The sequence below is a fragment of the Panthera pardus genome, unplaced genomic scaffold, assembly GCF_024362965.1.
Source record: "Panthera pardus isolate Hobbes unplaced genomic scaffold, ASM2436296v1 HiC_scaffold_13, whole genome shotgun sequence".
Taxonomy (NCBI): Eukaryota; Metazoa; Chordata; class Mammalia; order Carnivora; family Felidae; genus Panthera; species Panthera pardus.
In genome coordinates this window covers 144,471,282-144,543,370 of record NW_026526688.1, presented here as the reverse complement: position 1 = coordinate 144,543,370, position 72,089 = coordinate 144,471,282, and the positions used below count along the sequence as shown (strand labels likewise).

At 40.9% G+C, this 72,089-nt stretch overlaps 1 pseudogene; it reads right to left on the bottom strand.

Moving 5' to 3' along the window:
- Window positions 1-30,211: 30,211 nt before the first annotated feature.
- Window positions 30,212-71,183, bottom strand: LOC109274992 (NADH dehydrogenase [ubiquinone] flavoprotein 2, mitochondrial-like; annotated as a pseudogene).
- Window positions 71,184-72,089: the final 906 nt, after the last annotated feature.

Below are 72,089 nucleotides of genomic sequence, written 5' to 3'. Positions count from 1 at the left end.
GGGGGGGTTGTTTGTTTTGTTTTGCTTTGTTTTGTTTTGGTTGCCTTTAGTGTTTGAATTTCTAAGGTTTTACTTAAGAACACTGAATCTACTTGAGGTCAACAAGAATTTTGTAGCCCTCTCTTTCATAATTAAATCTTGAATCCATTTCTTTAATGCTGTGTGAGAAATCCAACTATATTTCTCTCCATATAGGTAGCCACTTTGTCTTGATTTGTGTTACCATCCCTGATACGTAATATATATCCACATAAAGGTGGCTCTCTTTCTGGACACTATTCCTGCATTGTTATCACACTAGTTACAAAACACAGCTAATCCGTGCTCTTTATTTTTTCTTAGTTATTTGTGAACCGTATTCATCCATAAGAATTTTAGAATGACTCAAGTTTCCTTAAAATAGATCATACTAGTATTATGATTGGGATTATATTGAATTTATAGATTAATTTGGGGCAAATTTATATATTTATAATATAGATTCACTAATCCATGAACATAGTCTTTCTCTACCTTTTATATCCTAAGTTTTCTAAAGATGCTTTAAAATAGTTATGTTATAAGGGAAGGGAAGCAAAAATAATCTAAAAACAGGGAGGGGACAAAACATAAGAGACTCTTAAATATGGAGAACCAACAGAGGGTTACTGCAGGGGGTGTGGGAGGGGCGATGGGCTAAATGGGTAAGGGGCATTAGGGAATCTACTCCTGAAATCATTGTTGCACTATATGTTAACTAACTGGGATGTAAATTAAAAAATAAATTAAATTAAAAAAATAAAAATCAATAAAAAATAAAATAGTTGTGTTAAATTATTATAGTACCTACTGTTATACTACAGAGAAATATACAAATGTAAATAAAATGTTTTATTTAAAAGATATAAACATAAGTTGGTCCTATAAATTATAAATGGGATTGTGCCTGTTTGTGACCATAGAGGTGGTAAAAAGAAAACAAAGCAAAACAAAACAATGTAGACTAGAAAATTATGAAGTCAAGCAGACCAAGTGTTGGATTCCAGACTCTTAACTTACTGTCTGTAAGAATTCAAGCAAATTACTTAATTTCCTGTGCCTCGATTCTTAATCTCCCAAATAGAAACAATACCCACGCATAAATGAGATAATATGAAAAGTGTCTGGTACATGGTGGGTATTCGAAAAATGTCAACTTCTCTTTTTTTGTTTTGACCTAGGAATCAGTCCCACAAAAACACTAACTCTGATTCTCCAGCATCTTTGATAAAGCTAGATGCATCTTTAACACCACCCCTACTGCCCCCTTAGTTTTCTCTCACTTCCCGGGTGAGAAAGTAAATTCATTTTGGTCTTAGAAGAGGCCACAGATTCATTTCTCTTTTCCCATATCTTCCTATGTCATTCAAATATTAAATCCTCAAGCCCTGAGTACAGTTGACCATGATCTTCAGCAGGCATGTGTCCCTAATATACAAATACACAGTTGTCCTTTTACTCTACCCCTGAAATGAATCTCTGTGTGCTATGTTCTATTTTTTTAAAGTTTATTTATTTATTTTAAGGGGGCTAGAGACAGAGAGGAAGGGAGAGAGAGATTCCCAAGCAGGCTCCTGCTGTCAGTGCAGAGCCCAATGCAGGGCTGGATCCCACAAACTGTGAGATCATGACCCGATCTGAAACCAAGAATCAGACACTTAACTGATTGAGCCTCCCAGACACGCCTGTGTGTGCTGTGTTCTTAATCATACATGCATTTACATTCAGTATTTCATGTATATTTAAGTAAGTTTCCAGCTACTCTTTACCACATTGTCCTATTTAATTCTTGAATGTATTTTTCAAGTTGTAATTCTATATTCATCTTAGTTTAAGCAGTTATTGTCTTTCTTCCCCACTAGACCATAAGCTCATGAAAATAGGGCCTCCAATTGCTTCATTCATCATCGTATGCCCAGGTGCCTATCTTGGCCAGACTGTAGATTCAATAAATATGTGTTGAATGAATGAATGAGGTTTCTGATTAATTGATTATCTGGGTCTGAGGACTAATTTACTGTCAACCAGATGAAGAATTTTCTTCATCTGCAAACTTGACAAATTGACTCATGTTGCCTCTGCCTATCTGCATAAATCAGATTTTCAAGGTAGAGATTTTAAATGATGAAATTGCACAAGGAACACTAAATACCTTTGCTTCAACCGAAATTAATTCTTCTTCCATACCATTTTTCACGTGACGCCTAACCATAAAGCATAATTCTATACACAGAGTAGGTATTCAATAACTCTTCTTCGATAAATCAATTGAATTATCAAAATTTAGACACGGTAGTCAAGATTACTATGAGGAATCGTAGAGCATAAAGAGAAAAAAACTTTTGAACTTTTGGAAATGAAGAGGATACTACAGAAACTTATAATTCTGGGAAATGTCGATCAAAGGGAGCTCATGGGTCATATTATGCCTTGTGAGACATTAATACAAACACTGTAAAATTCCCACCACATTTTCATAACACACACACACACACACATGCACTCAGGCTCGAAAGTTCCTCCACTCCTCCACTAAAGTTCACCTGGTTGTGGCACATGGATACCAGAGAACCAGATTTTTAGAAATCTTAATTGGGACAACTTATATTTGAAAGCCTGCGAGTGCCAGGTTACAGGGGCCTTATGAGTGCAACTGCAGTGTTCCCCTGGGAATCTCTAAATTCCCACACCCTCTGAGTTATGGAGGTCACCATGGTGACATCTGTGTGCATCACTGTTTCAATGTAGATGGGCCACAGCTGCTAAGCCCTACTGGGGATCCATCACGCCCTGTCTGGCTGCATATTAAGTCACAGTCTTATTCCACAATTTCTGAGAATCTCTGAACCCTTGAGCTCATCCCAGGAGAAATAATTAAAGTCACACTGACTTGAGTAGCATATGGGATAGCGTATGTCATTAACGATGTTATGGTTCCAGGGTGACAGTCATTTCAGAAGGCAACTGACTACACCTGAGAGGTGTGGCCTCTGTGAGTGGCCCAGAGGAAAATGCAGTGAGCACTAATGTCCAAGACTGAGTTATCTCAGCCAAGGAGGCTGGGCAAAGAGCCACGGTGCCAAAGTATTAGCCATACATTTTGTTAGGGGTGATAGGCCTTTTCTGATTGCTATGACTTAAAGTAAGAAGTGTGGGCTATTCCTAGGCAAATGCCGCTAAGGTTGCCTAGTTCTGAAAATATCTAAACCCAACTGGGAAAACGTACACTATAAAGATATCCAAGTAGAGAAAAAGAGCCCTATGTGCTTTTCACAGGCTGCCAGTTCTAATCGACCAAATGATCTGCCATCACTAAAGACACATATTGGGTAAGTTTTCGTTTCTAAGGCATGATCTTCTAAGTACCAAATTTAGTATACCCAAAGGCTTACCTGTTAAAATACTTGGGTATTGAAAAACCAGCCACCCCTTCCGGTACATATGTTCAGGTTGTGCACTGCACAAGTATGCCACATCTAAGGAGATACTATCCACATCATGCACACCAACTAATATATGGAAGCATATGGACCAGTGTAGAGATTCAACTAATAAGCCAAGTCCTGTATCATCAGGCAAGACTGCGCTCTACATTAACCCACACTGGCACGGACAGTCACACACATACTTGGAAGAGAAAGGGAAGGCTTGCTTAGGAACCCATGTGACTCTGACAGCAGGTCAGTGAGCCTGGAGTTAAAGACAGAACAGGTGTGGGGGGTGTTCAGGATCTTGGAGAAACACGGAACAACAGCAAGAACTTGTACCAGCAGAGTCATGAAGGCAAACTGAGGCGGGTAAAGATCAAGAAAGTGAACACGAAAGGGTGATCTGCTGAGCGATATGAAGGTTCAGTTACTTGCCCAGGGAGTGACTGGCAGAGCCAGGGTTAGAACCCGGGTCCACGCTACACTGCCACAACACTGCTGCTTATGGCCGCTCACTCAGCAAGTTCTCCTGCTGATGTGACCCCTCGCTTGCTCATCTCTCATCTGGACAGTCCGTCCCCACTCCTCATCTTGCCCTGCTGAAATCCACTCCCCAGGACCTGGACAGACTAGAGCTATCTTCCTAAAATCTGACCATGTCATTCTTCTTCTGAAAACCCTTCCAGGGCTCTCCACTCACTCCAGCAATGGCATGGCTGGCTCCCCTTGATTTGACTCCGACAGCCTCTGGAGCCTCATCTCATGTCCCCACCCCACCCCGCCCCCAACACACACACTAGGCAAGACACCAATATTGAACACGTATGCTTCCCAGACTTCGTTCACACTGCTCCCTCTGCCAGGAATCCTCTGTACCCCAACCGGCCACAGCAACCGCCTTCAGAACTCAGCACAGGCTCTATCTCCCATCACCAGGATACCCTCTCTGACCTCCTAGCTTCGGGAGGCCCTGCTCTGAGTCCTCATGGTACCTTGCACCTCTCACCACACTGACATTGCCTGGAACCCTCCTCACCTTTGGGGGGCCTTTCTCCCTCACTAGAATTGAGCTTAGGGCAGGGAACATGCCTGACTCATTTTTGTCCCTCCAACATCCATACAGGAACGCTGGCTGCTCAAGAAATGTTAGTTAAACCCTAAATTACATCCGTATAAATTCTTTGGGTGGCCCGTCGGGGTTTCAGCAAAGTTTCTTCCAGATACTAATCCTTTACACTTCCGGCTGGGGGTGTACCTCTGGCTGCAGCTTTTGGGAAAAGGGGGAAAGGGCTGTGGGAGTAGCAGGTGGACATTTAGTTAATTTCCAGTTTTCACTCCAGCCCTCTCATATGCTGATGTCCCTGGCCTCTCAATTTTTCTAAAGAGTAAACCCATACTTTCCTTTAAGGGTAAAAGAAAGGAGAGCAGGGATCCATCTACTCCATGTAGAGGTTTTCTTTCTTTGTTTCTTTTTTTTTTCTTTTCTTTTTTTTTAACACATTCCAAATTTATTTATTTATTTATTTATTTATTTATTTATTTATTTATTCTATAGCAGGATACCTATAGTCATGTTATTTATCCTCCAATTTTTTTTTAAATTTATTGTCAAATTGGTTTCCATACAACACCCAGTGCTCATCCCAAAAGGTGCCCTCCTCAATACCCATTCCCCACCCTCCCCTCCCTCCCACCCCCCATCAACCCTCAGTTTGTTCTCAGTTTTTAAGAGTCTCTTATGCTTTGGCTCTCTCCCACTCTAACCTCTTTTTTCACGTAGAGGTTTTCAATCGATGCCCTCTCTTTGCAACCTTCTGCCTGCCACAGTCTTCTGAGGTAACTAGTTCCTCCCATTTGTGAGCCCCACTGGGGTTCTCTGGAGTGAACAGGTTTCCTGGTCCTCAGCCTCCTCAGCAAGATGCTAAGTTGCAAGATCTGATATATTTTTACTTTTTTAAAAAATTTATTTCCCACCCTTCCACCAAATGGAACCATCCAACCAAAAGTTGGATGAAAGAAGAAATACTGTTTCGTTCGCTACAAAGAAGAATGCCTGGACGTACTGCTCTATCTTCTTATAGATAGATGATAGAGATAGATGATAGATAGATAGATAGATAGATAAAAGATATAGATATTGTGACTGCTAACATAGTCTCTCTCTCTCTCTCTCTCTCTCTCTCTCTCTCTGTCTCTCACTCTCATTCTCTCTCACTCTCTCCTTATGAGTATATTATTGTTATACTTCTATGCTGTCATTTTAGCGCTATTTCAGGAGAGATCCAAGATAAATGCATGTCTTCAATCCTCTGAATTTAATGAGAAGTCTACTCTTTTTTTCTTTATTGTTTATATTCTCTTGCAGCCTATTTCCCCCCAGAATCCAATGTGACCTTGTTGATGCTTAAGTCAGATCATAGTCTTCCTGAGCTCAGATCCCTCCAATGGCTTCCCAATTGGCTCTGAGTAAAATCAAAAATCCTTAAACTGTTTGCACAGTCCTGTAGTCTGGCTCCCTCCTCCCTCCCCACTACCTCTAAATTTATTCTCATCTCTACTTTTGCACCGACCAACTCTGCTCCAACCACCTCACCTCCTTGCTCCTCCCAGAATGCACAGAGCACATTCACACCACGGGGCTTTTGTTCTTTCTGTTCCCCCTACCTGCAATACCTTCCAGCCCTTAAAGCATTTCATAAAACATCTCCCTTTCAATGGATCCTGCACTGACCACTCTATTTAAAACAGCAGCTTCCACCAGCTCCCATCTCTTCCTCCAACACCTACTTCATTATTCTCCATATTATGTATGATATTCTACGTACTCAATTTTTATTTGTTTTCCGCTTTTGTTCAAAAGATGCCAATGAAGATGGACTTTATTTTGTTTATTGATAAGAACAGTGCCCGGCACATAGTAAGTGCATAATAAATACATGTTGCATGGATAAATGAATTTACGAATGAGTGAACAACCTTACTCGCGCTGATGATCCAGGGTGAGCATAAGGCCATGAGTTTTTATTGGAGACAACCTTACTCTCTGACCAAGGTCTATTGGCAGATGGAGACCCCAATGAAAGGTAAGGAGAACACACCAGGAAGAAGAGGTGAGTTCATGCTGATGATCCAGGGTAAGCATAAGGCCATGAGTCTTTATAGGAGAGGCTGATTCCAGCACAAAACATGATTGGGTCTGGAAATCTCTACACATCAGGTATCTAGCCATCTTGGCATGGTACTATAACATGAGGAACACTGGCCAAATATGTAAGCGTGCGGAGAGCTCTGAAAACCAAGCATAGGCAGAACCACAGGCTGAACATACACCTGGGTCAACAAGAGTTCGGCCACAGAATGGATGTCTGCACATGGGACCATTCAGGGCCAGTGTTCAAGCATGTAGGCACCATGGGGTTAGCACCGAAACTTGGGTGCTTATGGACCGACAAGGCTTGGCAGTTTTCTCCTTCTGCCTGGCCTGTGAAAACTGGACTGACCTTTAAGCCAGATAAGAATAGTGGTAACAGAAAACAGGGCCATGGGGATGGGGGGTAGGGGGGTCAAAGGATCAAAAGGGACCTTCCTGATAATGGGATGCTACAGTGATTAACTGGGAAATTAAGAGAGACTTGACCCATTAGTTCCGTGAGGCTGGTAAAACAGAGCACCTGGCTAAAGTAATAAGTATTTAATGGACTAGTGATGAGTATCACCTACCTTTTAGAGTTACTCTGATAACCTGCTAGAAAGTACCTGGCACACAAAAGTGCTCGAAAAATGGTACTGGTACTATTATTAGACAAATAAGAAAGCACCTCACAAACATTAGTTCTATTTCAATGTCCATACTGCTAAAAATTAGGTCAGTATCATTTTCTCAGTTACTCCTCATTGGCAAATTAGAAAGTTGGACCTCTTCCATCCAGGCACTGCAGCTGCGTCACCGGCATTATTATATAGGGGGAAGGTTGCGTCAGCTTCAAGGAAATTAGTGTTCGTCACTTAATTGCTTTGCCTTACAAAATAATACAGGCTTTTATTCCAGTGACTTTTTAACTACGTTGCTCCCATATTGAATGCAATTCCCTCCTGTGTAAAAAGGAAGTCATACCTACCGCACAAGCATTTTATGAGGATCACATGAACTCATGTTTGTCACCAGCCTATAAATGGAAGGCCTTCTTGTTGCCGTCCCTGCCATCATTCCCTTCAGAGAACACACTCTATGCTTTGAGCACCCTGTGGAAGGCGCACGAAGCAATGTGCTTGGAAGCCGCTGAGGGCTAGATGAAGCCAGACGTCTAGGCTCCCCTTCTGACTCCTTGGGCCTCTGCCATGTGCAAAATGGGAACGGTGGATGGGAATGTTCCATTTCTACGGTTCTGGAAGGATTTAATAAGAAAGACACCGTGTGGTGGCATAAGACCATTTTTGCTTACTTTATTTTACTGATTCTAGGGACAAATTCAAATTCCCAGGAGGCACTACTAACTCTGAACTGATCGTTCAACACAGAAGATCCTACTGACAACGTCACCACCAGCCGTATCACCTGTAATACACCGCCAGTGTATTACCCGGATGTGCGTTAACAAAAATTTCTTAGGTACACAATTCCTTCAGGGGGATAGATATTAAAGCCAGCACGAAGAATTCGGAAACCAAATAATCATGGTCCCTCTGAGGTGAGAATTGTATGATAGATTTGCATGTTTTTTGTTCGTCTGTCTGTTTGCTTTTTTTTTTTTTTTAAGAATTCCAGAGGGTAAAAAATAATGATAATAATAACTGAAGAATGTTATGTTCTTGCCTTCAAGGTAGAATTGCCAGATTTGACAAATAAAGATACAGGACACATGGTTAAGTTTAAATTTCAGATAAACAACAAATAATTTTTAAAGCTTTTTTGAAGAGTTGATCACTGATATGTTTTATTTTTATTATTTTTTTTTAACGTTTTATTTATTTTTGAGACAGAGAGATACAGAGCATGAACAGGGGAGGGTCAGCGAGAGGGAGACACAGAATCTGCAACAGGCTCCAGGCTCTGAGTTGTCAGCACAGAGCCCAACGTGGGGCTCGAACTCACGGACCGCGAGATCATGACCGGAGCCAAAGTCGGCCGCTCAACCGACTGAGCCACCCAGGTGCCCCACTCATATCTGTTTTAATCCAAAGCAAATAATTCTCTCCAGTTGCTTTGGGGGAAGAAAAGTGACATATTTTAAGGCAGCAGCGTACCTACATTCTCTACATAGTTTTTCCCCCCCTTAATGTAGTCTGCAACTAGAAGGAACTGAATGTTTTAAAATATAGGAGTCATATAATCAGAACTTTCCCCCATGATGAGAGTTCTAGCACATAATATATACCACAGATAGAGATAAGCCAAATCAGTTAAGATCTTGCTGTTCAAGGCAGGAGAGAAGTCTGAAATTCAGAGACAGAAATACAAATAGAAAAGAAAGGAACAGAGTGCGAAGGATGTTGGGCCAGTGAGTCTACACGTCTAAGCATTCACTAAATAAGGAGGAAAAGAGAAAATTAAATGTCAAATGTAATTCTAGAGTTCTAAGTCTAGAAGAATAGAAGTCTCACTTGAGGCAAATGAGGAAATCAGAAGAAAAGGCTGATTTTGAGGGCAAATATTGTAAAACATATCTAAGACTTACAGAATTATATCAGCCGCAGCAACTTCTTACTTGACATGTTTCCAGAAGTAAGGGAAACAATAGCAAAAATGAACCATTGGGACCTCATCAAGATAAAAAGCTTCTGTACAGTGAAGGAAACAATCAGCAAAACTAAAAGGCAACCGCCGAAATGGGAGAAGATATTTGCAAACGACATATCAGATAAAGGGTTAGTATTCAAAATCTATAAAGAAGTTATCAAACTCAACACCCAAAAAAAACAAATAATCCAGTGAAGAAATGGGAAAAGACATGAACAGACAGACACTTCTCCAAAGACATCCAGATGGCCAACCGACACATGAAAAAATGCTCAACATCATTCATCCCCCGGGGAAATAGAAATCAAAACCACAATGAGATACCACCTGACACCTGTCAGAATGGCTAACATTAACAACTCAGGCAACAACAGATGTTGGCGAGGATGAGGAGAGAGAGGATCTCTTTTGCATTATTGGTGGGAATGCAAGCTGGTGCAGCCACTCTGGAAAACAGTATGGAGGTTCCTCAAAAAGTTAAAAATGGATCTACCCTATGACCCAGGAATTGCACTACTCGGTATTCATATAAAGGATACAAAAATGTTGATTCAAAGGGGCACCTGCACCCCAATGTTTATAGCAGCACGATCAACAATAGCCAAAGTATGGAAAGAGCCCAAATGTCCATCAACTGATGAATGGATAAAGAAGATGTGGCACATATACACAATGGAATACTGGGTGGTTAAAATGAAAGAAATCTTGGGGCGCCTTGGGTGGCTCAGTCGGTTAAGCATCCGACTTCGGCTCAGGTCATGATCTTGCAGTCCATGAGTTCAAGCCCCGCATCAGGCTCTGTGCTGACAGCTCAGAGCCTGGAGCCTGTTTCAAATTCTGTGTCTCCCTCTATCTCTGACCCTCCCCCATTCATGCTGTCTGTCCCTGTCTCAAATAAATAAACGTTAAAAAAAATTTTTTTTAATATAAATAAATAAATAAATAAATAAAATGAAAGAAATCTTGCCATTTGCATCAACATGGATGGAACTAGAGTGTATTATGCTAAGCAAAATAAGTCCGTCAGAGAAAGACAAATATCATATGATTTCACTCATATGTGGAATTTAAGAAACACAACAGATGAACATAGGGGAAAGGAAGCAAAAACAAGATAAAAACAGAGAGGGAGACAAACTAGAAGAGACTCTAAAATACAGAGAACAAATGGAGGGTTGTTGGAGGGGTTTTGGGTGAGGTGTTGGGTTAAATGGGTGATGGGCTTTAAGGAGGGCACTTGTTGGCATGGGCACTGGGTGTTATATGTAAGTGATGAATCACTGGGTTCTATTCCTGAAATCATGACTACACTGTATGCTAACTAACTTGGATTTAAATTAAAAAAAATAAATTAAGCAAAAAATTTCTTAATGAAAAAAAAGCCTTACAGAATTATAAATTTTCTATTAATTAGGCATCTAAGCCTTCATGGAAATTTAAATATATTAAAGTAAACTTCCAATAAAAGCAGAAAACAAGCATGCATACTCCTGCACACACATACACACACACACACAGCTTTAAATAAAGAAAAAATGATATCACCTTCCTGGCATGATAAGTTCTGATTGTAATTTTGCTTATTCAATTAATCTTCCTTCTAATAAAAGAAAAGCAATCATTATTATTGTTTAATTTCCTTAACCTAACCAATATTTATTAGACACTATTGCACACACTGGTGATACAGATACAGAGACAGACGAGGCCTCTGCCCTCAGGGAGAATGGCAGGAACACCAAAGATAAGAGTAGATGCATAAATATAATATATCATTTCAGGAGGAGGTGAGTGCTAAGAAGAAAACTAAAGCAAGATGAGTATCAGAGAATGACTGGGTTTCTGGGACTCTGTCTCAGGGGAGGTCAAGGAAGGTCTCTCCGATGAGGTAATATTTGAACAAAGACCAAAATGAAGAAATGAAATATGGTCAAAAAGCAGCCCAGACAGAAGTAGTAGCAGCAGCAAAGTCCCTGAGGCCAACAGCCAGAGAGTATTACTAGTTACGATTGTTCTTCCTTCCCCACCCTTGCTGTGGCTCCACTCTGTGCAGTTGACTCCCCTTAAACTGTAGGCTTGGGTGTGCATTTTGCTTTTGGCCCAATGGTCTGGGAATGGATGTAATAAAATCACACCTGTCCAGAAGTTTTGCACATTCCTGTATGAGTTTGGCTTGGTCTTTAGTGTTCCTGCCATCTGTCATCAGAAAGTGGCAGCGCTGGGGACTGCGGCTCTCGGAATGGGAGACTCACGCGGAGCTCACCACGACCTGATCCGAAGCCTGAAACAGGGCTGTCCAACTAACCCCCAAGGCCGTGAACAAGAAGAAGGTTTCAATTTTAAGCCACTAAGATTTGGGGAGGTGGAGATTTCCAAAGCGTTATTGCAGCAGAAAGGTGACTGACATAACAGAACGAAGCCTGAATATTCGTGGAATAAGAAAGGGTTGAAACAGAGCAGACTACACAGCAGGAAGAATACTTAAGCAACAGGTCAGAGAGAAATTACATTTAACCCTGTGGAGAGTCCAAGTTTGAAATGTCTTCTAAGTGGGATAGGGAGTTTAAAAGATCCTGCTGGGTGTTGTGTAAAGAATAGAATTAAAGGAGACATGGGTGGGGAGGGCTACCATTAAGAGATGTTTCCAGTGCTCTAGGCAAGGTGATCGGACCACAAGGTGGCAGTGGGGAGGGGAAATGGGACTCCAGCTGACATATTTGGCGGTTGAACTGGCAGGACTCGCTGGTATCTTGGAGGTGGGAACACAGGCCAAGAGATCCAGAGGGTGATTCCCTCGAGTTTGAGCCCCAGAATAACTAAATAACTCCCCAGAATATTCCCAACACTACTACTTGCTTTATGGGAGACAAAAGAAACATAACACATGGTTCTCACATATTGAAACCTTACAAAATAACACATGGATTTTATTTATTTACTTACTTACTTACTTTCTTACTTACTTTCTTATTTTATTGTTTATTTATTTTTGAGAGAGACAGAGCACAAGCAGGGGTGGGACAGAGAGAGAGAGGGAGAGACACAGAATCCGAAGCGGGCTCCAGGCTCCGAGCCGTCAGCACAGAGCCCAACGTGGGGCTCAAACCCACGAAATATGAGATCATGACCTGAGCCAAAGTCGGATGCTTAACCAACTGAGCCACTCAGGTGCCCCAATAACACAAGGATTTTAAATGGAAATCGTCTTTGCTTTAAAACAAAAGAAAATTGAAATCTTACAATAAATGTTGAGGATCTCCAGGAACACGCTGTGTAAGAAATAGCACCAGTCATATCTACAGTACATTTGCAAATTTGTACCTATATTCACACAGACACATGATTTTAACCTTGATTTATAGCCACCTTAAGGAGTAGAGACACTCTGAGTCCTGTGTGAGTTGCTGGTGACTTTCTACTTTGAATTAGGATGTTCAGGATCTAGAAGGAAATGACAAGTGGAAAGACTTTACACAGAATTTGCTGGTGTATTCACATGAGCAAGAAGTTAAGCGTGGCCTTAAGGTTTTAAATAAGCCTGGCAGGGAGACAATGCACTCTAAGGTAAAGAGAGAATGAGGCCAGCTTGGGGAGGGAGGTAATGTTGGCTTTCAGAAGTGTCATGTTCAAGGTGACAGCAGAGTGTTCTGTGGAAATGAGCAGCGGTGCCTGGAGAGAAAGGACTAGAATAATAATAGTAATCACCGACTAACAGTTTTTGAGCGCTTAGCTTGGAGTTTGGCGCTATCTAAGCACTTTACACGTATTATCTTATTTGACCCACATAAAACCCCTAAAAACCAGGCCCCACTTGAGAGATCTGGCTGGGAGAGCCACACAGCTTCTCAAGTGGCAGCCAGTCTGATTCCAGAGAAAATCCTGTGCTATAGAGGCCAGAGGGAGGGGCGGGTGTAGAGAGCTTTATGAATTGAATACATTCTTGGCCCCTCCTGCAGTCACACTTAGACTGGTTTTCATGAACTCTGCTACAGGATATCTGCTTCTGGTTTGTCTTTCCTCTCTACCTCAGCTTTTAGACTCCCAGAGAAGTCTCATATTTGTATGTCTCTCCCTTGATGCTTAGCACAGTGATGGACATATTCATTCATTCATTCATTCACTCATGCAACACGTTTTTGTTGGACATCCGTGATGCATCGGTCACTGTGCTAGGACAGGGGGCAGATCCAGAGGACAACGCGGGCTCTCCATCCTTCAAGAGACACAATCTAGTGGAAAGGAGGGAGGTGTGAGCTTGTCATTACACAGCAGTGTGACGGCTGCTGTAATACAGATGATGCCGTGACCCTCGTTATGTAACAAGAAAACCAAGAGGTGCTTTTGTTCTCTCTGACCAGATATGAGAAGACTGCATTGATTTCTAAGGACGGTCAACATAAAATGACTACCAACTGGGCGGCTTAGAGCAACGGAAATGTATTCCCTCACAGTTCAGGAGGCCTGAAGCCTGAAATCAGGGTGTCAGCAGAGCCTCCAAAGGCTGTAATAGCAGAACCTTCCTTGCTCCTTCCTGTTTCTGGTGGCTTCTGGAGTCCGTTGGCTTGTGGCAGCCTCCCTCCAATCTCTGCCTGCGCCTTCACAAGGTCTCCTTCTCCCCTACACCTCTCTGTCCTTTAAGAAGAGGTCATCTTATAAGGACATCACTCATTGGATTTAGGGCCCACCCTAAATTCCAGATAATTTCTTCTCAAGATCGTTAAGTAATCACATCAGCAAAGACCCTATTTCCAAATAAGGTCGCGTTCTGAGGTTCTAAGGTTCACATTCTGAGAAAAATGAAGGGCCTTCTCCGTCAAGAACAACTCTGGCTGCAAGTCACAGACCCATGGTGAGCTGACCTGGATGAAAGGGGGAAATTGGGACTCACGTAAGTGGAAAGGACAGTAGTATGAAGCAGGGGCCCAATACTGCCAGCTTGCCCCCCCTACTGTGCTGCTCATGCACCCTGATTTTTCCCTGTGTCTACTTCATCCTCTATACCTGTAGGGTGGCCTCACCCCCAGGCTGGAGACAGGGCCACTGACAGCCCCACACTCTTGTCTTCACGTTGATCAGAATAGAAAGTGGCGTGTTGCCCATTCGAGCCCAGATCCCGAGGCAGAATGGACTGTGTTGGCTTTTTCCAAAAACAAAAAGGGGGCTGTGCTGCATAAATCATGAAGAAAGAAAAAAATATGTTCTCCTTCAATGGCCAAAAAAGAAAAAGGCTGAGACCATGGCCAATCTAAAGAGTCAAACAGAGAGCATATGACTTAGAATTGTTGAGAACTACATATAAAAATGATTGCTATTCTTCTGATAAAATAACAACGTAATGCTTTTTTTAAAGCACTAATTTAAAAAAAGCCAAGACAATAATTAATGGAACACACTAGAGAATAGAAGATAGTCGTCCACCCTAAGGAGTGGGCTGGAGTGGAACCTCTCTTTGGACCTAATGGTCATCACACAGATTTCTATTTTAATTTCTTATGTAGGGTGTGAATAATGCAGGAGTCAGGAAAATTTACTGGACTAGATACTAATATTTTAGGCCTTGCAACCAAGAGGAAAAATTGAGGATATGATGTAAGTATTTAACCATGTAAAATATGATCATTCAAAATCATAAAAACAAAAACAAAAACAAAATCGTTCTTGGCTCTCAGTTCATACAAAAACAGGTGGCAATCTAAATTGGTCCTTCAGGCCACAGCTTGCCAACCCCTGGTACGGGCCTCCAGGTTGCAAACCCTCAGAGTCTACCATTTAAATTTAAATGTTTTTTTAACGTTTATTTATTTTTGAGAAATGGAGAGAGACTGCGTGAGCAGGGGAGGGGCAGAGAGAGAGGGAGACACAGAACCTGAAGCAGGTTCCAGGCTCTGAGTTGCAGCACAGAGCCCGATGCGGGGCTCAAACTCAGGAACCGCGAGATCGTGACCTGAGCCGAAGTTGGACGGCTTAACCAACTAAGCCACCCAGGCTCCCCTACCATTTAAATTTAATCTTGGCTTTCTTTGAACTCATAACTGAATAGCTTTAGAAATGGATAGGGTGCTAGCAGTTGTCTAACTGACTTTTCCACGTCGCCGTAAGGAAACGGTCCGAGGCTCTGAAGCAACTTGCTCATGCCTTCAGTCCTAGTCTGCAGCAGAGCTCAAACAAGACCTTGGTTCTAACTCCTGATCCTGGACCTTTCCCTCTATATTGAGGTGCCTCTTACAGATTATTCTTCTCAAATCACCAACACCAAACCACTCAAGTTTATATACACCGGCATCCCTGCCGATCATACAGTTGGATCATATAGTTGCTGATCATATAGTTGGTCCCAATTTCAAAACTGATGGGGATGAGTTAGCAAACTGGGGCATAGAAATGTAACAGCTGTGGGGTGCCTGGATGGCTCAGTTGATGACGCATCTGACTTCAGCTCAAGTAATGAGCTCACCGTTGGTGAGTTTGAGCCCCACGTCGGACTCTGTGCTGGTAGCTCAGAGCCTGGAGCTTGCTTCAGATTCTGTGTCTCCTTCTCTCTCTGCCCCTCCCCACTCGTTCTCTCTCTCTTTCTCTCTCTCTCTCTCTGAAAGAAAAAAAGAAAAAAGAAAGAAGGAAGGAAGGAAGGAAGGTAGATAGATAAACAGCTATGGGGAGGGTGTTGTCCCACTTGAGAACTACACTTTGTCGAATCTCCAAAGCATCAAACTCTACAGCCCGGGCAGGCCACCAACCTCCCCACACCTCCATAAATGGCAACAGCAATACCATGAACAGGGACAATAATTGACGTGTTTGAACATTTACCCTGAACCACGCACTTTTGTTAGCTTTTCTAAGCATTCATTCATTGTTTTAAGATTCCAAAAAAGGAGGTAAAATCTTTGTAGATTTTCTTTTCTTGCACACCATCAGAAGACATACACAGCTTGGCTGTATTAATAACGCGCATTACATAACCCAATGCATTTGTCATTATTGAGGCTGGTTTTTATAGCTTATGATTTATGGCTCTGACATGCCACTATGAATTAAAGCAGGGTGGGTGTCCCACATAGCTCACAGGAATGACGTTCTACCCATGAAACACACATTCTCGAAGGTGGAAAGCAGCCAGCATGCCGTGTAAAACCTTATGTATGATAACTTCTTGTGTTCCTTGGCACGCGCCGCACTTATTTCACAACACAGACACCTCCCCCACCCTCTCCAGTGGATAATTCACTCTCATCTGTTGTGAATTTTCACAGCATTTCATCAAGATCCCGCACCTGGGACCCGAGATGCTTGCGGTGAGACCACCCTGGGAGCAGAGAGCATTGCTAGTCGAATTCTGAAAAGTCTGTTTACTGCCAGAAAGCCGACGAATGAAAAAAGTTAAACAACGAATATAGCCAAGGCCAGTTTAAGGTATAACGAAAGTATCCTAATGACAGTACAATAGACACACAAAGTCCTAACGTTGAAGGCTTAAGTCGTTCTCTGGCTTTACCCTTCCGTTTAATCCAAACTGCTTTCTATTCTCCTTACGTCCTTTGTGTTTTCCAGTCTTTGTCCTTTTACCCGAGCTAGCCTTGGTGTCTCGAACGGGATCCCTTTCCCTGTTTTGATATCTCACTCCGTGGCCCTCAAATTTTTTCTAGACAGATACAATGCTCCTTGTGGATGATGACGGCTCAGGTTAGCAGTATAAAGTGGTGGAGGGATATCTCCAAAGATCTGTATGACATTTGGAAAGTCCTTCTGATGAAGGGAAGAGGTGTGCAAGCTTCCAGCTGAGAATTTTTAGTCTATCGTTGATATTCCACTCTGGCCACACACCACAATAACCTGGAAAGTTTACCGAAAAATCCGATGCCCAGGCCCAACCCCAGGTCAACTGAATCAGAATTTCTGGAAGTGGTACCAGGGCCACTGCTGGGTTTTAAAAGCTGCACAGGTAAGCCTATGGGTTCTGAAAACCCCTGCCTGAATTCCAAATTTTACCCTGTCTCCCAAGATCTCTGCTTTCTTAAATCCCCAGGTGGAACATCAATAAATACTTCTCTACAACATCTTCTCGGAAACCCTGGGGTCAGACGTATTTCAGATTTCTGAATATTTTTGAAGACTCAATGTCTGTGTGTGTGTGGGAACTAAAATATGTAACACCTCCAGAAAAGTCCAGGGTAGCACCCCATCATCAACTACATTACCATTCTATAGTGAGACAAACAAATATCCATACAAAGTGGGATAAATAGCCTATAAATAGTCTTATCTGAGTTGAGATCAGCCTCTATTCTCAAATGAGTTAAGCAGTATTTTTCCATTTTCAATGCAAACTGGTGCAGCCGCTCTGGAAAACAGGATGGAGGTTCCTCAAAAAATAAAACATAGAACTACCTTATAACCCAGCAATTGCACTACTAGGTATTTATCGAAAGGATACAAAAATGCTGATTCGAAGGGGCACATGCACCCCAGTGTTTATAGAAGCACTATCAACAATAGCCAAAGTATGGAAAGAGCCCAAATGTCCATTGACTGATGAAGGAATAAAGATGTGGTATACACACACACACACACACACACACATACATATATACATATACATATATATATACACATGTATATTTATACAATGGAATACTATTCAGTGATCAAAAAGAATGACATCTTGCCATTTGCAACAATGTGGATGGAACTAGAGTGTATTATGCTAAGCGATATAAGTCAGTCAGAGAAAGAAATATCATGTGACTTCACTCATATGTGGAATTTAAGATACAAAACAGATGAACATATGGGAAGGGAAGCAAAAATAATAAAAAACAGGGAGGGAGACAAACCATAAGAGACTCTTAAATACAGGAAACAAACTGAGGGTTGCTGGAGGAGAGGTGGGTGGGGGGATGGGCTAAATGGGTGATGGGCATTAAGGAGGACACTTTTTGGGATGAGCACTGGGTGTTATATGTAAGTGATGAATCACTGGGTTCTACTCCTGAAATCAATACTACACAGTATGTTAACTAACTTGAATTTAATAAATAAATTTTTAAAGAAAGAAATATTTTTCCATTTTCAGAGCTTTGAGATTATGGAATCATGGGTAATAGACTATAGACCTGGGTTAATCAAGTAGCTCCCTTCCTGTAAGTACATACATTAATCACAAAGATGAACAAGAACTTGGATCCCTCCCTTGACAGCTTACAATCTATTGGGGAAAATAAGGAAAAAGGTATGTAAACAGCCAATTATAGTCAGGTCCACTTTTCCCAGATCATGCTTATTACAGTGGTTCTCAATCCTGCCTGCACATAAAAGTCACCCAGGAACTTGTAAAAATATTGTCACAGCCACCCTCCAAAAATAATTAAATCAAAATTTACATATACATATTTTTGCATAAAAATACATATTTTATGCATTTACATATTTTTGGCATAAATAGTAAGTTTAAAAATAATCACGAAGAAGAAAATACAGTTAGAAGAAAGCTAGCAGACTGATATTCTATTACCGAATGTAAGTAAAAGTGCTTTCAAAACTTGTGCTCTTTGTGGTTTCAATAATTGAGAAAAAACCCAGGATGCAGGAGGAGGCTATGGAGGTATATAAAGCAGTGGTGAGACATACTCCAAAAGGAGAAATTTGGTTTGCTAATACATATATATACGGACAAAGAGAGAAGCGAAAAGATTTTTTAATGTGTTTTTTTTTTTTTTATTTTGAGGTGGGGGAGGGGGAGAAAGAGGGAGAGAGAGAGAATCCCAAAATTCCAAGAAGGCTCCATGCTGTCAGCAAAGAGCCCAGTGCGGGGCTCGAACTCATGAACCGTGAAATCATGACCCGAGACGAAATCGAGAGTTGGACACTTAACTGACTGAGTCACCCAGAGGCCCCACGAGACAAAAAGACTTGATATGCTCTTCCTTCAACCAATGCCTCTTGGTTGGGTTGGGGAAGAGGAATGGCAGCTGGAGAGCTAGAAAGAAGCTTCCCGGCTCATTCTCTCTCAGCCCCCTTCTCCAGCCTCCATCTCAACACCAGTTGAAGACTTCTCCAAATCTGTTCTACTGTGGCAATTTGTTATATACTATCTTGTGACATCTCATCAGTTTTCTGGGCTGTAATTTAAGTCTTTTGTTATGAATTCAGTTTTTCCATATGTATACCTATCCTCATAAACTAGAAAAGAGAGATGATTCTTTGTCTTCTGTCTTCCCACAATGCTACTATGCCTTACATAATTTTGGTTTTCAATAATGCAATTTTATTTTGCCCCTAAACCATGGACCTCCCCTGAGACTGACAAAATTGGAAACAATATAAATCAAAGAAAGAGAGAAACATAAGAGTGACAGCTTTTTCCTGGTCTAAAATTAGGAATGTTCACCCTGGACCTAAAAAAAGTGGACTGGGAAATGCAAAACTCAAAGGTGAAAAGGAGTACTATAAATCACCAAGCGAAAAAGCAACCTGACAGACACATGAGAGTTCTGAATGCTCCTTGCGAATCCAGACGACCTATGGGTTTTCGGTGGTTACAAAAGTAACTAAATAAACAATGGAAGAGAAATTTTAACTAAGTTATGAACAGAAAACCTTAATTAGACTAACCGCCAACAAAAAGAGAAACCTCACCGTCAGCGACACATCACCGTCAGCTCAGCAAACAAAACTGAGAAATTATAAGCAGAGCTCTGTATCAATGAAGTGACACGTGAAGAGAGACTGTATAAGCAATCTGGGCCCCCATTGTTTTCCTAAATTATATGGAAGCTCCTGCCACGGTGAGAAACATGTGATGTTTAGTTATGTGCACAGGAAAAAAAAATCTAGATCATGGCGCATTAGTAACAGTGGGTTATCTCTGGAGAAAGGCCGATGGTCAAGGAGAACTGGCTCAGTTAGGGTTCAATCAGGGTAGCAGACTACTAGCAAAAAATATATTCTCCATATATAATTAGATAAAATATGTTCTCCAAATATATGTAAATTATACACACACACACACACACACACACACACACACACAGATTTGTTATGAGCATTTAACCTGGCAGTTGGAAAGGAAGACGGATGTAAGGTGGGGAAGAGCAAGAACAAGGTGGAATCCACAAGCATGGCCTGGACTTACTGAAATCCTTTGGCGTCTGACCTTTGTGCAAAGGTGTCCAACAGAAACCAGAGCCCTTTGCTACAAGTTTAAACACATACTCTAGCCCAGGAGTCTGAGAAGCCATCTGAGCATGTCGGGGGCAGTGGGACAGTCCAGGTCCACGTGCTGCCCCCGCCAAGGATGTGAGCCCTCAGATCGGCATCACCACCGTGAGCTACAAGATGGCTGCTGCTTTCTCGTGTCTTCCACACCCACACAAGAATCTGTCTGTGGCCTCTAAACAGACACATAAAGGAAAGCAAATTCTGGGAAATGTATTACAAAGCCCCCAAAAGGACTTTAACTTACATGGTTTAAGAGGTTTCTTTGGATAAAGGTATTTTATTAAAAATAATTTTTTAAATCTTTAAAGAAACCAATTCAAAACCATTAAGCTGTAGCACATGGGCAAGAAGTCAATAATTTATTTTTAAGGCTGTCATGACACTGGTAACATTCAAGCCAGTGATTTAGATAAATAATCAAAAAACATGGGACGCCTGGGTGGTTCAGTCAGTTAAGCACCTGACTTCCACTCAGGTCATGATTTCAAGGTTTGTGAGTTGGAGCCCCGCATCGGGCTCTGTGCCCACAACTCAGAGCCTGGAGCCTGCTTCGCTTTCTGTGTCTCCCTCTCTCTCTGCCCCTCCCCTGCTCATGCTCTGTCTCTCTCTCTCTCTCAAAAATAAATAAACATTTAAAAAATTAGATAAATAATCAAAAAACAGAAAAAAACATGCAAGCTGGATATTTGAAAATATCCAGAAGATCAAGTAAATTTCTTCAACCAGGGATTTCTATAATGGCACACCTTTCATAATTTCCTATTTTCTGACATACACAAAGGTAAAGTTCTGTGCATCTTCCACAGAGGCAAAAGTTCTCAAGTTTAGTGTCTGACATAACATCTCTTTTCCCTTAATTCACCACAAAGACTTTTGCGTCTAGCAAACTGTTCATCACATTTGCATATGATTTCTTTCCAACTAATTCGGTCCTTTTAAGTCATGAACTTCCAAAAATAAAAAGATACGAAAAATAGCACTCATCAAAGGGAAGAGACCACATGCCTCCACTAGCCATTTTTTTTCTAATACAAATCATCCTTTTTCTGGAACGTGAAATAAAATGTTGGCACTTCTGAAAGGCCTCCATAAGTGTGACTTTGATAATATGGTGTTGTTATTTTTATGTAGCCCAAATGAATATGAAGGCTGCATCAAGGGCAGGGGGTGGGGGGGTGCTGTAGGAATACAGGTCTAATGATGAGAGGCTGTCGTATCCTTAGCAATCAGAAGTATCTGGCTTATGGAGCCTTCCCCTTGCAACAGACACCAGTGTGCTAGGTAGTTTACACATATCCTTGAACTTCACTTACACAGCAAACCAAGGAGGTGAGTATTATCTCTGGTTTTGTTAATAGGGAGAAGGGTTGAGGAACTTGTCCAAAACATGATCCCAAAACACACGTGTGCTACTGTAGTATCCTACCTTCTTCCAGCTCTGTTCATGGCCACAGCCCAGGACCTTCCTTGTTTTAGCGACAGCAGCCCATATTTATGGAGAACTACATGTAATAGATGTGGGTCGAAATGATTTATGGCTTTAGAATCACTTAATCCTCATAGATGTCCCACAAGATAAAGACTATTATTATCAGCATTATATACAAAAGGAAAGTAAGCATCAATGAGGTTCCTTTAGTGGGAAAAAGAGAAAGAATTTGAACCCTACAGTGAGAAGAGGAGAAAGAATTTCAATCCTGGGGTTGGTTCCAATTCCGTCACTGCCATCTTCTATATCCTTATTTCAAGTTAAAATATAAAACTCCAAGACTGTGCACTTACCCAGCTAGCTTCAAGCTACTTTATTTCCAACTTCGCTTTCATTGCAATGAATTGCCTCACACTTTTTGGCTTTCTCCAGTGTGGGGGGGTCTCACCTTTGACCTTATTTAACTTGTTTGCACTTGTTTCATTCATCACACACTCTAAGAATTTTCACTGACAGCCAGCTCCCCCAGCTGTAAAGACACGCTTGACGACCTTGTCCAATATATTCCACTTTAGCACCCGGTGACCCCAAGCCTGGATGTGCCCCTTACTACTTCACAAGGGAGATAAGGACATAGGCCAGACCGGACTTCTCTCTGTAACACTCCCACAGGTGTCCACATGTGTCCACTTAGCATCCTAGGCCCCCACTGGGAAATTCAGCAAGGCCTTGTTGCCCCCTCCCCACCCCCCCCCCACCCCCATGTCGGTGCCTGCTAGTTAATTTCCTTTCATTTTCAATCCAAACAGACTCACCCTGGTTTGCTGAGTCATGCTTCCTGATAGAAAAAAGCTAGCAAAAATGCTAATGTGTGCTGCTGAATTACTGGACGTTATGAGGCTAAAGCAAAGTTTCCTACAAAACACTTTGAAACTGTTACTGTACTGACAAAACACCAAAAGGAGCTTGTGAGATGGAATGCACACTAAGATTAAAAGGGTGGCAAAAAGACATTCTTTATTTGAAACCTTAAGAAATGAGTGAAAATTCATTCATGTGCATTTCTGTATACTTCATAATGGAACAAAAAAAGCAATTAAATATATCCAATTATTTACCTTGTATTTATATTAAACTTAAATTAATTATTTAACCTATTAAATGTGCTAAATATGTTAAATAATACTGATTCTCTTACTAAAAAAAGATAATATATGTCAATTTTTCAAGTTAAAATACTAATTTTATAGTTTTGCTATTTTTTAATACAAACAGTATTTTATGGCAGTTACATATTATTTAATATTAGAAGTGCTATTGAGCATGTATCAGACCTAGCCATAACTCTACTTTGTTTTCATTATAACGTCCTATGGAAATCAAAATAAGGCAGAAAAGATAGGAACATAAAACTGAAGTTTCCCAGTGGTCAGGTAGTCTTGCATCTGGCCATTGAAAAAGTCTTTATTTCATCTTGTAAAGCACATTTCTCATTTTTTTTCAGAAAGCAGAGGTGTATATACAAAGGAATATTACTCCGCCATAGAAAAGAATGAAATCTTGCCATTTGCAATGACACGGATGGAGCTAGAGAGGATTATGCTAAATGAAATAAGCCACACAGAGAAAGACAAATACCATATGATTTCACGCATGTGTGGAATCCCCGAAACAAAGAAAAAAGGAGACAAAGGAAAAAACAGAGTTTGTTAAATACAGAGAACAAACTGGTGGTTGCCAGAGGGGAAGTGTGTGGGAGTATGGGAGAAATAGGTGAAGGAGATTAAGAAACTTCCAGTTATAAGGGCGCCTGGGTGGCTTGGTCGGTTAAGCATCCGACTTCGGCTCAGGTCATGACCTCGCGGTCTGTGAGTTCGAGCCCCACGTCGGGCTCTGTGCTGACAGCTCAGAGCCTGGAGCCTGTTTCAGATTCTGTGTCTCCCTCTCTCTGACCCTCCCCCGTTCATGCTCTGTCTCTCTCTGTCTCAAAAATAAATAAACGTTAAAAAAAAAAAAAAAGAAACTTCCAGTTATAAAATAAATAAGTTGTGGGGATGAAAAGCACAGCACAAAGAATACAGTCAATAATATTGTAATTAGGTAGGTGACAGATGGTGACTACACTTATCATGGCGAGCACCAAGGAGTGTATAGAATTGTTGAATCACTATGCTGCACACCCAAAACTAATGTAACATTGTACATCAACTTTACTTCCATAGTAAGTATATATGTATAATATATTTTAAAAGAAAGCAGGCCCTAAAATTGTTTGCTTTCTCTTTGAAAGATTTAACTTGTTTATTTAAGTCAGTTTGAATGCTCTCTGTTTAAAGCTTCTCTCAGATAGCCACCAAAAAAAATCCATGCGTATAGTATGAGTGTTTAACAAAAAATAAATGTGCTAATATCACAAATGTGTTGTTGTAAGTTGATCACATCAGACAACCCAGGCAAGCAGCCATGAACTGATGGTCTATGGTACCATGAAGATTTATTTCTAAGTCCTTAGTTTGCATCAGTGTAGGGGTTCCTATGTGTAGGTTCTCAGGACTTTTGACTCATTTTTTCCAGCAGATGATCTCAAAATAATGAGAACAGCCAGAAAATGCATTTTGTTCATTTCTAATGTATATATTATAAATACATTTTAGAAAAAACACATTTCCAGAGCCATTTCCTCCCCGAGCAGGGCAATTCATAACATCTCAAAGAGCAATGGAATTCTTAACTGCTATGAACACTCTGGGAAAGTCTAGGTTAAAATATTTTGCCTCAATAGTAATATCTGTGCATTTAAACCTCTGGGACAGTACCTTCACCCGAAGGCCTGAAAGATTCCTGGTCAGGATTCCAGCAACCAAAGCAGATCATGAACTTCTTAGTTTTTGGTGTTAATCCAACCCAAACATCATCCATTCTTGGGGCTCAGCTGTCAGGGGTCTGAAGCGAGGCCACAGATGCAGTTGTGGCCAATTGGTAGAGGGGTAGGATTCTGAGCTTGAGTCAGATAGTCTAGGCTTCGAGCCCTTGCCAGCTTCCACAAGTATGTTCCCTCTTTACTCCTGATCATCTGTAGAGCATGCATAACAATAACATTTGCTTATGTTTTTAATAAATAATTGGAGTTCTTACCCCACACCAAGCTCTGTTCCAGGTAATAAAGATACAGCTGAGAAAAAGATCGACCAGGTCTCTCAGGGAGCCTAACACCTAGTAAAGAGAAGATAGACAATCGATAAGGAAACAAATAAATTAGAAAGATAATTGCAGTTTGTGCTAAGTACTATGAAAATAATAAAAACCAGTTAATGGACTAGGGCTGTGCTGTCAGATACAGAAACCACCAGCCACACATAGCAACTTAAGTTGAAATTGATTAAAACTAAATGAAACTAAAAATTCAGATCCTCAGCTGAAGGAGCCACAATCCAAGTCCTCGATGGCCACATGTGGCTATCATGTTGGACAGCTCAGATACAGAACTTCTCCATCATTGCAGAAAGTTCCATTGGTGGCACTGTTAACTAGAGTGATGAGAAGTTTGGGTAAGGGACTGCTTTAGATGGCAATAATATGTATAAACAACTGTACAGTGAGGAAAAGAAACTATAGTAGAGACTCCATAAATTGGATCCATTATGTGAACATATCTCATAAATCTATATTTTTTTCTCACTTTATTCCTCAACTTATAAATCCTAGAAAGAGACCCACTGAAATGTAGTTTGCTTTTTACTTCTAAATCATGGACTTCTAACACCTGAAATTCTAGGTCAACAATTTAGGCTCGACACACTTGAGTGAATGATCATTTTCTTCTGCATAGTTTCCTTGATTAAAAGAAAAAAAATGAAGGAGAACATTTCCCCCAAATTTTGATGAATTATAAACCTCAGAAGTAGCCAAGTACATTACACAGAAAGGATAGGAATAATTTCTCAAAGGTTATAACTTTAGTTGAAGTCAGAACACATGAGATTTCAAGATCTAACTTTGAAAAGCAAATTCTTCTGTCCTTGATTCTCTGTAACTCTGGCACTGATATACTCCATCCACATCTTAAAGATCTTTATGACCACAGAACTTGACCCTGTGTTACATTCCCAAAAGGCTATGTGTAAAGTGAATATTTGTTATTTTGGGAATGTTTTACTTAGATAAAAGAAAATAGCACCAATACATGAAACATCCAATGAGTATTTATTGAATTCCTAAAACATTACCAACTCAAGAGGCAGAACTACTCAATAACTAAAAATTTTTACTTGTCTTTCACTGCCGCATTCCCCGACTCTAATTTTTTTTTTTACTGTACAATTAACCATAGCCTGCTGTGCATATTCATTTTGAACATCGTGTCAGGTAACAGTGCAATGAATGATTAAGTCAATTTATCTTTGCACATTTATTTAAGAAGCACACGCAGGCTAATGTACACCAGTACATTTCATTTCTATTTCTTTGAAAATGACTACGTAGCATCATTGGCCTTGCCTCAACCAGGAATTTAGCAGAATTTATGCAATAAAAGATCCAGAAGGAGGTATATTTCCAGATGGAGCTGGAGGGTTAATTGCATTCCTGTTTGTCAATCTAACAGCAATGGTGTTAATACCTGCAAGTGTGAAAATCATAAGCTATCCCTATAACAGCCATCAAAGTTTTGTCGACCAAATGGCTAAATGGAAAAAGAGGTGAACCATCTCATTAGAACTGAGAAGTGTTGATTGAGCCAGCAGGGAGCTCTGAAAATGATTTTCCTCTTCTTGGGGTTGCCACCTGGTGCCCTCAGGGTAGACAAACGTGACATGTTAACCATGTATGTGGAAATCGTGTCCAAATGCATTAAGCAAACAAATGTGAAATGTAAAGCAAGAGGAAGGAAAGAGGAAAACCTTAGGTAAGTTTGGTTAACTACACAGCTGCTGCCAGGACCTATGGGCAGCTGTTCTGAGTTCCATTTAAGAAAAACCGTGAGATCCCTTTCTCTTTCCGGGCTAAGCAAGCAAATCAATCTATTTATACCTGGTCAGTGTCAAAGGAAAATCTCAAAGCTGTGTCTTAAAAATGCTTTACGAAATGGACTGTGTCCAATTATAAAACAGAACTCTGGCTATTACACACACTGCACAGTGATTTGGATTGCACCTTCTTCTGCAACCCCACCAACAACTCTTGGAAGCAACATACAAGCCTTGGAACAAATTAATGAGTCTTTAGGGTCATGCAAGAAATAACATGGTTTTTTTTTTTTGTCTCAGCCACAGACCTATCAGCAAACTTGATGTAGCAGCTGCATGTTAAAGCTTCCTGGATTATTCCTGATCCCAGGAACAGCGAGGTAATTGTTTCTGACCTTTTGCACCAATATTCTACAGGAGCATGTTTATTTACTTGACAAGTTTCCAGGAGACATATCTTCAAGAAGTGCTACTCTGAAAAAAAGTTGGTACTGATGCTCTACCGCACAGGTAACCATATATAAAATATTTAGGGTGTTGTTTTTTTCTTTCTGCCTCCAAAAATATTACATGTTCATACTTTTGAAAGGAAGAAACACACATAAAATGAAGACCAAGATTGTGAAGTTTTACTTGTCTTTTAATTGGCTTTGTTCACTTCATAATATATCATAAACATTTTCCCATGTCATTAAATAATCCTCTAAAGTTTGAGTAATGGAACAGTCTAATTTTAACAGTCTTTATTTTTGAACTTTTGGGTGCGTTCCAAACTTACTATTATACATTACACTTTGAGGAACATGCTTATTCATAAATCTGTCTGCATATGTTTGAGATACATTTTTAAAAAGTGGTGGGTCTAGGTCAGCATGCTTTAAGTATTTTTAAAGACTTTGGGAAGTATGGTCAAATTCAGATAGCCACTCTGATTTATGTACAACAGACAATGAATATAAGTAACCCTGTGGAATATTTACAGGCAAGAGCTGAACACAAAATGGCCACACCCTTGCTTTGATAGAATTCTTCCCTGCAAGGGCCTTTGGTTGATCTTTCATGACCACCAGATGTCAGTCTAAAACAGAGCAAACTGAACTAGACCTAGATGGGGAGAAGGGGAATCCACTCTTTTAGTCTTATGTATACTTTGCTACCCTATATTTTCTTCAGGCTGCCAGGGAGATGGAGTTTTATGAAACAAACAAACAAAAGAATGGATATTGTCAATTGGATAAAGCGCTAGGACATCGGATGCCTTTCGATGACCCTCAGGTTAAGGGCTGATAATCTGTTTTGCTTTACATTTCCCTAACATCACCTTCATACACTGGTCTCACAGCTGAATCTTTTCAGAAGTAGACTTTGGTTTCCTTCGAAGCAGACAAACATTTCATGCCAACCCATGTGCTTGTTCATTAGCTCACAATGAGACAGAGTCCCCTGGGGTAAAATGAAACGTTTAAGGAGATGCCTTTGAGTTTTTCTACTTAGTAGTTAAACAAGGAGTGTTACCAAGCAAGGAGGAGCAGATACTTGGAGATGTCTCTCCATACTGACTTTGGACAGCCATCATTATTTCTTCTGACTTCGGTGAATGGTTCCTTGCTGCCTTTTCCTGTTTCTGAGGAAAGGATGCTCCACACCCTAATGTGTTTGGAATTTCCAAAGATGTGATAGAGTTGTTTTCAGGGTGCTTGGTGCGTGCAGAAAGCTTTGCTGTGGCTAACACAGTGATGCCACTGCTGACACCAGCCAAATGCAGTTGGAGATTCTAGTTCGTGTCCTAGTGCAGCTGCGTGGGAAAAAGATACATGAAAAGGGAAAAACATAAAGGTGCCTCACACTGTGCCAAAATTATGAAAATTAAGTGGGGCTTTAGTCTAAAATATGCCAAGGAAATTAGGATGATTTATTATTCATACTGGTGCTTTTATGGCAAAAACATTTAAAATGTGAGGATAAGGGGGCACCTGGATTGCTCATTCGGTTAAGCGTCCGACTTCAGCTCAGGTCGTGGTCTCGTGGTTTGTGAGTTCGAGCCCCACATCGGGCTCTGTGCTGACAGCTCAGAGTCTGCTTCAGATTCTGCGTCTCCTCCTCTCTCTGCCCCTCCTCTGCTCATGCTCTGTCTCTCTCTGTCTCTCAGTAATAATAAATAAACATTAAAATATTTGAAAAAAATAAAATAAAATGTGAGGATAAGGATAGTGACATCTGTTGAGTGATAAGCCTTTCATACAAGCAAAAGAGGTGTTAAAAATAAACAAACAAAAAAAAAAAACAGGGATAAAGGAAAGTTCTGAATCTACCTTCAAATAATTAACTTGTACAAAATGGGATATGTTAAGTAGATGACAGCTGGGTAGTTTAGATCACAACTGGATAATGCGGCTGGCAAAAGAACTAAATAATCTTCTCTTAGCCTACATTCATAGAAGTGCAGCGAGTGCCCTGTTAAAGGAAACTTCCCAAACTAACCCAAACACATGTGGAGTGTTTTGCTCAGTTAAGAGGGGAGATAACAAATGGGACTCCATCTGTAAGAGAGAGAACAGAATCATAGAGTCTCAAAACCTGGTCCTTTCAGCAAAGAATGAGAATTTCCCTGAAGAGAAAGAAGACTTAGGTAACAGTGTGATCATTCTATTTCAACTACTGAACGATTGCCCTATAAAAAATGCAATGCAATTTATCCCATCGTTCATGCTCGCAGAGTGGGCATCAATGAGTGAAAGTCACAGGGAGACAGATCCGGAGACAAAGTCGGAGCTACTGGAAGCTGGGAGAGAGACGTGAAACAGATTTTTCCTCCCTAACCCCAGAAGGAATCCATCTTGCTGACACCTCGATCTTGAACTCCTAGCCTCCAGAACCGCGAGACAATAAATTGACACTCAGTTTGTGGTACTTTATTATGGCAGCCCTAGAAAATCAATACAAATTACTATAGTAACGTCCTACCTCTAAACTCGTTGTTACATGAGAAAAAGAAGCACCTACCTATTGAAACTAAACCACTGGTTGATTTTCTATTTCCTGTAAATGGAATGCAATCTTAACTAAAAGCTCCAGAAAGGAAAGGAAATTAAATCATTCAAGGGTGGTAACAACTGAGATGACATGGTTGGGTCAAGAATTTCCAAGAGGCCAATGACCTCCTTCTTTAAATAGGAGATTCATATTTTATTTCTCCAGTGACATATTTGCAACTGAAGGTAAGTTAAAGACCCGAAGGGCACCTGGGTGGCTCAGTCTGTGGAGCGTCTAACTCTCGATCTCAGTTCACGGTTCGTGGGCTCAAGCCCCACGTCCAGCTCTGCACTGGCAAGTGAGGAGCCTGCTTGGGGTTCTGTCTCTGCCTCTCTCTCTCTCAAAATAAATGAACTTAAAATTATTAATTAACTAATTAATTAATTAATTAAAGAGCTGCTTGCACACCAAAGCCAGGTCCTTTGGGTAGTCCAAAGAGGTAAGACCCCCAGCTGTCTCAAAGAGAAGTGTCCACTCTTTGGCCCAGGTTTTGGCATTTTGCCAGTGTCAGAGTTCATAGTAGTTGTCATTTATTTCAGCTATTGGCGTAGTTACACGGACGCCTGAGCATTCCACCTCTATAAGAGTGAAAAGCTTGTCAGGTATCATATCTCCAGCATTTTTTCTAAGTTGTTTTTGTTTTTGTTTTTGTTTTTGTTTTCCTGAATGGCCTCCTGTAAGGGGTCAGAGCTTTGAAGCATGCTAAGTGTTTCGTAGACCTGGATTTGATAATTTCCAACTGGCTCTCAATTGTACATTGTATAAAAAGTTGCTACTTCACATATTCTCACAAGAGGTACTTGTAAAACGTCACCCTTGTTCATGGCAGAGACCAGTAGCCATCAGTTCTATCTTTGGGCTAACTCCAGGTCTGGAGCACAGCTTTGTGCCCTTGTGGATGTTTTGGGGGGTTTTTGTTTTGGTTTGTGTTGTGTTGTGTGTTTGTTTACAGTTGCTTCTATCCCCTTAGATATTTCTGGTGTGAAGTCAAATGGACCCTAAAGTCACCCATGATGAGGATTTGAGGGGATAACTTGGAAAGACTGAGTCCAAAAAGCAAAACCAGGAGTGAGCAGACTTGAATGACACCAAGGATGGTGATAAAATATGAGTGTAGGAGCTTCAAGAGAGAGAAGGGTTTTGCTTGAAGGATGAAACATAATGGTTTAGAAGGATAATGATAGTCTGATAATTGACGGAATTCCAATACCATCTGCAGGCTCCATGGTAGACAACATATGGGAATCGAGTTTGTTCGGCCCAAGAAAGCTACAAGTGAAACAATGACCTAGAACTTGGTTGATGGATGGTACATATACCTGAAAATGTTATCACATGAATTATTCAAATAATTAATTCCCAATAAAATTTAGGACCTTATACTATCTGAGTCTCAGATTTGGAAGGGATTTTGTAGGTATTTAGTTCAATCTCACACCAGAGCAAGGTGTGAGGCCTTGAGTTTTCATTTCAAGTTGAAGGCATAACCCTGGCCTTGGAGTTTCCCTCAGTTATATGACCGTATGTGAGAATAGAGTGAGGGTGAGGATGACTGATGACACATTGCCCTGAATGTGTGGATTCAGCAGATTATTTTTAAATACATCCAATTTAAACTGTCATTTTTCCCTTCAGATTCCAGAGGGATCCAGAGGCAAGGGGCCTCTTTCCAAAGAAAAAGCTCTTGTGACTATAAATACACACTGACAAACTGCATACAGAATGTCTCAGAAACTAGAGAGAACTATCAGAGCGCTAGCATTCCACAATTTACAAAAGATAGCAATACATGTATGTTTGCGATACCCCATTTCACTCCTTAATCTTTTGTAATACTACCATAGTCCTTTAAGAAAAAAGAAAAAAAAAGTTACACTTCCAAAGAGAGTTTCTTACGCTCGCTGGCCTTTCAGAAATCTACCAGACCTGAACTATAACAGGACGAATATTCTCTTTGCATTGGGGACAGCTATTGACTTATAACTAAATCTGAGAGAAGAAAGTACATTACTCTTTTCCCCCTCTCCCTCTTATATTAGAAATAAGAAAAAAAAACTTGAAAGCAAAATGATCTGAAAAGTGTTCACTGCTGGGAGGAGAAGCTTCTCCGGATTTGGCAATCTGTCTCCCTAACATTTACTGTCTGAAGCTCACTAGGCTTATTAGATTCTGCAGAGCTGGGCTGAGTGTGACAGACGTCTCTAACTATTAGTTGGAGAGCTCATAAGCATAGGTATTCATTTAGACTGAGTATTTTGAAGAATGAAAAATAAGGTACTGATTAAGTACATGAAAATTATGTGGTGAGGAAGCATACCTGGGGCTATAAATGTCTCATTTAAAAAAAAATATTTTTAATGTTTCTTCATTTTTGAGAGACAGAGAGAGACAGAGCACAAACCTGGGAGAGGCAGACAGAGAGAGAGTGAGACACAGAATCTGAAGCAATCTCCAGGCTCTGAGCTGTCAGCACAGAGCCTGACGCGGGACTCAAACTCACCAACTTTGAGATCATGACCTGAGCCGAAGTCCGACGCTTAACCAACTGAGCCACCCAAGCGCCCCTGTCTCATTTTTTTTTTTTAATGTTTATTTATTATTGAGAGACACAGAGAGACAGAGCATGAGCCAGGGAGGGGCAGAGAGAAAGAGGGACACACAGAATCTGAAGCAGGCTCCAGGCTCCAGGCTCCAAGCTGTCAACACAGAGCCCGACGTAGGGCTCAGACTCACAAACTGGGAGATCATGACCTGAGCCAAAGTCAGAGGCTTAACCCACTGAGCCACTCAGGTGCCCCCGTCTCATTTTTTTTAAGTTTATTTATTTTGAGAAAGAGAGAGAGGGTGGTGGGGAGGGACAGAGAAAGAGGGAGTGAGAAGGAATACCAAGCAGGCTCTGCAATGTCAGCACAGAACCTGACGTGGGGCTCAAACTCACAAACCGTGAGATCATGACCTGAGCCAAAACCAAGAGTCAGATGCTTAACTGACTGAGCCCCCCCCCCCAGGTGCCCCTGTCTCATTTTTATTAAACAAGAAATGCATGCCATGAAGAACCTCCAGAAATAAATAGGTTTGAGCTGCCCCCTTGACTCTTGAAGGGGAGGGTTAAGGGGATAAGACAAATAGCTCTGTCAACAGTGCTCATTCTCTGCAAAAGGTACATTTTATTTTTCCGGGGTCAAAGAAATTATCCTAGAGATAATCTTTTTCAGAAGCCTCTGGTTCTCAAGTGAAGGAAAGCAGCTGAGATACACAAAATCATACAACTTTCTTTACTTTCCTATACCCGAATGTGGCTTACCAGCCCCAATTTCCATCACAAACAGAAATACTTAATGGTATCATTTCAAGAAACTTGATTCTTGTGGTTTGCTGTTCAGGTTCCTTTGGTTTATTTCTCTTCAGCTGAGGGGTTCCTGCCTCCCTTACCCCCAGGTTGCATCTGGATTTGGGGAAAGCTTATGCAGCATCCCAGAACAAGTTTGTGGGTAGGCAGGGTGCGTTGAGTCTAGGTGCTCTCATCTAACCCCCTGAAGAAAAACTTATTCTGACACTTGTTAAAATGGAGATTTTATTGGACTATTGAAATCAGAGCTTGCAATAAGGGAGAGAGATGGGTCTCGGCTCCAAATACAGTAGGGACAAGAGGGGATTTATAGCCAAGGAGCAGAGTGAGGGGTAGTCAGGTCTAAAATCACTAAAAGGACACATCAAGGATGGGGGAATTTTTGTTAAACTGACCCAACAGGATACTTGCTAAAAGAGGCCAAGAATGCATACATCAAAGGAGGGGAATAAGGGAGCTTGATCAGATGTCATGGGTGGGTGGGGGGGGGGGTGACTCAGCAGGACTCTTTGTGAACCCTGGGCTGGGCAGGACCAAGGCAGAGGTGAAGTTGGAAAGAGGGCTCAGAGGAGACTGACTGACGTTGGGCCAAGAAATGCCGTTTTCAGTCCTTGCCAGCCTCCACTGAGGCACGGCCCATCCTGTCGGTCTTGGGTCTCCTGCACTGTCCTCATAGCATCTGCTGCTGAGGCCCTCAGCCCATGGCGCCCTCCACTTCTCAGAATATTCATTCCCTCTAACCCCACGGCTGTAATCTTTCTGCAGGCTCCCAGGGACTCAGAAACTACTCCGCATTCCCACATGATATTGGGGTGCTCAGGACTCTGTGGGGATGCCTTCAGTGTCATCCACTGTCCCAAAGACATGTCCCAAAGGTGCTGTTACTCTAACCTATGAAACTTTGGGGTCTTCACTTCAAAAATCCCATTTTCTTTGGCTACTTTTTGAAAAGCCAGAAGCTGACCCTTTTATTTAAAATATTTTTAATGTTTATTTATTTTTGAGAAAGAGAAACAGAGTGTGAGCTGGGCAGGGGCAGAGAGACAGAGAGAGAGAGAGGGAGGGAGGGAGGGAGGGAGGGAGGGAGATACAGAATCCAAAGCAGGCTCCAGGCTCCAAGTTCTCAGCACAGAGCCGGATGCGGGGCTCAAACCCAGGAACCACAAGATCATGACCTGAGCCAAGTCCGATACTCAACCGACTGAGCCTCCCAGCCTCCCCTGTCCCTTTTATTTAAAACCCCCCATAATTTACCAAGGGTTTCCACTCATGTGGACTAATAATGAAGCAAGTAATTGTTCCAAATCTGCCAAACTTTACCTCAGATTTGAAGAGAAGTACTGGAAAAGCCCATAATGTAATTAGAATTGAGAGACAAAAGAGATGAGGGAAAGAGAACACATATTTTCTTCTTTGATGGAATATTTTCCAATTGGCAAGTTACCATCTAGGATTAGCAGACATCCCACATATAAAGGATAGCTCCGAATTAAATTCTGCTGACTTTTTTTTTTTTTTTTAATAATGGAGTATAATGTTACTTGTTTCTAAACCAGGAAGTAATTTTCTCCACAGAATATTCTCTCTGTATAATTTCAGGATCACTGTCTGGTAAGAACAGGTAGAAATCTGAAGTAGAAGGATTGCTTGTCAAGATGTCAGGAAGCCCGGGATCTGCCTTACATCTGTCACTAACAAGCTGGATGATCTTGGCCAAATTATTGTACCTCTCTCTATCTTGGTTGCTACTACCTCTGTCAGATGATAGACATCTGAACATGCAAGCTTCTTTTCTGTTGTGACACTTGATACTGTGTTACTGGAAGCTGGGCTCCCAGCTTGAGGCCAAAGAGCACGTGGACACGACAGGGCGTGTTCGGCAGACTATTGTGGCAGCCGGAAGACTCAGATAATTCTTGGAAGAGCTCATCCTGAAGGAAGAAGAAGCCAGACTCCAGAAGCCTCAGACAACAGACAACAAAGCCTCAGTTGACAGAAAAGTGTTTTTTTGAATGCGTGACAGTGTTTACTATTCTTATCTGTCTCCCAACTCCATGTCTAAGTCCAGTGAAGACTAGTTAAGTAATTAATTAATAATCAATGAATAAAAACTGAAAGGCTGGGTTCACTAAAACAAACAAACAAATAAACAAACAAACACTTGGAGCGCCTGGGAGGCTCAGTCGGTTGAGCGTCCGACTTCAGCTCAGGTCATGATCTCACAGTTTGTGGGTTCGAGCCCCACATCGGGCTCTGTGCTAACAGCTCAGAGGCTGGAGCCTGCTTCTGATTCTGTGTCTCCCTCTTTCTCTGCCCCTTCCCTGCTCATGCTCTCTCTCTCTCTCTCTCAAAAATAAACATTAAAAAATAAAACCATTAAAAAATACGGAGTCAAAGCATAGTGTTTTTTGTTTTTGTTTTTCTTTAATGTTTGTTTATCTATTTTTGAGAGAAAGAGACAGAGAGAGAGAGGGGGGAGGGGCAGAGAGAGAGGGGGACACAGAATCCGAAGCAGGCTCCAGGCTCTGAGCTGTCAGTGCGGGGCCCGACGCGGGGCTCAAACTCACAAACCAATGAGATCATGACCTGAGTCAAAGATGGACGCTTAACCAACTAAGCCACCCAGGTGCCCCAAAGCATAGTGTTTTGTGACCTTCTAACAAACTGTGTCACAAAAGGAAAGTGGGCGTTTTCAACTTATCATCCTCGCCAAAGCCCAGAATCCTGGCCCCTAGAGGCCTCCAGTGTGGTCGCATGGGTTCTTGGAGGAAACACAGCCATGCACAGAGAGGGCGGGATGCCCACAGAGCAACAGTTGCACCAGGCAGGACATCCGGGTGATGCCCAGTAAATGGTCCCCAGTACTTGGAAGCTCCTGGCATGAAACAGAGTAGATCTGGAGCTATCATGAGACAGCTCTGAGGATTCCCATTGACTCTGAAAGACCTTGCAGAGGTTAGAGGGCCTGAGTGAACACAAACCCAGAGCAAAAATACTGCTTTCAACTGCACAATGTGCATGTGCCCTTCTTCCTGTAATAGAATCTACTTTTTCTTCAGGAAACCACCCCTGCTTCACCCTTGGTCTTAGTAGTTTGAGTACAATTGATCCATTTCCCAGCTCCACGGGGTGGGCGTGAGTCCCAGGAAAGGCTAATTGATCTATTCCTTCCTTTTGGCTGTTGTGATTTATATTACGGACTGGCACATAACCAAAGTCAGGCCATGAAATGAAAGTACAGGACTTTTACAGAATTTTTGGAAAAGAGACATTCTGGGATTGCAAATAATCAGGAAAAAGGAAATCTAGAACCGCCAGAGACTGATACATGGTAAACGCTTGCCTGGGAAAGCCAAGTGCTGTGAAGAATTCTGCAAAACTTGGAGACGAGGCAAAATGTTAGGTAACTAACATGTCTTTTCAGAGATGAGGGTCTCCCAAAGACTACCTGAGGAAATGAACTTAGTTTGATTCACTCATTTCTACTGATGAAAGATCCAGAAGTAGTGAGTGCCATGTTAACTTGAAGAGATGCAAATGATGTTTGTCCAGTGGAACAGATCATCTTAAACATTTCAGTTTATTGCCCTGCTGAATATTAACGACTTTTTGGGTCCCTCTAGAAATCTTATTTTACTATGCCTTTATTGAGTTGAGCATAAATGCCTAGCTTCTCAAAGATGTTTGGACTGGTTTTAATATCTTTATAGTTCCCTCATTAATTAACAAGTTAAATAAAATCTTTGACACGTGGTTATTTTATATTCACCTAAGAGTTATTTTTAAAGACTACTTTTTTGGGGTGCCTGGGTGGCTCAGTCGGTTAGGCATCTGACTCTTGGCCTCGGCTCAGGTCGTAATCTCACAGTTTCGTGAGTTCGAGCCCCATATCGGGCTCTGTGCTGACAGCATGGAACCTGCTTGAGGTTCCCTCTCTCCTTCTCTCTGCCCCTACCCTGCTCAGGTTGTCTCTGTCTCTCTCAAAGATAAATAAAAGATTTTTTTTAAGAAAAACAAAAATTACTTTTTTAAGAAAAGTATACTTAAACACAAGAGATGAAGGGGGGAAAAGGAAATAGAGTCCTATCTACTTCATTTCAAACAAGTCCTATCTACTTCATTTCAATACCTAAATCCTGTTACTCCTCCATGTGGACTGCACCATCCATTGAATTAATATAGTCTATATTTTGGCAAGCCAGTGTGAGCTGGGTTTGTATCTTTTGTATCCAATATTCTGACACTCAGTTCCAGCAGTTTTCCTCACGCCGCCAAGCAATTCTCCAACACCAGTTGGACGTGCAGCAATTCGACTCAATTCTGACACCGTCTACCTGGAGATAGCATCAGACTCCGCAGGTGAAAGGTTTCAGTCCCACAAGACTGTCCCCCACCTCAGATACTAATCACAAGCCTAAGTTGTCTCCCTGTGCCTCTGATGCACCCCTATAGATTCCAACGTCTCCCTCCTAGGGTTTGATTGATTTGTTCGGTTGGCCCGCAGAACCCAGGAAACATTTCATTTTGACTAGATCGCTGGTTGGTTATAAAAGGATATAACTCAGGAACAGACATTTAGAAGAGGTGCATAGAGCAAGGTATGGGGAAGGGGACCCAGGGCTCCTGTGCCTCTCCAAGTGAGACATTCTCCTCAAATCTCTTCGAATTCACCAATCTGGAAGCCGTCTGAATGCCGTTCTTTTGGGTCTTTATGGAAGCTTCATTACATAGATATGACTGAAATAACTCACTGACCACTGGTGAGTGATTCAACCTGTCACCCCTCTCTCCTCTTTGGAGCTCAAGGGCGGATGGGGGCGCTGAAAGTTCCAAACTTCTTATCTCCCTGTTGGTTCTCCTGGCAAACAGCCCCCATCCTTAAGTGCCTCCCCAAAGTCGCCTCATTAACATAACAAAGATACCTTCATGGCTGCCATCACTTAGGAGTGAGGCCTGAGGACCAAATATATATTTCTTATTATAAACCATAGTATCATGGTGTCTGTAATAGTGGTGATGAATACTGGTGAGCCCTTTAACCAGAAAAATGATACCAATTTGAACATACAGCCTGATGAGATCTGAGAAATTAGATTTCTAGAAATAATATTAGATTTCTAGAAATATCTTTATTAGAAATAAAGATTACACGTTAAAATAGAATTTTTAGCATTAATTTCAGCTGAGGTCCCCAAAACAAAAAATACTATCTGTCTCTTCCACAGTGTACTATCTTTAAGACTAAAAAAGTAGTTCTGAAACACAGTTTTGTGACCCTTCGCTGATCAGTTTGGAAGACTGTGCCAAATGGGATAGTGTCACTGTGCTGTGAGGTCCCATCTCATGGGACATGAGTAAAATCTTCCTTCTCCAGACCTCAAATTGGGAACCACTTAGGGAGCGAGGTGTGTGGACAGCAATCGGCATCACAGCTAAGAATGTAAGGAGCAAGAGACTGCAACTAGTTCGTGCTCTGATAGAGAAGTAGAGGAATAGTGGCTTCCCTGGGGGTGACCTCCGTTCCCAGAGTCTGTTAAGGTGAAAAAATCATGAATATTTCCTGGAGAGTAAATATGGATCATGCACAAGAAAGCTGGTTTCTTAAGAAGTCTTCTTGGATCTTGTCTAAGAAGACTATCTGAAGGTCAAGGGGACCTCAGCAGAAAGAATCTAGAAGGGTCTCACTAGGTCCTTGGTGGTAAGGGAAGGAGTCACATAGCAATCCAATGAAACAGTCTCCCTCCCTTGTGCCAAATGGACTTCAGGCAAGAGATCATGGCTATTCTTCAGTCTCCTGGCTTGGTGTGGACATATGAAGTCCTGAACTGAGACTACATTTGGGGACAAAAGGGTAGCCATAAAATTCACAAGGCTTGGTTTAAGTTTCATTTCAGTGGGTGGGAAAGAGCTACTCCAAAAAGATTTAAAGTAGGTTCAATGATTTGCACAGAAGGTGAATTAAGCTGTTTTCTCCTTAGATTCTATGAGTCCTGTTGGCTAACGTAACCTTTACTTGTCTTGAAAGTCTTTACAAGGCCTTGATTATTAAATGAAAGTTTCTCCTGTCAGTTAAACATTTTGGAAATCAGGACACACCTTGCAATCAACACGTATGTTTAGCATTGTGGAAACAGCGTAACTTTGTTTTTAATCTCAACTATGTTATTAGGTTGATGGTGAGTTTTACAATAAGAGAAATACGGTAATACAACAGAAAACGCTGCGCCCGTTAGCACTCCATTCCCACTACCACATCAGAAACTGCAGAGACCATATTTTCATAATGAAATCTGACAGCCTGACTAAGGAACAACGGCCCTTCCATTCCTATTTGGACAACAACCACATTTCTGAAATCCCAAGAACCGCATTATCAGATGCCCATCATCAGAAGAGGTGACGAAGCTGTGATCAGCCAAGCTGCCGGACAGAAAGGTCTGGCGAGCCTGGCACTTCCCTCAGTTCCGTCGCTGATGTTGGCTGCATCACTCTCAGGGAGCCTGAGTGTCAGTCCCAGCCTAGCGTCCCCAGGCTCAGGGAACAGGACAGGACAGGACAGCAGCGACTGCCTGGGCTGCAGAGATGTTTTTGATGCCACAGAATGGAGTGACAGTGACAGATGGCCAGGAAGCTACCTGACCAGAACAAATCAGTTTAATCAGATGTTGGAAACATCAAATGATTACATTTTATTTCACAGCTATATAGACTCCTGAGGAAACTCTCTTTCTGGGTGTAGTAAACAGTGATGGCAAAGCAAGCCGTTTTATGTCCTGTTGCCTGAAGTCTGTTCCCACTCTCAGGCTGAGAACTCTTTCTCTCCTCCCCGCCCCCCAACCCCAGATGGAGGGTCTGTTAGAAACTGATGAGCTATAGGTCAAGGTTGTGCAGGTGGTTCTCTGGAAACCGGGAGAAAGAGGCCAATGGAGGAAAATGGGGAGCTGGGATATGAGAAACTTCATTTTGACAACTTCTGCCTTTCGTCAGATGAAATGCATGAACACCCTCACTCCACTCCAGAGGCTACCCAGAGCCCTGACGCCTTTGCTCGTTCCTGCCTACCTGCCCGTTCCAAATCTCTACCCCAATGCCACTCATGCACTCTGTCTATCCATTCGATTCATTTAAAAATTTGTGAGCACTTTTTGTGTAGCACATACAACGTTGACCACTCTGGATACCTAAAGATGACTCAGTACCTTCCCACAAAGTAGCAGCCTTGTAGGGGAGGCAGTCATTGATGTAAATAAATATCCAGTGGAATTACAGAAATGTTATCTGAGAGGTGCATAATGCCCATAAAAGCACATGGCTCACGTGTTATGGGTATAGGGGAAAGCTAGACAAAGGAATTACATTTGATGAGGCATGAGCAAGACAGAGGTCTTCCTGTGGGGGTGTATGTGGGGAGAGGCAAAGAGAGCAGTCACCTGTATTGGAAGGAAATGGTAGATGGAAAGACGCAGGTCAAGAAAAGATGCAGTGTGTGCCGAGGCTGGGAAAGAAGCTGTGATCTGAAATAAATGGAAGGTCTTGAATAGCACCAAGAAATTTAGACTTTACTATGTTATAGTGGGAAATGAAGATGAACACCAGCTCCTTCCTGTGCTTCAGGAAGGTAACCCCTTTGACACTGTAGATATTGGACCACAAAAGCCAAACTTTAGAGGTAGAAACCAGTTCAGTGGCTACAGCAATGACAGAAGTGAACAACAACAGTCAGGGCCGAAAGTGGGACAACAAGACCAGCAAATAGGAGGTAAATTTGAATGACATTGAATCAGGGAAATCAGAAGGCCTTGGTGGGTAATGGTGCAACTGACCCATTTTACAGCTTGGTAGATCACGGTCACACCACTTAGGTTGCAATTAAACGCACCAAACACCATTAGCAGCACCCCTTTCTTTCCTTCCTTGGGTCATTCTTTCTAATAGTAATCCTCAGGAATTCCAAAAGGTGTACTCATGTCCAAGGGACCAATCCTGCTTACTCTCACGTTGCTACCAGAACCAAAAATCAGAAATGCCCCTTTAAAGTTGGAGAATGATACAAATACCTCTAAGACACAGTTATGTTGAAATGAACTACTGAGTCTCCAAACTGGAGAACCAGTGTTGGAGCTGGTAGTCAGACAGTCAAGAAATCCCCTGCCTCCTGTCTCAGGCACTGCCACAGGCACTGACCCGGGCCACACAAAAGCTTCCACGTGTAAAGGAGAATGGTGTCATCCTTTCTCCTACCATAACAAAATGGTCCCCAGACCCCCAGGCATCATTTACCTCCCTGAACACCTACATGCTCTGGGAAGCCTGGACCAGAACATGTCCAGTGGCTGTTACCTCTCGGTTCCAGACCACATTCTTCTTCAATCACATACCTTGGCAAAGCACCAGCTTCTTTCTTTCCACCTGCCCATGTCTGGCTTGACGGCTCTCCTCTGCCACTAAGTCTTAGTCAGAAACATCCCTTCTACCCTTCGAATACCTGTAACTTTGAATTCAGGCTGAAGGGAGTGGGTCTTGGTCCCTCTGCGACCATAATACCCCTGGCCTCCTCTTGCAAACGTGCCAGTCCCCGGCCCAGAAAACTCATATATATTGACAAAGGCTCTATGCTTGATTAAACTATAATCAGGCTCCCTAATCTTCCTAGGCCCCATATGCACTTCCTTGTAAAATCTAGTTTCAGCAAGAACCCTGCTAATTCAATTCTACCAGAACTCCCCCCTCTGGATCAGATTTTCTGATCAGATTCCTCATCCTCTACCATCCTCAGGTGAGGTATGATCCCCCTGGCCTGCCGTTAGCAAGAGTCCCAACCGTCTGTTTAGCCAGAAATCCCCTTTTACCATTGATGTTTCCTCTTAGTGATTTTCCATTCACTGACTCCCACCACACGGTTCCTTGGCTATAAATTCCCATTGGCCCATGCTGTGGTGAGGTTCAGCACAATCCCTCTCTTCCACTATAAAAACCCATTATGTGGTCTCCACACCTATTGTAATGGTCCCGAATAAAGTGCGCCTTACCATTTTAAACGAGTGTCCTTGAATTTTTTAAAAAATAACATCTATAACTTTGTGTTAGGAGGGATAGTACTCTGAATGTGTTAAACTGGTGTGGATTTTGTCTCCTCCATAGATCATGTTTTCTAGTAACCATTCGATCATTATATCTTTCAGGAAGGGTGGGAAGAGTGTGTTCCTCTTTGAAAATGAATAGAGGGGTGCCAGGGTGGCTCAACAGGTTAAGTGTCCAGTTCTTGATTTTGGCTGAGTTCACGATCTCACGGTTGTGAAATTGAGCCCCGAATCGGGCTCTGCGCTGAGTGTGGAGCCTACATGGGATTCTCTCTCTCTCTCTCTCTCTCTCTCTCTCTCTCTCTCTCTCTCTCTCCCCCTCCCCTGTTCATGCTCTCAGTCTCTCTCAAAATAAATAAACATTTTTAAAAACCTGAAAATAGACCCAGCACTTGCACTATTAGGTATTTACCCAAAGGATACAAAAATAGAGATTCAAAGGGGTACATGCACCCCAATGTTTATAGCAGCATTATCAGCAAAGTATGGAGAAAAGCCAAAATGTCAATTGAATGATGAATGGATAAAGAATATGTGAGATATATATAGATATATATAGATATATATAGATGTATATAGATATAGATATAGATATCTATATCTATATATATATATCCAACGGAATATTACTCAGCCATCAAAAAGAATGAAATCTTGCCATTTACATTGATGTAGATGGAGCTAGAATGTATTATGCTAAGTGAAATAAGTCAATCAGAGAAAGACAAATACCATAAGATTTCATTCATATATGGAGTTTAAGAAACAAAAAGATGAACATATGGAAAGGGGAGAAGAGAAGAAAGGGAAACAAGCCACCAAAGACTCTTAACAATAGAGCATCAACGGAGGATTGATGGCAGGAGGTAGGTGGGAGATGGGCTGGATGGGTGATGGGTATAAGGAGAGCACTTACTGTGAAGAGCCCTGGGTGCTGTATGTAAGTGGTGAATCACTGAATTCTATTTCTGAAATTGATATTGCACTGTATGTTAACTAAAATTTAAAGAAAGAGGAGGAGGAGGAGGAGGAGGAGGAGGAGGAGGAGGAGGAGGAAGAAGAGAAGGAGAAGGAGAGGGAAAGGGAGAAGAAGAAGAAGAAGAAGAAGAAGAAGAAGAAGAAGAAGAAGAAAAGAAAATGAATAGAAATAGGCATCAGGATGGTAAGGGAAGAAAGAGAAAGCCAGAACAGCCCCAGTCCAGGGGTCTGTGAGAAGAAGGGACAGAAAGGAAGCAGAAGTTAGCCTTGTATGGTGGCCCTATAACACCTCAGGCAGAAAACCTGGTAGTTAAAGTGTATAATTTATAGGAAAGGTGAGCTCTCAAGGATCTTGTACCATGTTCTGTTCTGAATTCTGGAGAAGACCAAACTATAGCATGGCCTCATGGTAAGAGTAACATGATACCAACAGGGCAGAGTAAAAAATGTTAGCACAAAGCACTTGCAGAGATAGAGACAGGGTCTAAGCCAGCACACCAGAGTCTTAGGTTCTCGTGTAGCAGGGGGGACTAAAATAAAACTCAGCAGCCCAGCTGCACCATACAGCCTCAGAGCCATTGTTGAATTGAGGGACAGCTCTTCCCCACTGCCAAGAGACCATTCATGGTAGCTTTCCAACATGGTTTCCCTCCATGTCTACTTTATCCATCCACCAAACTTGTCATTTGTAGTAGAAGGCTGAAAACGGCATAAGATTGACTCTTTACTTAATCCTTCCAACAGGAGACTGGGCAGTTGGTCTTCCTGGGTGGGGTTATCACCATATTAATCTCTTGTGGCTCTTTTCTGTACTTCATCAGTGAGGAGACTGAGGAAGGGACTCTGTAGGAAGAAGACAGGTAGACATCTGTGACTCTGTGAACAGAAACACATTGGCTTTTAAGGCTCCTGATAAGGTTTAGGCACATACATCTAAGTGTTAGCTCTCACTCCCTGTGATCCAAAATAGAAAATAAAGAAACTCTATTTTCTTTGCACACCTGAATGGTAGAGCAAAAAAAAAAAAAAAATCCATGGATTCATTTTATGTTTGCCAAGAAAAGTAAATTGGGCTCCACTTAACCAAAACTCCTCTCACAACTAGATATTCCATTATTTTGTTCTTGGTTTGTTTTCCTTGTCAGAGAATGGTCATTAGGATGGTCATTAACTGAGATGGGAAATACAAGAGAAACAGCAGAGGTAGGAGAGAGGAGGATTGTGAGTTGTGTTGAGACGGAGGTTCCTTCTTGTCACAGTTTTGTGTCTAAAGCTCATATAAAAGGTTAGAATAGAAAAGCAGATTAGTGAAACTATCTGCCGAGAGATCATTGTCAAAGCTATGAAACTGAACGAAATTGGCCTCAAAGAGAGGATTAAAAGAAAAAGTAACCTTGTGGGACACTTTTATTTAAAGGGCAAATGGCAAAAGATGAGTAAGTAAGACAATAAAGAGTAGCAGTGAGGTGAAGCCCACAGGAGCCATAGAAACCAATGGAGAAGAGAGTTCTAAGAAAGAAAACCACACTGAAACTGTTCTCATGGTTCATTTCCTATCTTCGTAAGGACAGAGAAGATGGAATTAGGTCGCTTGCTGAGATTGAGGGATATAGGACTGCTATTGACATCTAGGGGGAGAAAGCTTAAAAGAGAATAAAAGATGAATGAAAGCATTGCTGGACAGTGGAGAAGAGGCAGCGGAGAATATCTATAGGATTTAGAACCTGGCTGGGTGATTTTTAGGCAGGTTGGGATTATACAGAGCTATGACATAATAGCTTGGGAATGATGTGCTCAGCGAGGCAAGCATCTTGAAGCAACTCTTTATGGTCAACCTGTCAGTCTTCTTTCTCAGGAGCAAATATTTCCCAGAACAAGGAGCTAGGGCATTCTGTGCTTATTCTCAGAATTATTGACCATAGGGACAGGAAATTATACCCAGTTACTGTCAACATAGGAACAGGAAATTGTTTGGTTTCAGCCCTCTTTTTATAATTTTCTCTGGAGACAGCAAGAAAGGACCAGGAGTAAAAGGAAAAACGTGGGATTACTCAGAATTAAGAACGGACAAGTTGTGTCATGTAACTGGTGAAGATGGTGACAGAGTCAACCCTGTTGAAGAGAACATAGCTGAAATAGCAGAGCACAGGGTAGGAAGGCGGGCCAAGACAGAAAAGAGTCCAAAGACTAGTAGAAGAAGAAAAAAGAGCAGAGGTTGAAATAAGAAATATCAGAGTCAATGAGAGTAAGGTTTTAAAAAGTCACATGATAGCGGGGTGAGCTGAGAAAGGGTAACAACATATTTTCAAATGTGAGGGGTGAAAAAATAACTTCTCACACTTACTAATTATAGGTAATAGATTCCCCTAATTATACAAATATTTATAGAGTAACCTAGGATAAATGATTCTCTTGTCCTCTCCACCAATTTTCAGATTGGTAAATTCATTCTCAGGCTTTAAAACCAGTTCTGATCCCGTATCTGTGAAGCTTTTCTGCATTTCCCAGTTATCTCTCCTGAACAATTTTACCATGCTCTGCCCAGACCTCTATAGCAAATCCCATCACATTACAGTAGATTGTCCACACATGCAAAGGAACCGAAAACCACACTGCTTTTTAAAACCAAAATCAATTGCAGACACCTCTGTCCTGAGGGAGTGGCAAAAATTCTCTACAGAGTCTTCTATTTAACAAAATAGATTCTCAGTCCACCGTGGCGGTGACCGCGAGAGTATGACCTGGAGTGGTCCAGTGAAACTAAGAGAACAAAATCGTTTGTATTTAAAATGGGTAGGAATTGGGGGGATTGGAAGGAGATCAATGGAGAAATGCAAGGAGACTACTGAGAGAGCAAAGGACCAAAACACGCAGGGACCAATGGAGCCAAATCAGCCAGCCGCCAGTAATGAAGGTGGCATAAGAGATTCTAAAAGAGAGTAGGGTAACATTGACATTTAATTACCTTGTATGTGGTTCTTTGTCACTATATGACCCCAAATCTTTAATAAAGTATACCAACGCATGAATGCCTGTGTTTTGCAAGAAGTCAAGGAAAGGGGGCTGAACTCCACATCTGGATCTGTTGAAGGCATAGAAAACAGAACAGCCATGGAAGCTGAGAGACACAAGGAAAATTAAGTGGTTGAAGTCATCCAGAAATTGTAGTGAAGACAACATGAGAATATGAGCCTATGGAATCTAAAAAAACAGCAATGAAATCTTAAGAGTAATGGGCCTTTCCTCTGATGTACGATAAGTGTTTGGACAATTTTTTTAAAAGTCTGAGGAAAGGGTATTCCAGCTGCCATGTCGGATGTATGTATGATTATATATACGTTCCACTTACTATATGTCATGCACTGACATATGTATGACATATAGGAAGTGGTCAATAAGCATTTGTTAAATAAATAGATAAAAATACATGGATAAAAAAACAGTTCAATTTTATTAGGGCTAGAAGGTTAGGTAGTTTCTTGCTGGTGTGAGAAAGTATCAAAAAGCGGGAGATCGTGTCTTATATTTCATATTCAAAGACCTATAACAGAAAAGAGTCTCATATATTTACATGTAATGTTCCACTTCTGAAAAGTATGAATAATAAAGCTGGGAGGGTAACACTGAGAGCAGGTAAAATATAAAGGGAAAAGAAATCCTTATGAAAGAATATAGGAGTATGCACAGATTATATGAAAAAAAAAAAAATGACCAAGTTGATAAGCTTAGCCTCAACAGTACAGTGTTACTTAGGTAATTAATTCTGACATCATCTCTGCAAGGCAGATAGCAGCAACATATATAACAAACAGGAAACCAGAGGCCAAAAAAAAAAAAAAAAATCAGATTGAACTGGTATATAATATTCAGCAAGTCAGTAGTAGTGTCCAAAACCCAGTATCCTACTCTAACATTGGTAGTGAGGAAACCAATACTGTAAAGGAAAGACCACTTTCAAAATTCAAGAGATTCTCTGCCAACCCTGTTGGAATTACAAAGCTTTGTTGGTATTTTATTTCACTACCCATCTCTCTGCTAAACAACAACAACAACAACAACAACAACAACAACCTTGTTATATCCTTTCTGTTGTGCTTAACACCTTTTGGACATTTTCAGATAACACTGGAGTCCCTCTAGAAAATGAAGAGTCACTGGGACGCCTGGGTGGTTCAGTCGGTTGAGCGTCTGACTTCGGCTCAGGTCATGATCTCACAGTCCGTGAGTTCGAGCCCCGAGTTGGGCTCTGTGCTGATAGCTCGGAGCCTGGAGCCTGCTTCAGATTCTGTGTCTCCCTCTCTCTGACCCTCCCCTGTTCATGTTCTGTCTTTCTCTGTCTCAAAAATAAATAAACATAAAAAAAAGAAAGAAAAGAAAATGAAGAATCACTGTTTTAGTAGTAAATTGTAATTTTAAAATAATAGATAGGAACTTGCATTTTATACACCTAAATCATTTTTTCCATGCCATTTTGATGGAATCTAAGGCGATAAACCTTGCTTCAAAGACTTAGATTTATAAGCCACATTTATAATATTAAAGCACTCCTTCAGACTAAAGCAGAAAAAAAAGAAAATTAAAGCAATGGGGTTTTTTTCTTATTTATAGACTCAAGGCAAAGAGAGTAAATTCAAGATGATAGAAAGTGCTGTCGACAGAGTAGATATGAAGTGTGAGGATTACTTCAAGCCATGAAATCACTCTGTTTAAATATGTAATTTTGGTGCCAGCTCACTGAACATAGTAAGGAGAAACAGACTAATTTAAAAGTCAAAAACTGTTTATTTTTTTAATTGTTAGGGGTTTACACAGCATACATAATATATAAAACCCTGCCATACAGACTAGTTTATGGAATAATATGTTACTGGCATAATTATTAGGACATTTAATCGAAAAGTACAAAATCTCTATTCTACTCTCCCGGAAAAATCAACAATGCTCGCACTTCTCATTTTTGAAAAAGGATTTATAATACTTAGCACCAGACTATTTTTGCAAAGTGCTTTTAGAACCTGGGTAAAGAGCTTGTTCTCAAATACAAAGCACTGAACATTTTTTTCCCTTTCTTTTCTTGCTGTAAAGAATAAGGACTCCATCCAGCCCATCAAGTCACTTTACAAAGCCAAACAAATCACTTATTTTCTTCCCCTTCATGTTTTCCGGAAGATTTCCGGGCAATTTTTCAGAAAGCACTTTTCCTTCATTGTCACAAAAGAACCTTCCCTCCTGCCCTCACAGTTGCCCTGTGTGTGAGACCGACTTTATAATCTTACTACCTTTATGCCCATTGTAATAGATATCCTAAAACAAAGCTGCCGTGGATTGAAAACCGTAAAAATAAGTGAAGACTTGCTGAAATCTGAACAAACGAGGTCATTTATTCAGAGTTTACCGTACTAAGGAAGTCAGCCATCACTTGCAGAAACTCAAAACTGAACAGGGAAGTGAAAAAACTTGATAGTAAAAAACAAAAGGGAAGACTTCAGGTATGATCTGATTGGAAGCTGGTGGCACTGGGAAGCCGGAAAGGGGAAAACTAAAAGCCGGGCATCAAACGTAAGTTTGGCGGGGAGCATGTGTGGCTGTCTCTGATTGGTCCTGAGCTGGAAGCAGAAGCAAAAAAATAGGGACGCAAGCAGCCACTGAGCATGCCCAGCCCACTAAGGAACACTTGCTGGAGCAGCTGTATTTTCTCTCCCTGGAATGGTTGTTACAGAGGTTGTGGTTTGGCTTCCCAGGCTGTTTGCTGCAGATTGTGGATCAGAGTTCTATTGTCACATATGGTCTGGTCTGGCCACTCTCTGTATAGTCAGTCTCTCATCTCCCTTTTCGGTCAGTATCTCACCTGTGAAAGGTTAACCAATTCATGGAAGCCTAGAGACCCAACCTTCAATGCTCAGGGATTGTTAAGTCACCTTCATATTCAACTGCATGGCAAGATAGTCTTGACCCTTCTGTTCTATTGTCAGTGCAGTCATCCGATGAGGGATTGGCTGTTCTGGGCAGAATGCAATTGAGCAACATGATGACCATCATGACAAAAACAAGGACAATTAATAGTTCCTATGAAATGCATGGAACCGAGAATTCCAATTGCCCGACCCAGGCCAAGAACCAATTTCATGAGGACCAACCTCAGAGAGACAAGTAGCTTTTCTATTATGGTGATGTATCACCTATTCTGCCATGTCCAACCATTGATACAAGTAGAGCAAGAATTAACAACGGCATTGGGGCGCCTGGGTGGCTCAGTCGGTTAAGCGGCCGCCTTCAGCTCAGGTCACGATCTCGTGGTCTGTGAGTTCGAGCCCCGCGTCGAGCTCTGGGCTGATAGCTCAGAGCCTGGAGCCTGCTTCCGATTCTGTGTCTCCCTCTCTCTCTGCCCCTCCCCCGTTCATGCTCTGCCTCTCTCTGTCTCAAAAATAAATAAAAAACGTTAAAAAAAATTAAAAAAAAAAAAAGAATTAACAACGGCACAGATGCCACCATGACTAGCCCACAAGAAATCTAGAGCACTGTGGCTGTCCGTCAGTACTTGCACCTGCTCTGTATGAGCAGGTTGAGTGGAGACTGCTCTGTATTCCATTGAAAGCAGAGATGGTATCATTAATCACTTCTGCCAAAGTTAATGATAAGTTTCTCACAGTCTTTTCCATTTTTATGATTGCCACAGGTGGGAACACTGATCTGATTGTTTGCACAAACTATGACTCAGTAATTCTCCCAGGTAGAATACCTGAATAATTAAGGGTGGCATTGTTTTGGAGCTTGTATCTGAATCAGAATTTCTAGCCTTGAGGATTTATTGAATCAGAGCCTCTATGTACAGTCAAGTCTCAGAGTATTATTCCTCAAGTGTATAAGATGCCAACTGAGGCAAACAGGACCAGGCATCCTGGACAAAAAGGAAATAGTATCCAGGAGGGGCACATGGAGACGTGGGGGGAAAAAAGAAATGGTTCATGACAGAAGGTCAGAACCAAGACCTTACATTAGTTGTGTTACATGTTTGGATCTCAATTATTTTCCTGCCATGGCAAGTATTCAGTACACCACCCGATGAATGTTGTTTGAGTTCAAATTTAGAATAACCTTAGTTTTTATCAGTAGACCGTAATACTTTTTTTTTTCTAGAAGAGAGGGACATGGCAAGGTCACAGGTAGATTTGTTTAAGGTCATTTGCCCATATTTAAGGTGAAGTAGAAATGTTATTGGTTATAATTCCCTATGATCCCATTTGATGAAACCAGAATTTATCAGTTGTCATGGTGACAGAATGATCGATGGAATGAATGTCCAGCAGTCAATAAGATGTAAAGAACTGACTACTTTTTTTTAAATATGAAATTTATTGTCAAATTGGTTTCCATACAGCACCCAGTGCTCATCGCAAAAGGTGCCCTTCTCAATACCCATCACCCACCCTCCCCTCCCTCCCACCCCCCATCAACCCTCAGTTTGTTCTCAGTTTTTAAGAGTCTCTTATGCTTTGGCTCTCTCCCTCTCTAACCTCTTTTTTTTTTCTTCCCCTCCCCCATGGACTTCTGTTAAGTTTCTCAGGATCCACATAAGAGTGAAACATATGGTGTCTGTCTTTCTCTGTATGGCTTATTTCACTTAGCATAACACTCTCCAGTTCCATCCACGTTGCTACAAAAGGCCATATTTCATTCTTTCTCATTGCCATGTAGTATTCCATTGTGGAATATTTATTGTGTAGTATTTATTGTGGATAAAGAAATTCCACAATTTCTTTATCCGTTCGTCAGTAATGGCATTAGAATGGCTCTGTTTTGATTTAACAATTATCATAAAGAAAAAGAGAAAAGGGACCATTATGGGTGGGTGACAACCAAGGATCTATAGATCTCTATTATGCCTTTTAGATCTTATAGATCTATAGAAAATGAGGATGATTATAAGGAAGCAATGGAAAGCAAAACAAGAATTATCCAGGTTCTCTGGTCCAACATCTTGAGTGAATCTGTCCACTCTCTGAACTCATCAGTTTCTTCCAAAGGCCTTGGGTCAGCAGTCCACTACTGAAGATCACCTGTTTCTAGATGATCTCTGAAAATCTTCAGATTGAGGTTTCTTGTCGGAGTAATCTTTTAATTATGTGGAATTCCGATTGCTTCTTTAGTTGTTAAATGTGGAGCCCAAGGATTGACTTGCATCTGTTTCACTGCTACATTTGTCGTTAATAAGACCTGATAAGGTTCTGTCTAATGAGGTTAGAGAACAGTTTTTCTCTGATGTCTCTTCCAACAGACAAATTCTGGTTGAAAATCATGAAGGGGATCTTTGGGAAGAAGCCATAGGAAGGTAGCCTTAACCTGTTGGTGATGGGACTGAGTATAGTATTTGAGTCCTTTGTAATATTTTGCCGTGTGTGTTTACAGCAGGAGGAAGTCTAGTAGCAGAGGTGAAATTCGTAAATGTATGGGCTTTCCCATACTGAATCAGTAACTGATTCATAGAAGGATTACCAATGTGTTCCCAAGGAAGTGGACCATATGGCCATAATGGCTGCGGAGAGCACTTTTGGCCATGGGGGGCTCAAAGGTTTCTGAAAGCTCTTAATTTTAATTTGCAAATAACATTGGTTCTTTCAACATTTCTGGAAGATTGTGGGTGGTAAAGGCACTGTAATTCCTGAGTAAGAGGTAACGCCTTACTGAGTTATTTTATAATAATTCCCATGGAGTGTATCCCTTGGTCCCTTGATATAAAAATTGGTATACCTCAGGTTAAAACACAAAATCCAGCAGCTTTTCAGCAACGATAAGGGCTGTCTGTAACTGTTTGGCAAGGAAATGCTTCAATCCATCCTGAGAACAGATATGTAAAAACTACAGCACATTCAAATCCTAAGGAGAAAGGAAGCTGGCTAAAATCCATCTGAAGGTGTTCCAAGAGGGTCCTTAAGTGTCAATTCCCGGCCATGCCCCATCTTTACAGTTTTCCCAAGATTTTATTATTAATTAATAACACATGGCCAATGTGTCTGTATCATGGTGAGTAGTTTTATGAAGCAATTTAAATAATATCCATTTGAAATCATCTGATGTTACCAAGTAGCTAACTTAACAGTGCCAGAGATGATCGGAGTGAAAGGGAGAATTTTCTATTCTTTCTCAAATCAGGAGCTAAATGTAGATATTTTATAATGGTCTTTTTAAATTCTTCCAAATATTAATCCTTAGGGTGTTTAGTTAAAATCACAAGTTTAGTTAAGACTGCTGGTTTGGCATAATAATCTGTTAGATCATTTCTTTCCCCTCCTCTATTATGCCTTTTAACATGGGCCTCAACTTTTATAATAGCCACCTTTCCAGGAGGCAGGGGTACATTCAAAGTTCCTTAATTGCTATTCAGTTTTGATTAAGGTTCCAGCAGAAGAAATTCCCTTTGTTTCCAAAGATTCCCAAAGGCATGCCCTATTCCAAAATATTATCTGTCATTTGTATATATGTTTACTCTCTGGTCTTTGGATAGCTTAACAAGCTCCGGGAATTGCAGAAAGTTCTGTCATCTGATCTAATTTTACCTCAGACAGAGGACTATGTTCTAAAGAAAAGTCTAAATTAATAATAGCATATCCTATTTGTTAACCTCCAGTTTCAGTTTTAAGGTAAGATCCATCGACAAATAATGTATTAGGTTAGGGTTCTCAGTGAGAATCTCTAATAAATCTGAATGAGGCAGAGAAAAGATGTCAAGCAATCGTGAGATTCCCCTTCTTCCAGTAGAGGCAGGATTCAGGGTGCTACAGCAGTCAATAGTAATGTGCAGGGGTGAAAGTTATGAAACCTCATAAGCGGTTAATAGGCTGGTTAAAAAGTATTATGTATTTTCAGGCAGTAGTAGTAATGTCGATGCTGTGTGAGGAGTCAAATAGGGAACCTAGGACTACATCAGCAGAAGTTGCAACAAATTTTGCAGTGGTACCTACTACCTTAAGACAAAAGGGTCCTTGCAACTGGGTCAATATTGAGGCTGTAATAAGTGATGGTTCCCAGGAAGCTGAATTAAAAACTACAAATGCTTGTCCACATTGTCCGCACACAAATAGACAAAAAGACTGTCTGGATTTGGGAATGCTGTTATGGGTTAAACTGTCCCCCTCACCATCCCCCCCAAAGATGTGCTGAATTCTTAATCTTCTTAGAATGTGACCTTAATTTAACACAGGATTGTTGGAGATGTATTAGTTAATATGAAGTCACACTGGAGTAGATACGGTCCTTAATACAATATGACTGATGAGAGGACCACCATGTGATGAGAGAGGCAAAGATTGGAGTGATTCATCAACAAGCCAAGGAATGTCAAGGATTGAGGGCAAACACGAGAATCTAGGAACATGAAAAGAAGTACTTTCTCCTACAGGTTTCATTGGGAACTTGAACCTGACAACACCTTGATTTCGGATTTCTAGCCTTTTTTTATGCTTATTTATTTTGAGTGAGAGAGAGAGAGGGAGAGCGAGTGGGAGAGGGGCCAAAGGGGGAGGGGAGGAGGGGGAAGGGATAGAGAGAGAATCCTAAGCAGGCTCCACGCTCAGCTTGATCTCAGGACTGTGAGATCACAACTTGAACCAGTATCAAGAGTCAGACGCTTAACCCACTGAACCACCCAAGTGCCCCAGATTTCTAGCCTTTAGAAGTGAGAAAATAAATTTCTGTTATTATAAGCAGCCCCATTTGTGCTACTTTGCTACGGCAACCCCAGGAAACTAGTAGAGATTCCAAAGAAAGGAGGTTGTTGAAGAGCCTTCTTTAGGTTCCAGAAGACCTGCTCAGGTGTGGTCTCCCTGAAGGAAGAGTCTCTTACTGAGGACCCTGAATTCATAAAGAGGTGTAATAATGCAGAAAAGGTGGTGTCCACTGTCTGCAATATCCAATTAAACCTAGAAATCCTCCCAAGTGTCATTTTGTGAGGGATCTAGGATAAGTTTGCAGGTCTTTATCAGGAGAGAACATTTTTTCTTCTCAGGTAGGGCATGCCCTATATAGGGAGGCAACAGATGGAGAAAGGGGAGTGTTCATTAGAAAAATGAGTTTAAGGGCACATGGGTGTCTCAGCCAGTTACGTGTTTGACTCTTGATTTCAGTTCAGGTCACAATCTCACGGTTGGTGACATCAAGCCCTGCGTCAAGCTCTGTGCTGATGGCACGGAACCTGCTTGGGATTCTCTCTCCCTCTCTCTCTCTGCCCCTCCCTGGCTCTCTCTCTCTCTCTCTCTAAATAAATAAATAAACATTTTTAAAAATTAGAAAAATGGGTTTAATTGGTTGTTGCTTAAGTTTGTCAAATGGCTCACTAGCTTTGGCCAAAGAATCTTTTGGAAAAACAATTTCTAATTAGAATTTGATTTTAAAAAAAAAGAATTAGAATTTGATTAGAAATACATAAAAATACTGTACTATGCACTTAAAAGACTTGTTAAGAGGGTAGATCTCAAGTTTTCTTACTACAATAAAGGAAAATGAAATTGTAATTAAATTTAAATACAATGTCAGAACAATTACCATTTCTGATAATGGAGTTCGGAATTTATTCATGAAATATTCAACATCTACAAATACTACTTTTGATGTATTTTGTTGAAATATGAATCCCTATAACTTGCTTTGTTTTAGTTACAACGTTGCTCTGCATCACTACATATTTTTATCTACAACATCAGAATCTAGTGTTTTGCTCTGAAGTCTCTGTTGAGGGAAAGGAGGAATGAACCTTTATCAGTCTTCAGCAAGGATTTTAGAGATTGCCTCTGTGACTTGTACGTGAACATGGGGGAGGGAATGTAAATTGAGTCTTAGAGGGTTCAAGGCTCTGTCTAATTTGTGGATTTTAGGGTTACACTTCCATGAATTACCTCTGGGACAATTTATTAAATAAAGGCTTTATTTTGTTTCAGAGATCATTTGATTTGGAAGCTTCTGCATTAAAATGAAGAATACTGCCCATCAGCCTTGAGAAATCTTATTTCCTTTCCTTCCTGAGGTGCCTCTCAATGAACAATTTTGTCTATGACAAATGCTCCCCAGAGGGGTCATTGAAGGCTCAAATCATCCTTGGTGAAGTTATGCTATTTAGAAATACAGTAGCCTGAATAATGAAGATAAGGAGAGTGCATATAAGATGCAGGAATTTTCCCTGGAAGAGCAGAGGATTTAGACTTAGAGGGTCCAATGAGAGCTGCCAACAGTATACAAAACAAACAAACAAACAACACTTATGCTCTTTGGGTCTTCGGTCTCTAACCTACTGTGGCTGTCTACCTTTGAATGCAGACCCCAAAATTTGCGTTCCCCCCACCCACTACTAGCAGATAGAAAACTAGAGACAGGGCTCTCTCTGAATCAAAGCCAAGTTGTCTGGCTAAAAGTCAAGACAAAAAGAGAAACTTAGCAAGTTTCATTGGTGTCTGATGCCAAAATCTATCTAAATGGACACCAGGCCAGTGACAACTTCAAATTTTACCCAGTCACGAGGCTAGATGGAATTCCTGTGCCTTTGTTCCACACTTTTGTTCTCCATCTATGACAAATAACACTATTAGATAGCACAACGCAAAACAGATCACGGAGGGAGCAAAACAGGATGAAAAGAAAGGACTTGATTCTCCCAAGGATGCCAAACAAATGGAAACCAATAACAAAACCCGTGTACTGATCTGTAAATAAATAACCGAGGCAAAGAAAGCAGAGCTCAGACCAGGTCCTGACTTAACATCCTGTCGTGGACTTGACAAGCCATGAGCAGCAAGACATGAGGGGACTCTGCGGGTACTGTGACAGGTTGAAGGTGGGGATCCACAGCATTGAGCAACATACACCAAGAAAACCACAAAAAAAAACCACAAAGAAAACACAAATAAGCAAAGCCCATCCAATGGAAGCAACATAGGCTATTTATTCAAAGTTTGCCATATAGCAAATGAGTCAACACCATCACTTGTGTTTGGGAAAGACTTAAAAACAGGCAAGGGAATGCGAAAGTTTTATAGTGAAAATAAAAAGGCGTGGCTTCACGTATGATATGTTGGGAAGGTGTCCATATGGGGAAACTGGAAAGAGGCTCACCAGAAGGAAGGCATCATATGTAATTGGTTTGGGGAGCATATTGGCTTTTCTTAGTTGGTCCTGAGGTGGAAGCAAGGCAAAAAAATAGAGAAATTGTCAGTAATTGACCAAATCCTGACCATTCTGGACTGGCTGATGCCAAGGTTGTGGGTCAAAGTTCTGTTGTCATATATGGTTTGGTCACTGTCCATCTGTATAGCTTCTCAAAGCCTAAAGATCTATTTTTTTACCCCTTCATAAAAAGTATTTTATTGTAAAACAGTGTCTTTGTCTGTTCAAGCTGTTATAACAGAATAACATAGGCTGATGCCTTATAAACAACAGAAATTTCTTTCTCACAGTTCTGGAGTCTGGGAAGTCCTGGATCAAAATGTCAGCGGATTTGACTTCTGGTGAGGGCTGCTTCCTGGTTAATAGATGGCCGTCTTCTCTCTGTGTTCTCATACGGCAAAAGGAAGGAGAGAGCCTTAAGGTCTCTTTTATAAGGCTATTAATCCCTATCATCAAGGCTTCATCCCATGACCTAATCACTTCTCATAGGCCTTACCTTTTAAAACCATTACACTGGGCATAAGGATTTAACATATGAATTTTGGAGGGACACAAACATTCTGTCTATAGCACACAGACATAACATTTAAGCAGAGAAAGCATTTTGTAAAGAGCATTTGTTACAGCAAGATAAGATGAAGTTTTTTTAAGGATGATCTTCATCTTTGAGATGTTCTTTTCTAGTTACTGCAATAAAAACCAGATTGGTTGGCCCTTAAGGCTATAAGTAATTATGTTCATCCAACATGATATTCATTAAATCTAAGTCTTGATTTTTAAATCTCTTGTTATGCTTGCCTGGGGGAAGTCACAGCAAAAAGAAATTTGAAAATATATAATAAAACTTCATTAACTGGTTTCTTAAATTCAGAATACTTGATAATTCATATAAGGAAAATACTGAAGCTATTTACCCACAAAGAAGTATTTTGCTAAGTAAATTATTGTGTATATCTGAAAGTTTAAAAACCTACTTTCCTTTTTTTATACGTTTTCAAGTTTTATTGGAATATAACTGACATGTAACATTATATAAGTTAAAAGTGTATAACACAATGACTTGATATACATATGTATTGCCAAATGATTATTGCAATTAGTTAACATCCATCATCTTTCATAGTTATAATTGTTTTTCTTATCCTGAGAATTTTTAAGATCTCCTCTCTTAGCAACTTTCAAATATACTCTACAGTATTATTAACTATAGCCACCATGCTGCATATCACATCCCCAGAATCTATTTACCTTATACCCTCTGACCCCCTTCATCCATCTCTCCCACCTTTTACTTCCCCTTGTCTAGAAACCACCAACCTGTTCTCTATTTCTATGAGTTCAAGTTTTTTTTAATGTTTTCTTAAATGTTTATTTATTTTGAGAGAGAGAGAGAGAGAGAGAGAGACAGCAGGGGAGGGACAGAGAGAGAGGGAGAGAGAGTCCCAAGTGGGCTCCGTGCTATCAGCACAGAGCGGACACAAGGCTCAATCCCAGGAATCATGAGATCATGACCCGAGCCAAAATCAATAGCTGGAAACTTAACCGAGTCACCCACGTACTTCTCAAGCTTTTTAGATATCACGTATAACTAGGATCATATAGTATTTGCCTTTCTCTGTCTTACTTGTCTCACCTAGCATAATACCCTCAAAGTCCATCCATGTGATATATATGTATCACATTTTCTTTATTGATTCATTGTCAGTGGACACATAGATGGTTTTCACATCTTGATTGTTGTAAATAATGCTGCAATACATTTGAGGGTCCCAATATCTCTGATGTAGCAGTTTCATTTTCTTTCTATATATACCCAGGAGTGAAATTGCTGGATCATATGGTAGTCTTATTTTTAATTTTTTGAGGAACCCCCACGTTGTTTTCCATAGTAACTCCACAATTTACATTCCCACTAACGGTACACAAAGGTCCCATTTCTCCACATGCCCCTCAGCATTTGTTATCTCTTGACATTTTGATGACAGTATCCTAACAGGTGGGAGATAATATCCCATTCTGGTTCTGATTTGCACTCCTCTGATGATGACTGATGCTGAACATCCTTTCCAGTACCTGTTGGCCATTTGAAAATCTGCTTTGGGAAAGTGTTTATTCAGGTCATTTGCCCATTTATTCATTGGATTATTTGGCTTGTTGCTATTGAGTTGTATGAGTGCTTTATGTATTTTGGATACTAACCCCTTATCAGATACATGTTTTGCAAATATTTTCTCCCATTTCATGGGTTGCCTTTTCGTTACGTTCATCATTTTTGAGATTGTGCGGAGCTTTTTAGTTTGATGTAGTTGCACATATTTATTTTTTATCTTGTTGCTTGTGCTTTAAGTGCCGTATCTAAAACAAATTGCCGAGACCATTGTCAAGGAGCTTTTCCCAACACCATTTAAAGAAAAGACTTATCTTTTCTCTTTGAGTATTCTTAGCTTCCTTGTCAAATATTAGCTGGCCACATATGTGTGGGTTTAGTACTAAACTAGGCTCTCAGTTCTGTTCCATTGGTCTATATGTCTGTTTTTATGCCAATACCATACTGTTTTGATTGCTATAGATTTATACTATAGTTTGAAATCAAGAAGTGTAATGCTTCCAACTTTGTTCTCCTTTATCAATATTGTTTTAGATTTGGGGCTCTTTTGTGGTTCCAAACCAATTTTAGGATAGTTTTTTTATTTCTATTAAAAAATTTCATTGGAATCTTGATAGAGATTACATTAACTCTATAAATGGCTTTAGGCATTACAGACATTGTAACAATATTAATTCTTCCAATCTATGAACACAGAATATTTTTCCATTTATTTGTACCTCTTCCAAGTTCTTTTACCAATGTCTTATAGTTTTTAGTATAGAGATCTTTCACCTCCTTGGTTTAATTTATTACTAAATATTTTATTGTTTATGATGCTGTTGTAAATGGGATTTTCTTTGTGTCTTTTTCAGGTAATTTGCTACAAATATATAGAAATGGTACTGATTTTTCTATGTTCATTTTGTATTATGCAACTACTAAATTAATTAATTATACCTAACAGGTTTTTGGTTCAGTCTTTAGAACTTTCCATATACAAAATCATGTCATCTTTATTTTTTTTAATTTGTTTTAAGGTTTATTTTTGAGAGAAAGACAGAGCACAAGCAGGGGAGGGCAGAGAGAGAGGGAGACACAGAACCCAAAGCAGGTTCCACGCTCCAAACTGTCAGCACAGAGCCCTGTTCAGGGCTGGAACTCACGAACCATAAGATCATGACCTGAGCTGAAGTCGGAGGCTTAACCAACTGAGCCACCCAGGTTCCCCTCATGTCACCTTAAAATAGAAACAATTTCACTTCCTTTCTGATTGATTCCTTTTATTTCTTTTTCTTATTGCCCTGACTAGAACTTCCAATGCTATACTGAATAGGAACCCTGAGAGTGGGAGCGGGGAGGGGGAGGAGGCACCCGGGTTGCTCAGTCAGTTAAGCAACAGACTCTTGATTTCAGCTCAGGTCACGATCTCACAGTTTTTAAATTCCAGCCTGGGTTGGGGTCTGGGTTGACAGCACAGACCCTGCTTGGGATTCTGTCTCCCTTTCTCTCTGCCCTTCCTCCACTTGCTCTCTATCTCTCTAGCAAAACAAAGAAAAAGAATTGGGGCGCCTGGGTGGCTCAGTCGGTTGGGCGTCCGACTTCGGCTCAGGTCATGATCTCGTGGTCCATGAGTTTCAGCCCCGCGTCGGGCTCTTTGCTGACAGCTCAGAGCCTGGAGCCTGTTTCAGATTCCGTGTCTCCCTCTCTCTCTGACCTTCCCCTGTTCATGCTCTGTCTCTCTCTGTCTCAAAAATGAATAAACATTAAAAAAAAAAAAAAAACATTTTTTTAAAGAAAAAGAAAAAGAACAATGAGAGTGAGTACCCTTGTCTTGTTCCTGATCTTAGATGCAAAGCTTTCAACCTTCCATCACTGATTATGATGTCAGCTCTGGACTTAGCATACGTGGCCTTTTTTACTGTATAACCCCGTCCCCTTTCTCTGTAACCAATCTAATCTCTGGTGGTCAAGCCGGATTCCCCGTGATCCCCATGAAGCCACACGTGACTGGCCTCCAGGGAAGCAAGCCACAATGCTAGGGGAGCAGCATGTCCACCCTGGGTTCTCTTTTTCCCACCAGAGAAACCATAGTTCCCCGCAGGCCCTCTCAGCATGGAGATGTGCCATCCTGGGGGAGGGTGATGTGCTCAGAGTGCAGCATTCCTCTTACCCTTCTAATACTGTCTCTGGTCCCTAGGGTCCAGGGGGGTGCTCCAGCCTCACCCATGTTCTGAGATTTTCACAACGGTGTCTTGTCAATGGCTGGTCGCTGCCCACTGCGGGGACAGAAGTCAGAAACAACTTATGCTGCCATCTTGATCGCATCGTTGCCAAAATACCTGCTTTTCTGAGCCATTCATTAGAATTTTTACTAATATTGAGCAGTTCTCCAAATCTCACTAGCCTAAATAAAAGAGGACTTACTATCAATATGACGTGCTGTGCTTAAAGCAAAATAGCATGACAGTGTGAAATTCCATGTGATTTTGATCATCAAAGATGTGAGCAAAGGGATAGTTCCTAATAAGGTGGCTGATTCCTGGTGCATTTATTGTAAATAGACGTTTACAAGTTGGTAGGATTTTTTTTCCTATAATATGCACGCTCTTCAACAATATAGGCATGTTCTTACTGTAATTACAAAATAAAACAAGGAAGTACAAGGTGTCACTATATTTAAACAATATTTCCCAGTATAACAAAACAGAAATGAACTTGGTAACCTCAAAGGTCTCTTTTGGGCCCCAAAGTTTGACTAATAGCTCACGTTTGTGTAAAGTTTAGTATGTTCCAAGCGCTTTGAAAAGGTAAACTTCTTTATGTGATTCTAATAATATTTATTGAATGCCTGCTGTGTGCTGGACCCATTTAAAATTATCACCTCTTTAACCCTCCAAATGATCTTATAAAGTGGCTATTATTATTATTACCATTATTCTCTTTTTACAAATAACAAGTGGATCCCTGGAAAGATTAAGCACCTTGACTCCTAGCTTATTCCTCCTCTATTGTGCCAACATGCTGTTGCTCTCTTGCAGGGAAGGGACCAAGTAGAACTGCAGGGTTGGAGGGATGCCTGGGTGGCTCAGTCGGTTAAGTGTCCGACGTGGGCTCAGGTCATGATCTCACTGTTCGCGAGTTTGAGCCCCGCATGGGGCTCTGTGCGGACAGCTCAGAGCCTGGAGCCTGCTTGGGATTCTGTGTCTCCCTCTCTTTCTGCCCCTCCCCCACTCTCACTCTGTCTCTCTCTGTCTCTCTCTTTCTCTCTCTCTCTAAAAAATAAACATTTTAAAAAATTAAAAAAAAAAAAAAAGAACTGCAGGGCTGGAAAGCCAGAACCAGGGGTCTTGTCTCCACGTTATGGGGTGAGTTTGGGCTGCCCAACCCACAAGTAAGGAATCCAGAACCAAAACCAGATCAGCCACACCATGAGGTTTGGGAACCAAGAAGCTGAAGCAAAAGCTGAGTTGCCAAATCTCAGCAGGAGAAACCTAAAATATCCAAATTGAAAAAAAAGTTATTCGGTTAAAAAGCCAGGCTGGTTTGGGTCATGGAATGCAGCAAACGGACCTGCTGGAGAGGGAAGTTACTCCAAAGCTGGCAGGGGACCAGCTGCCTCGGCTTATATCGGTTCTTGCAAGGCCAGGTGAGGATGAATTCAACCAGGTTGCAGATGTCTAAAGCACTTGACAGTGACATGGGGCCCTTGGTGAATGGCAGCTTTAGGAAGCAGCAGTGCTTAAGTGGAGGAGAGGGGCTTAGGAAATTTCTGAGTTCTGTCACTCATTAGATGTGTGACTAGGGAAAGCCATTTAAACTCTCCGAGCTCTAAATTTCTTCATCTATAAGCCTGAAATAATAACAACCAAACAGGTCATTTTTTATCCAACCTAAAATAATTTCATTGTCTGAAAGTAGTAATTACAGCAACAGATGTCCTCATCCTGTCACTGACCCTCAGCCTGTTCTTGACCGGGGCTGCAGCGAGAAACTAGCCAGACCCGTTCAGTGCTAGGTAACCAACCTGTGTTGTTGGAGAAAGAAATTTAACAGAAACCCAAACGTCATGGGAATGTGATCACTGGTGGGTTTATGATCCACAAAGGACCGGGAGAAATGGGGAGACCTCTCTAGTTAGTAATTCTCTTGGGCCGATAGGTATTCAACTGGTTTCTCTCGGGTTAACTCAACCTAATCCAGGTCTAATAACATTCATCTTGACTTTCCTCTGAGAGACAAATCTTTCAGCTGCTTTGTGCTTTTATAGGTTTGAAAGCTATAGTATGAATCAGTGCCGATGTTTGCCGAATTGATTTGCTTCCCCCTTGGATTCTGTGCCTGTTTTCTACAGGAGGAAATCAATGTCTGGGGAGGCGGTGGTGGGGGGCATTTCAAGAAGTATTTTTGATATGATAAATATTTCTAGTACACAATTATCCAAGGCTCCCGGATACTAGCCACTAGGTGAGACAGGGGCTTCCGTGGATCACTGTTAACTGTTTTTTGTTCTTCATGAGTTCCTACAGATACACAACGCGGTACTTTTGGTGTTTGCCTATAATTTTTACTCAGAGGAATATAATAACTGAAGAGAGCAAGGAAGGAAGGAAGAGGAGGAGAAAGAGTAGGAAAGGAGGAGGCCAGAGGAAAAATAATAAGGTGGAATCAACATGGCCTCACCAATTTGGGTTCTGACTTAAAGGTGCATGTCTATGAAAAAATAACAAGACAAAATATTTAAAATAGACACTGCTGGAGAATCAGAGATGCATCTTTGCCACACCAATAAAAGCTGCTGAAAGTCTGGTCATAATTAGCTGCCTTGTTCCTAGTCTGACACAGTAGTAGTACAGTTTACAAAAGAAAGACACAGCTAATCAGGCCATACCAACTACTCTGATTAGGTTACCGATGTTTGACGAGAATGGGTCATCCTGTGAAACACCTTGGAAAATGTTAGTGCTGTAATTTGTTTGTCTATTTAAAAACACTACACATAAAATAATAGATTAGCCATTATCTCCTTTTGGTTGTTAAATGCCACGCCTTTTTCCTTACTCGAAAGGCTCTCACACACAGTGCTGTCTTTGCTTAGAACGCTCTCTCGGCTTCCCACCTGTGCCTCCATCCCTTACTTGCCAGCCTTTGTCAGGTTCATTCCTACCCACATTTCTAACTTAAGCTCCGAGGCCACTTTGATGGAAAGGCCTTCCTGACTCCCTAATTAGATGAGATTCCCCTGCATACACGCTCTCCTAGCAGCTGTAGTTCTCCTTGCACTCTTCCCACAACTGACTTTTTCTAAAGACCTGTCTTCTCCTCTTTCTTCCCCCAATCCATTCCAAGGAATCCACCCCTTACAGTACAAACAACAGAATATCCAGCCTATGTCTTCATTACGTATGCCCAGCATACTGCCTAGCACATAATAGACACTCAATAAATATTTGTCGAATGAATGGATGGATAGGACCAATTAAAGGAGACGGTCGCACAAGTATCCTGCTAAAGATACTATATTTAATCAAAGCAACACTAGCTTTGATAACGAAAACATCAAAATCATAACGGCTTAATACAATAGAAGTTCTTGGCTTTCTCACATAATACTTTAGTGCAGGTATTCCTAGCTGGGGAGAGGGGTTCTCCTCCATGGCGAGTCAGAACCCAGGCTCCCTCTGTCCTGGGAAGGGAGAAAAGGGAGCGTTAGAGCCGCCTCGTCTATGTTTTAAAAGTCTCAGCTTGGAAGGAACACAGATCACTTCTGATCACACTCCATTCACAGGGATTAATCATCTGCTGTACCTGGAGGCAGAGGTGCTGGGAAATGGAGTCCTTGTCTCGGCATCCTCCCTGCAGTGACAGTACGACATGTGAAAAAGAGAGTCCAGATTCTTAGTGGATGTCTAAAATGTAACTAGCACAAACATACGATCAGGCCAACCCAGATAGTTCAAGCCGAAACAACCCTCCCTACCAAAAACACAGAAGCCCAAATCCTCTGATCCGCACATTGCTAGTCAATCTTGCGTGTGAAATCATGGCCCTATTAAGGCCTTTCTCATACTGACATTTTGCATTGTTAACAGTAAAGTCCTGAAAGCTCTCTTTATGCTCCTTGAAGCTATTTCAGCTTTATTGGGTTATTGCTATAGCTTTATTTAATGGGGTGTCAAATTTTACATACAGCAAAAAACTACCTAAGTGTTTTCAACACTTCCTTGGCCAAAGTTCTCTTCTAATCACCAAGCCTACCCTTATTTAATTATCAGTAGTATAACCTAATGTAGCATGGCTGTATACCCAGAAACAGTTTGCAATAATATAAAAAAGTGTAAATAATTTAAAATTGGATGGCACTGGGCTTTAAACTATAGCTCAGTATGGTTTTTTTTAGCATCAAGGAGAAGAACTAATACAGGGATCTCTAATTGATTTTCGTGAACTCTTGCCACATCTAAAGCCAAGAATTACTAGTTAATGTCTTTGGATGTTTTACAGGCACAAAATGTCACTTAAATAATAGCAAGTGTATCCCCAATGTCAAGTGCAATAAACAGAAAATAATATTGCAAGTAATAGTCAAAACAAATTAGTTGAGGATCATAGTCTTTCCTTGGATTTACTATAGAAAAATGGATTCCTATTCTAATGCAAATACCAAAGGAGAATATTCTTGTGAGGTCACGTTGATTTAAAAAAGTTGATTTAAAAGTTAACTGTGGGGTGCCTGAGTGGCTCAGTCAGTTAAGCATCTGACTCTTGGTTTTGGCTCAGGTCATGATCTCATAACTCGTGAGTCGAGCCCTACATTGGGCTTTGTGCTGACAGCATGGAGCCTGCTTGGGATGCTCTCTCTCCCTCTCTCTCTGACCCTCCTCTGCTTGTTCTCTGTATCTCTCTCAAAAATAAATTTTTAAAAAATTATTTTAAAAAAGTTAAATGTGCAGTGCTTACCATCAAAAGTAGGTGATGCTGATTCTATGGCGGTGGCTACCAAGAGGACCGTTTCTGCTCTTCTGAATTCTCAAGATGCTCCCATCCAATGGTTGCTGATGCGGTGATGAAGCAGTTACTCATGTGGTCACTGATGATCTGCGACACCCTCTCGGCCTCAAGGAGTCAATTTATTATGCTCTTTGACCAAAGGCAGTTGGGTTGACCTTATTATTTATGTGACCTTACTCTTCTTCCGGAAAGATTACTTGCTACTGCTTTAAGGATTAAGTGATATGGGAGTGAATTTGGGGGGAAAAGTTATACTGCTCCAAGTTTGCTTTCTAGCATGAGTTCCGTTAGAATGGTAATAACATCGAAATTGGTTAAATATTGAGATTAGTTTTACACTAGCACTGGCATTCCAACAATTACCCAAAAGGGACTATTGTCATTGGCTTGAAAGAAATCAGAGCTGTCCAAACAATCGTTATCCCCAGAAGCTGGTAGGGCCATCTTCATTAGCCTCTCAAGTTTCAGATTTTTTTCTCAGGTCCCAGGGTATGTTTTCCTTCTGGGACCTCGCTGGCTAAGGGACGGCATTTGACACAGAGCAGGCCAATGAACTCATTCACCTAAGATTTTTAATCCCGTGTGGGTAGTCTTAACTGAAAATGGATGAAGAAAAGTCTTCTTGAATCTCCTTTGTCCTTGCCAAAAACCATTCCTTTTGTTCCTTCTGTTCACAGGAGGATTCCTGGTTCCAGAGGCCTGACCTTTAAATGTTCCTTCAATTTTGGATGGCCTATATCCTTCAAACAAACTCATTTATTGCTTTAGACTTTAAAATTTGTGATCAAATAGTCACCCAAAGGCACCAGATTTCCAAGATTCAACTGGATGTCATTTTTACAGCTTTAAGAGTTGAACGGTTCCACAAAACAGAAGCATTTGAAAGAAGGTCTGTCAAGTTTCAAGAATTTACAACTATGTCAACAGTCAAGGAAACACCAGGTTCAGCCAAGCCACCTGGATGGGAATGAAGGCTTTCATGAGCAGAGCAGGGAAGTGGATTTCATGGACTGGGAGCCTAAATACTTTACATTATGAAGTCCTTCTAATAATTGGTGTTGACAGAAGAATCCAGTCATCACCTTGGCTAATATCTTCAGTCATCATATGTGTGAGAAGGTATCCCTAAAATGCCTTAGGATTTGATAAATGTTTCTGTAGTGGGTAAACATATTTTAATCCCAGGAAGATTTAAAGGTAAGTATAAAAACATGTGTCAGAGAATTATATTTATCATGAACTAATAATAATAATAACAACAATAATAATAATATTTGTGGCTTAGGAATCTCCACATATTTTGTATTTTGTGTACTTCTACTGCTTTAGAGAATTTGGCCTATTAGAATAGTCATTTTGTAATTCTCTTTCAAAATACACAAATCGGTCATTTAAATTGGTGATTTTAGGGGCACCTGGGTGGCTCAGTTGGTCAAGCATCTGACTCTTTATTTAGGCTCAGGTCGTGATCTCACTGTTCCTGAGTATGAGCCCCACCTCCAGCTCCTCAGCTGTCAGCATGGAGCCTACTTGGGATTCTCTGTCTCCTCTTCTCTCTCTGTCCCTGCCCCACTCTGTCTCTCTCAAAATAAATAAACTTAAAAATAAATAAATAAACTTACAGATAAATAAATAAATAAATAAATAAATAAATAATTGGTGATTTTAAATAGAAAGTTTTCGAGTTTACATATTATCTGAATATCTAAAGGAACTAAAGAGTCACTATTTGCAAACTTACCTTGTTAGTCTTAAAAGAATTATCCAAGAATTCGGAGAGGTTTTGTTCATGGAGCCTGACATCAGAAATGCCTAAAAGGGAAATACAAACATTAAATTCACCATGGAATTTAATGTCTTAAGATATTTAACTTGTTCTGCATAAGAGGCTATTACCTAAAAACTTTCAAAATGCCATATAGTCTACGTAGGTCTATAGAATTAACAAACAGAATAAAATTGTAAGTTGAATATAAAAGGTTCAGCATTTTTAGCTTTAATAAATAGAATATTTTTAGGCTCAAAACAACCAAAAAAGTCGCAATGATAGAACCCAAAGGGAAAGGTGGTAGAGGGAAGGACATAAGTTTCCAAGCCAGTTGGGTTAGCCGTGGTAACAGTGTTACATATCATGAAAATATATCGAATCACCTTTTTTTTTTCCCTCTCAGCCTCAGAGTTAAATTTCCCCTCTGTTTTCCAGATACATGTTTGTTTTTTGTTTTGTTTTGTTTTGTTTTGTTATTTGTTTGTTTGTTTTTCTGAAGACACACAGAAAGTGGTTAGAGCTTAAATTTATCATTCTGAAGCAACCCGTCTCAAGCTTCATGAATTGCCCACATTCACAAAAACAAGAAGGTGAAGAAAGTACGCTCAGTTAAAGGGTAGAATGAAAAAAGCACTGGACTAAAAGTTGCTGGAGAGGGTCTTTCTCTGAAACCGATTACAATTTTGGTAACATCACTTCACTTCTCTGTTCTATAGTTTACTCATCTGTGAAATGAATACAGTGGACAATAAAGCTGTCAAGATTTTTGCCACCCTTGATAGATTATTAATTATTAATTCATTACACTAATGATAATTATAGTTACTCCTTTAAAAAAATTTTTTTTAATGTTTATTTTTGAGAGAGAGAGTCGGTGCAAGCAGGGGAGAGACAGAGAGAAAGGGAGACACAGAATCTGAAGCAGGCTCCAGGCTCCGAGCTGTCAGCACAGAGCCCGATGTGGGGCTGGAACACATGAACCGTGAGATCATGACCTGAACCAAAGTCTGACGCCCAGTGGACTGAGCCATCCAGGCATCCCTATAATTATAATTATTCTAACAAGAATATAGACAGAGCATCTGGGTGGCTCAGTTGGTTGGACAACGGACCCTTGATTTCGGCTCAGGTCACGACCTCATGGTTTGTGAGTTAGAGCCCCAAGTCAGGGCTGATAACACAGAGCCTTCTTGGCATTCTCTCTCTCTCTCTTTCTCTGTCCCTCCCTCACTTTCTCTCTCTCTCCCTCAAAAGTAAATAAGTAAACATTTTTAAAAACGAATTTAGACTAAAAACATTATAATATCATAAGTTGTGATTAATTCTTTAAAAACATTTTTAAAAGGAAAAGTCATGACTCATAAAATGAATGCATATCAAAGGTTTTACTTAACTCCTTAGTAAATGAGGGGACCAGTAAGATGTTACAACTGACTCAACTCCAAAACCATGTATTTCTAGGTAGGTAAGGAGCGCTGAAGTGAATTTACAAACGGATGCAAGATTGGCCAAACTGGTCAATATCCACAAAGTGATAGTCCAACAGAAATCTGGGGGTCACACTTGATTCCAACCTCGTCTTCAGCCTCATCACATTATCAGTTAGTAGTCCTGTTCTTTCTGCCTCCAAAATATATGTCAAGTCTGTATTTACCCCTCCATCCTGACTGCCCCAGCTCTCTTCTAAGCATCATTAGCTTTTATCAGAACTATTTTCATCTACTATCGCCTTTAAAACATGTGTCAGGAAACTATTTTAAACTATTAATCTACTTTTAAATTTATTGCTGTAGGGATGCCTAGGTGGCTCAGTCGGTTAAGAGTCCAACCTCTGCTCAGGTCCTGATCTCGCGGTTCGTGGATTTGAGTCCTGCTTCAGGCTCTGCTAAGAGCTTGGAGCCTGCTTTGGATTCTGTGTCTCCCTCTCTCCCTGCCCGTGTGCTCGCACGTGTGCTCTCACTCTCTCTCTCTCTCTCTATCTCTCTCTCAATAATGAATAAACATTAAAAAAATTTAAAATAAAATAAAATTATTGCTGTACTTTTTTTCTTCCTTTGCCCCAATTCAAATAATCAATCCAGTTTTTGTTGCCAGCTGGGTAGGAAGGGACGGAGACAAAGAGACTATAGCAGAGCAAAAATTAGAAATAGTTTGGTAATCTCCCAGGCCTTTTTTCCAACGGAGTAATCCCTAAAACTAGAAGATTAGATAGAGCGCAAAGTATCTAGGCCAGAATCATGAAAGAAAAATGATTTCCCTAAAACAGGAAAGAAATTCCCAGGACTTTAGAGCGTAATTTGCATAATGAGAACAGAGAGGTCCAAAGGTCTAAATACAGAGGGCATGTCCTAGGCAAAGCCACTAGAGGAGTGAAAAGACTTCAGTAATGAAAAGACTACCTTAATAAGAATCTAGGCAGCTTTGCAAAATCTCCTACATCCCCACCCCGACAGAGAGCCCCTGGATTTGAACAGCTATGCTGAAGAGAATGACTGGATTTCAAAACAGATGACCCAACAACCAGATGCTGTCATCCCACTCTAAATGTTAGCATTGCATAAGATCCTGGAACAATCCAGAAAGTTGGGGGTAAATCACAACGACTAGGGTTAAGGTTTTCCACCAGCTTAATGGGATATAAGGCTTAAAATAGAAATCGAGTTAGACAAAGTAAAGGGAATTAAAACTAGAAAATGGGAGTGGGGGCTAAGAAAATATAAGAGACTTTCATATCTATAAATGTGTAAGTCTAGTTATTCTGAAAAAAAAAAAAAAAAAAAAAACACTTCCTGAGGCAAACAATTTATAAAACTCTGGATAAAATACTGCAAACTTTTCATAAATATATTTCTGGACTCAAAAGAAAGCAAAGATCCTTCTCCCAAAAGACAATAGATCTGTATGCAAGGAGAGCAGTCTGCAGTTCTTAAAGCCATAGAGGCCCTAGGTTTGATGATCAAATGGGGACCAAGAGATAAGAGCTTGACTTGCATAAATTGGGGATTAGATTTCTTGCATGAGTAATGGGATTAGATTTCTGACATATTGCAAGGGCCCTTGAAGGATGACTACAATTTTAATAAAGAAATAGGCTAGAATAGGAGTGCCTGGGTGGCTCAGTGGGTTAAGCGTCTGACTTCAGCTCAGGTCATGATCTCGTGGTCCGCGAGTTGGAGCCCCGCAGCAGGTTCTGGGCTGACAGCTCAGAGCCTGGAGCCTGCTTCAGATTCTGTGTCTCCCTCTCTCTCTGCCCCTCCCCTGCTCACGTTCTGTCTCTCTCTCTCAAAACATAAATAAATGTTAAAAAAAGAAAAAGAAATAGGCTAGAAGAAAATATACCTGTTGGTAAAGAGAAACACAAAAGGTAACTTGTCTGTCAGAGACTCTGCTCAGCTCCATGTGAAAAAAGAGAAAAAACAATAATAAGGAAAATAGTCTCCCTCATAAATCAGAACCCTAGCCCTAACCTCACATGGATTTGGAGTATGAATATACGTTATCAAGTTCAAGACACTCCAGGCTGATAATCTGAAGTTGTTTTAGGTTGGAATGAATCCCAGAGACCTAGCAGAATCCAACGCAAAGCCTTGCTACAGCAGAGGTCGGCAACTATGGCCAGGAGGCCAGATCTGTTTTTGTATTGCCTGTGACGTCAGAATAGCGGGGGGCGGGGGGGGGGGGGGAATCAAAACAAAAATATTTCATAACATAAGAAAATCGTATGAAATTCACATTTCAGCGTTTACCGTAACTGAAGTTTTATTGGGACACAGCTGTACTTGTGTGCTGACGTGCTGCCTACAGCTCTTTCACACTCCAGCTGCAGTGCCTGGTGGAGCGGTGGTGACAAGCTGCGTGGCGTTCTCGGGGCTTCACGCTGCTGCTACAAATCACAGGGATGAAGTCGCAACCAGGCAGCATTTGGAGTGTCACGCACATCACTATACCGCCACGTTGTATTTTCTTTGTATTGTTATCGCGTACCCATCGTGTCAAAACAAATGTAAAAAGTGAAAAGTACGGGTGCCTGGGTGGCTCAGTCGGTTGAGCGTCCGACTCTCGATTTTGGTTCAGGCCATGATCTCGCGGTTCGAGAGTTGGAGCCCCACATCAGCCTCTGCTCTATGACAGTGTGGAAGCCTGCTTGGGATTCTCTCTCTCTCTTTCTCTCCCTCTGTGTCTCTGCCCCTGCTGTTAGCTCTGTCTCAAAATAAATAAATTAACTAAAAAAACTTTAATTACAAAAAATGAAAAGTAGTCCCTAAGTATCACACGTTTTAAGCACAAGGAGGTGTGGATTCTTTTGTTATCTAACGAAACTGCAAAGCATTATGCTATTGCTGTACTAAAAGAAGTCAACATAACCAGACTAAAAATCACCACGTTGTTACCAATACATACTATTCCCCAGTTAGAAAGATTATAAGATTTAAAACAAATACCTCATTAGAATAGAATTTTTCCATGAAAATGAAAAATCAAAATGAAGCTGCAACCAAAGGAACTTTCTAAGTAGCTCATTTGTTAGCCAGGGAAGAAAAATTATTTACCAATGGCGAGTTAATTAAATTGTATTTGATTGCAGCAGCCAAAAATAAGTGTCCAGAAAAAATAAACTGGTTTGGACTGCTAGCCTTTCTACTGCTCATAGAGTTGAGGACATCAGGAGTGACAGCACAAGTCAACTTAAAAACTAGGAAAATGTTTCTAATGGTTTTCCTTGACTCTTAATGGGTCAGTAGACGTTATCAACGCTGCTCAGTTGTAGTTATTTGACTGAATTTGAAATGACTGGAAAATCAGCATCTAGGGATGTCTGAGGAAAACTAAAGTCAAGAATATTTT